This window comes from Drosophila novamexicana, unplaced genomic scaffold (genome assembly GCF_003285875.2).
Source record: "Drosophila novamexicana strain 15010-1031.04,08,12 unplaced genomic scaffold, DnovRS2.1 tig00001415-arrow-arrow-pilon, whole genome shotgun sequence".
NCBI lineage: Eukaryota > Metazoa > Arthropoda > Insecta > Diptera > Drosophilidae > Drosophila > Drosophila novamexicana.
In genome coordinates this window covers 12,955-85,043 of record NW_020824856.1, presented here as the reverse complement: position 1 = coordinate 85,043, position 72,089 = coordinate 12,955, and the positions used below count along the sequence as shown (strand labels likewise).

Genomic DNA, 72,089 nt, shown 5'->3' with positions numbered 1-72,089 from the left:
CATGTATAAAAAGCCAAGCCCCATGAAAATCGGTAGAGTTTTGGCCGAGTTATGGATGTGGGAAATTTGGACCCATGTCTATATAGGATTTTGGAGGTGATGATTTTTACATGAATTTGGACCAAAAATTATGTTGCCAGATTTAAATGCCAAATTTTTCTAGAGGCAAAACCATGAATAAAAAGCCAAGCCCCATGAAAATCGGTAGAGTTTTGACCGAGTTACGGATGTGGGAAATTTTGACCCATGTCTATATAGAATATTGGAGGTGATGATTTTTACATCAATTTGGACCAAAAATTATGTTGCCAGATTTAAATGCCAAATTTTTCTAGAGGCAAAACCATGAATAAAAAGCCAAGCCCCATGAAAATCGGTAGAGTTTTGACCGAGTTACGGATGTGGGAAATTTGGACCCATGTCAATGTAGAATATTGGAGGTGATGATTTTTACATGAATTTGGACCAAAAATGATGTTGCCAGATTTAAATGCCAAATTTTTCTAGAGGCAAAACCATGAATAAAAAGCCAAGCCCCATGAAAATCGGTAGAGTTTTGACCGAGTTACGGATGTGGGAAATTTGGACCCATGTCAATGTAGAATATTGGGGGTGATGATTTTTACATTAATTTGGACCAAAAATTATGTTGCCAGATTTAAATGCCAAATTTTTCTAGAGGCAAAACCATTAATAAAAAGCCAAGCCCCATGAAAATCGGTGGAGTTTTGACCGAGTTATGGATGTGGGAAATTTGGACCCATGTCTATATAGGATTTTGGAGGTGATGATTTTTACATGAATTTGGACCAAAATTATGTTGCCAGATTTAAATGCCAAATTTTTCTAGAGGCAAAACCATGTATAAAAAGCCAAGCCCCATGAAAATCGGTAGAGTTTTGGCCGAGTTATGGATGTGGGAAATTTGGACCCATGTCTATATAGAATATTGGAGGTGATGATTTTTACATGAATTTGGACCAAAAATGATGTTGCCAGATTTAAATGCCAAATTTTTCTAGAGGTAAAACCATGAATAAAAAGCCAAGCCCCATGAAAATCGGTAGAATTTTGACCGAGTTATGGATGTGGGAAATTTGGACCCATGTCTATATAGAATATTGGGGGTGATGATTTTTACATGAATTTGGACCAAAAATGATGTTGCCAGATTTAAATGCCAAATTTTTCTAGAGGCAAAACCATGAATAAAAAGCCAAGCCCCATGAAAATCGGTGGAGTTTTGACCGAGTTATGGATGTGGGAAATTTTGACCCATGTCTATATAGGTCTTTGGAGTTTTTTACATGAATTTGGACCATAAATGATGTTGCCAGATTTAAATGCCAAATTTTTCTAGAGGCAAAACCATGAATAAAAAGCCAAGCCCCATGAAAATCGGTAGAGTTTTGACCGAGTTACAGATGTGGGAAATTTTGACCCATGTCTATATAGGATTTTGGAGGTGATGATTTTTACATGAATTTGGACCAAAAATGATGTTGCCAGATTTAAATGCCAAATTTTTCTAGAGGCAAAACCATGAATAAAAAGCCAAGCCCCATGAAAATCGGTAGAGTTTTGACCGAGTTATGGATGTGGGAAATTTGGACCCATGTCTATATAGAATATTGGAGGTGATGATTTTTACATGAATTTGGACCAAAAATGATGTTGCCAGATTTAAATGCCAAATTTTTCTAGAGGCAAAACCATGAATAAAAAGCCAAGCCCCATGAAAATCGGTAGAGTTTTGACCGAGTTATGGATGTGGGAAATTTGGACCCATGTCTATATAGAATATTGGGGGTGATGATTTTTTACATGAATTTGGACCAAAAATGATGTTGCCAGATTTAAATGCCAAATTTTTCTAGAGGCAAAACCATTAATAAAAAGCCAAGCCCCATGAAAATCGGTGGAGTTTTGACCGAGTTATGGATGTGGGAAATTTGGACCCATGTCTATATAGGATTTTGGAGGTGATGATTTTTACATGAATTTGGACCAAAATTATGTTGCCAGATTTAAATGCCAAATTTTTCTAGAGGCAAAACCATGTATAAAAAGCCAAGCCCCATGAAAATCGGTAGAGCTTTGGCCGAGTTAGGGATGTGGGAAATTTGGACCCATGTCTATATAGGATTTTGGAGGTGATGATTTTTACATGAATTTGGACCAAAAATTATGTTGCCAGATTTAAATGCCAAATTTTTCTAGAGGCAAAACCATGAATAAAAAGCCAAGCCCCATGAAAATCGGTAGAGTTTTGACCGAGTTACGGATGTGGGAAATTTTGACCCATGTCTATATAGAATATTGGAGGTGATGATTTTTACATCAATTTGGACCAAAAATTATGTTGCCAGATTTAAATGCCAAATTTTTCTAGAGGCAAAACCATGAATAAAAAGCCAAGCCCCATGAAAATCGGTAGAGTTTTGACCGAGTTACGGATGTGGGAAATTTGGACCCATGTCAATGTAGAATATTGGAGGTGATGATTTTTACATGAATTTGGACCAAAAATGATGTTGCCAGATTTAAATGCCAAATTTTTCTAGAGGCAAAACCATGAATAAAAAGCCAAGCCCCATGAAAATCGGTAGAGTTTTGACCGAGTTACGGATGTGGGAAATTTGGACCCATGTCTATATAGGATTTTGGAGGTGATGATTTTTACATGAATTTGGACCAAAATTATGTTGCCAGATTTAAATGCCAAATTTTTCTAGAGGCAAAACCATGTATAAAAAGCCAAGCCCCATGAAAATCGGTAGAGTTTTGGCCGAGTTATGGATGTGGGAAATTTGGACCCATGTCTATATAGAATATTGGAGGTGATGATTTTTACATGAATTTGGACCAAAAATGATGTTGCCAGATTTAAATGCCAAATTTTTCTAGAGGTAAAACCATGAATAAAAAGCCAAGCCCCATGAAAATCGGTAGAATTTTGACCGAGTTATGGATGTGGGAAATTTGGACCCATGTCTATATAGAATATTGGGAGTGATGATTTTTACATGAATTTGGACCAAAAATGATGTTGCCAGATTTAAATGCCAAATTTTTCTAGAGGCAAAACCATGAATAAAAAGCCAAGCCCCATGAAAATCGGTGGAGTTTTGACCGAGTTATGGATGTGGGAAATTTTGACCCATGTCTATATAGGTCTTTGGAGTTTTTTACATGAATTTGGACCAAAAATGATGTTGCCAGATTTAAATGCCAAATTTTTCTAGAGGCAAAACCATGAATAAAAAGCCAAGCCCCATGAAAATCGGTAGAGTTTTGACCGAGTTATGGATGTGGGAAATTTTGACCCATGTCTATATAGGATTTTGGAGGTGATGATTTTTACATGAATTTGGACCAAAAATTATGTTGCCAGATTTAAATGCCAAATTTTTCTAGAGGCAAAACCATTAATAAAAAGCCAAGCCCCATGAAAATCGGTGGAGTTTTGACCGAGTTATGGATGTGGGAAATTTGGACCCATGTCTATATAGGATTTTGGAGGTGATGATTTTTACATGAATTTGGACCAAAATTATGTTGCCAGATTTAAATGCCAAATTTTTCTAGAGGCAAAACCATGTATAAAAAGCCAAGCCCCATGAAAATCGGTAGAGTTTTGGCCGAGTTATGGATGTGGGAAATTTGGACCCATGTCTATATAGGATTTTGGAGGTGATGATTTTTACATGAATTTGGACCAAAAATTATGTTGCCAGATTTAAATGCCAAATTTTTCTAGAGGCGAAACCATGAATAAAAAGCCAAGCCCCATGAAAATCGGTAGAGTTTTGACCGAGTTATGGATGTGGGAAATTTGGACCCATGTCTATATAGGATTTTGGAGGTGATGATTTTTACATGAATTTGGACCAAAATTATGTTGCCAGATTTAAATGCCAAATTTTTCTAGAGGCAAAACCATGTATAAAAAGCCAAGCCCCATGAAAATCGGTAGAGTTTTGGCCGAGTTATGGATGTGGGAAATTTGGACCCATGTCTATATAGGATTTTGGAGGTGATGATTTTTACATGAATTTGGACCAAAAATTATGTTGCCAGATTTAAATGCCAAATTTTTCTAGAGGCGAAACCATGAATAAAAAGCCAAGCCCCATGAAAATCGGTAGAGTTTTGACCGAGTTATGGATGTGGGAAATTTGGACCCATGTCAATATATAGAATATTGGGGGTGATGATTTTTACATGAATTTGGACCAAAAATTATGTTGCCAGATTTAAATGCCAAATTTTTCTAGAGGCAAAACCATGAATAAAAAGCCAAGCCCCATGAAAATCGGTAGAGTTTTGACCGAGTTATGGATGTGGGAAATTTTGACCCATGTCTATATAGAATATTGGAGGTGATGATTTTTACATCAATTTGGACCAAAAATTATGTTGCCAGATTTAAATGCCAAATTTTTCTAGAGGCAAAACCATGAATAAAAAGCCAAGCCCCATGAAAATCGGTAGAGTTTTGACCGAGTTACGGATGTGGGAAATTTGGACCCATGTCAATGTAGAATATTGGGGGTGATGATTTTTACATTAATTTGGACCAAAAATTATGTTGCCAGATTTAAATGCCAAATTTTTCTAGAGGCAAAACCATTAATAAAAAGCCAAGCCCCATGAAAATCGGTGGAGTTTTGACCGAGTTATGGATGTGGGAAATTTGGACCCATGTCTATATAGGATTTTGGAGGTGATGATTTTTACATGAATTTGGACCAAAATTATGTTGCCAGATTTAAATGCCAAATTTTTCTAGAGGCAAAACCATGTATAAAAAGCCAAGCCCCATGAAAATCGGTAGAGTTTTGGCCGAGTTATGGATGTGGGAAATTTGGACCCATGTCTATATAGAATATTGGAGGTGATGATTTTTACATGAATTTGGACCAAAAATGATGTTGCCAGATTTAAATGCCAAATTTTTCTAGAGGTAAAACCATGAATAAAAAGCCAAGCCCCATGAAAATCGGTAGAATTTTGACCGAGTTATGGATGTGGGAAATTTGGACCCATGTCTATATAGAATATTGGGGGTGATGATTTTTACATGAATTTGGACCAAAAATGATGTTGCCAGATTTAAATGCCAAATTTTTCTAGAGGCAAAACCATGAATAAAAAGCCAAGCCCCATGAAAATCGGTAGAGTTTTGACCGAGTTATGGATGTGGGAAATTTTGACCCATGTCTATATAGGATTTTGGAGGTGATGATTTTTACATGAATTTGGACCAAAAATTATGTTGCCAGATTTAAATGCCAAATTTTTCTAGAGGCAAAACCATTAATAAAAAGCCAAGCCCCATGAAAATCGGTGGAGTTTTGACCGAGTTACGGATGTGGGAAATTTGGACCCATGTCTATATAGGATTTTGGAGGTGATGATTTTTACATCAATTTGGACCAAAAATTATGTTGCCAGATTTAAATGCCAAATTTTTCTAGAGGCAAAACCATGAATAAAAAGCCAAGCCCCATGAAAATCGGTAGAGTTTTGACCGAGTTACGGATGTGGGAAATTTGGACCCATGTCAATGTAGAATATTGGAGGTGATGATTTTTACATGAATTTGGACCAAAAATGATGTTGCCAGATTTAAATGCCAAATTTTTCTAGAGGCAAAACCATTAATAAAAAGCCAAGCCCCATGAAAATCGGTGGAGTTTTGACCGAGTTATGGATGTGGGAAATTTGGACCCATGTCTATATAGGATTTTGGAGGTGATGATTTTTACATGAATTTGGACCAAAATTATGTTGCCAGATTTAAATGCCAAATTTTTCTAGAGGCAAAACCATGTATAAAAAGCCAAGCCCCATGAAAATCGGTAGAGTTTTGGCCGAGTTATGGATGTGGGAAATTTGGACCCATGTCTATATAGAATATTGGAGGTGATGATTTTTACATGAATTTGGACCAAAAATGATGTTGCCAGATTTAAATGCCAAATTTTTCTAGAGGCAAAACCATGAATAAAAAGCCAAGCCCCATGAAAATCGGTAGAGTTTTGACCGAGTTATGGATGTGGGAAATTTGGACCCATGTCTATATAGAATATTGGGGGTGATGATTTTTACATGAATTTGGACCAAAAATGATGTTGCCAGATTTAAATGCCAAATTTTTCTAGAGGCAAAACCATGAATAAAAAGCCAAGCCCCATGAAAATCGGTGGAGTTTTGACCGAGTTATGGATGTGGGAAATTTTGACCCATGTCTATATAGGTCTTTGGAGTTTTTTACATGAATTTGGACCAAAAATGATGTTGCCAGATTTAAATGCCAAATTTTTCTAGAGGCAAAACCATGAATAAAAAGCCAAGCCCCATGAAAATCGGTAGAGTTTTGGCCGAGTTACGGATGTGGGAAATTTGGACCCATGTCTATATAAGATTTTGGAGGTGATGATTTTTACATGAATTTGGACCAAAAATGATGTTGCCAGATTTAAATGCCAAATTTTTCTAGAGGCAAAACCATGAATAAAAAGCCAAACCCCATGAAAATCGGTGGAGTTTTGACCGAGTTATGGATGTGGGAAATTTTGACCCATGTCTATATAGGTCTTTGGAGTTTTTTACATGAATTTGGACCAAAAATGATGTTGCCAGATTTAAATGCCAAATTTTTCTAGAGGCAAAACCATGAATAAAAAGCCAAGCCCCATGAAAATCGGTAGAGTTTTGGCCGAGTTACGGATGTGGGAAATTTGGACCCATGTCTATATAAGATTTTGGAGGTGATGATTTTTACATGAATTTGGACCAAAAATGATGTTGCCAGATTTAAATGCCAAATTTTTCTAGAGGCAAAACCATTAATAAAAAGCCAAGCCCCATGAAAATCGGTAGAGTTTTGACCGAGTTATGGATGTGGGAAATTTTGACCCATGTCTATATAGGATTTTGGAGGTGATGATTTTTACATGAATTTGGACCAAAAATGATGTTGCCAGATTTAAATGCCAAATTTTTCTAGAGGCAAAACCATTAATAAAAAGCCAAGCCCCATGAAAATCGGTAGAGTTTTGGCCGAGTTACGGATGTGGGAAATTTGGACCCATGTCTATATAGGATTTTGGAGGTGATGATTTTTACATGAATTTGGACCAAAAATTATGTTGCCAGATTTAAATGCCAAATTTTTCTAGAGGCAAAACCATGAATAAAAAGCCAAGCCCCATGAAAATCGGTGGAGTTTTGACCGAGTTATGGATGTGGGAAATTTGGACCCATGTCTATATAGGATTTTGGAGGTGATGATTTTTACATGAATTTGGACCAAAAATGATGTTGCCAGATTTAAATGCCAAATTTTTCTAGAGGCAAAACCATGAATAAAAAGCCAAGCCTCATGAAAATCGGTAGAGTTTTGACCGAGTTATGGATGTGGGAAATTTGAACCCATGTCTATATAGAATATTGGGGGTGATGATTTTTACATGAATTTGGACCAAAAATGATGTTGCCAGATTTAAATGCCAAATTTTTCTAGAGGCAAAACCATAAATAAAAAGCCAAGCCCCATGAAAATCGGTGGAGTTTTGACCGAGTTATGGATGTGGGAAATTTTGACCCATGTCTATATAGGATTTTGGAGGTGATGATTTTTACATGAATTTGGACCAAAAATGATGTTGCCAGATTTAAATGCCAAATTTTTCTAGAGGCAAAACCATGAATAAAAAGCCAAGCCCCATGAAAATCGGTAGAGTTTTGACCGAGTTATGGATGTGGGAAATTTGGACCCATGTCTATATAGGATTTTGGAGGTGATGATTTTTACATGAATTTGGACCAAAAATGATGTTGCCAGATTTAAATGCCAAATTTTTCTAGAGGCAAAACCATGAATAAAAAGCCAAGCCCCATGAAAATCGGTGGAGTTTTGGCCGAGTTATGGATGTGGGAAATTTGGACCCATGTCTATATAGGATTTTGGAGGTGATGATTTTTACATGAATTTGGACCAAAAATGATGTTGCCAGATTTAAATGCCAAATTTTTCTAGAGGCAAAACCATGAATAAAAAGCCAAGCCCCATGAAAATCGGTAGAGTTTTGACCGAGTTATGGATGTGGGAAATTTGGACCCATGTCTATATAGAATATTGGGGGTGATGATTTTTACATGAATTTGGACCAAAAATTATGTTGCCAGATTTAAATGCCAAATTTTTCTAGAGGCAAAACCATGAATAAAAAGCCAAGCCCCATGAAAATCGGTGGAGTTTTGACCGAGTTACGGATGTGGGAAATTTGGACCCATGTCTATATAGGATTTTGGAGGTGATGGTTTTTACATGAATTTGGACCAAAAATGATGTTGCCAGATTTAAATGCCAAATTTTTCTAGAGGCAAAACCATGAATAAAAAGCCAAGCCCCATGAAAATCGGTAGAGTTTTGACCGAGTTACGGATGTGGGAAATTTGGACCCATGTCAATGTAGAATATTGGGGGTGATGATTTTTACATGAATTTGGACCAAAAATTATGTTGCCAGATTTAAATGCCAAATTTTTCTAGAGGCAAAACCATGAATAAAAAGCCAAGCCCCATGAAAATCGGTAGAGTTTTGGCCGAGTTACGGATGTGGGAAATTTGGACCCATGTCTATATAGGCCTTTGGAGGTGATGATTTTTACATGAATTTGGACCTAAAACGATGTTGCCAGATTTAAATGCCAAATTTTTCTAGAGGCAAAACCATTAATAAAAAGCCAAGCCCCATGAAAATCGGTAGAGTTTTGACCGAGTTACGGATGTGGGAAATTTGGACCCATGTCTATGTAGAATATTGGGGGTGATGATTTTTACATGAATTTGGACCAAAAATTATGTTGCCAGATTTAAATGCCAAATTTCAGTTAGCTGAGCTTGCTTTCTAGGCCTATTTAACTAACTTTAATACACCGAAATGATTCTTAAGTTATTTAATTTGAGTTAACTAAAGTTATTTAAGAGTCGAGAACAAGGTAGCAGCTAATCGAAGGCCAAAATGCCATGCACTAAGAAAATTGGTTTAGTTTTGAAAAAGTTAGTTAAGCTTGACGTTTGAGCAGGATCATTTCTAGGGAAGCCCGCATGTTTTACAATTAAATACTTTGTATGGTATATAGATATTCAGATGCAATTTGCACTTGAGAAACGCCCGATTCTTAGAATGAACTTGGAGCTGGACAATGTCATGAAGCAAAGTCTTCTCACAGCTTTTGACTAAAAACACGAAAATATAAGAGAAAGCGCAGCAAGAAGCAATTTTAAAGAAGCGCCATTTTCTTAATTACAGCCAGTGTAAACACAGGCGTTGCTTATAATTCGCAACTGCTTCAAGCAGTGCAACTAATTAGCAAGTGGCCAAAGCAAGGCCAGAAAAAGAAGGAGAAGAAAGAGATTCAAAGCAGAGATAAGCGCAAATAAACTCGCAGAGTGCGTTTACTTAAGTTCATTAGCGCCAGCTAATTGGCCAGCTCCATAGATACATATATATATTTTTGGGTAATACTAAGTCAACTGGGGCTCTATTGGGGCCCAGCTGGAGGAGCAGCAGGTGGCCCAAGCAGACTTTGAGTTATGGGCCACATATGGCAGCAGAAGGCACATCTTCACCTGCCCCAGGTGAGTCTGCTTCATGCAGCTTATCATCTTAAACCAACCTCCGCCACCCTTCCTGCACCTGCTACTCCTTCTCCTCCTCCATCTCCTCCCTCTGCTCCTTGTGCGCCTTCTGCTCCTCTGACCAGTGGCATGTCTCGCGTGTGTGTCCATGAAAATCTGACACGCATAAATTTAGTGCCTGCCCGGCCAGCACAGTACGAAAAAAAAAAAAAAAAAAACGACCACAACAACAAAAGTGGCAACGGCACACGGAAACGGAAACGGAAACAGCGTAAAGCGGAAGCGCATGTCTAACAACTTGCTCGAAGCGAATTTCAGAGCCGCGCGACTAGCGCCAAATGTGATTAGCGCCGCACGGCAAATGCCCATCAGCCTGGACCAACTGGCCAGAGAGCGGGGGCGGGAAGGGGGCTGGGTGAAGTCCATGTGGTAGCTGAGAGGCCACATATGCAGAGACATACGTAAGGGATTTGGTTTGGGGATTAAGATTGGGTTTGGTTTTCCGCTTGTGCCAGTGGCAAGCAATGCCAGCCTCTTCTCTGCTCTCCTTTATCTCCTCGCGACGTCTCCTTCTCCCTCCCCCTCTCTTTCTCTGTCTCTCAGCTTGAATAGTTGGGAGCTCAGTTTCATTTGTGCAGTTACAGGGTATGGGATTATCTGCTTACGTTGAAGAACTATCGCTTATAAGTAGCTTTTTGTAGATCCCATGGTATCTATTAGTCAAGCAGGCTCGTTAGACAATTGAATACTGTACAGGGTATACAGTATATTGCTACCTTTAGACACCTTTCGATACAAAAGGACATGCTGAACTGTTCTCAACATTTTACAGGGTAACTAATCAGTCTAGCAAGTAGCTAAGCACACAAAATGTCTTAATCACAGGGTAGCCATAAGTCTGGCGCATAAGCAGGACATAAGCATTAGCAGGACACAAGCTCCCTAACAGAACATTTAGTTAGAGTCAAGCACTTGCCGACCAGCTTTCTGCTCTGAATTGTACACAGGGTATCTACAAGTCAGTCATTAGCTGAGTAGTAATTGCGGGACAAAACCACGCTATTACAAGGGTATCTATTAGACGTGCAATTGCTTACAGTCATGAAATACTCACAAACTGCTCTCACATTTTCAGCCATGTACAGGGTTAGTCTGTTAGTTGCGCATACTCACTAAGCAACTAGTACACCTATTTAATAACAGGGTATTTTTAATGGGATAAGTAGCCGTAATCTAATTTCCTAAGCTTCACACAGAGTATCCACGAGTCGTGCATTTGCTTCCCAGGTGCGCTTACACAGACGAACATAGGACATCTGTGAGAGCGAGGGTATATAATAGCCGAGCATGCTTATCAACTATTCTCTTTGAACTCCAAACAAGCATATGCTCACAGGCTACGCTCCCGCCCTTGGATACAAGCTAGGGTATATGCAAATTTCGCGTGAAATAAGGAAAATCTCAACAACAGGGTATTTGTAAGTGCACCATGCCTATTTTTCCACTTATGCTCTCCACTTTTGATCTCTATATTGTATGCTACTCTGTCGCTTAAAGCTGCACGCTAGGGTATTCTCAAGTCGTGCATATGCTTATCAGCTTTTGCTCGTGACTGGCCTTATCCTTTTTATGTGACTCGTTGTTGTTGTTGTTGTTGTTGTTGTTGCGGTTGTTTCTCTTCTCCGTGTTGTTTGCCTACTTTTAGTGTTTAGCCAGCGTCGCATAAAAATAGCACAGCAGCAATCGCTGTCGCTGTCGCTGTCGCTGTCAGCATCAGCGCCGCCGTCGCCGTCGCAGCGGGCGTCGCAGCCGCCCCATTGCATTATGCGGTTGTCGCCTGCGGTCTGCGGCTGTCTTCCCTCCCCTCCCCCCCCCCACACTCCCCCTTCCCCCCGTTTCTGTTGCTGCTCTGTGTGTTTGTCGTCTGCGTAAAGGCTTAAAGTATTACAGTTACAGTTACAGCTAGTAAGCCCCCCACCCTTGCGCCCAGCGCCATGCTGCTTATTTCGAACAACCGCCCCCCTTTCCCTCTATCCCCCTTTCCCCTTTGTCGTGCTGTAGGTAAGCCAAATGTTGACGACGACGTTTGCAGCTGCTTTTGGCTTTCGCTTTCGCTTTGCTCAGCGCAATATGAGCAACTTTTTTGTTGCCTAACTGTTGTTGTTGTTGCTGTTGTTGTTGTTGCTGTTTGACTGCTGCTCGCAACAAATCGCTGTAAGCTGTGAAACTAATCCTCCCCGGCCCCGCCGCACGACAGTTAGTGTTGCCTCTCTCCCTCACTCCGGCTAGTTGACTGGGAAACTACTTTAGCGGATTACTTTTGAATATATACCATGTATATTTATATATATGTATATTTTTTTTTTGCCAGCAACTGGCAACCATTTGACTTGCTTATGACTAGTTTTATACACTGTCCGCTCCTTCCACTCACACACGCTCACACGCTCACTCGCTGTCTCGCTCCCTCTCACAGTTCGCCTAACCTGCTTTTTTTTTTGGAATTTGCCTCATTTTCGTGTGCTTCGCCGTTTCGTGCAAATTTCCATTGCATACTTTTAAGCGGTCGCTAATAAGCACCTAAAGAGCGAGAACTGTTGTTGTTGTTTTGGCGCAATTTACATGCAAAAGGCGGTCACACTGCACTCGCATAAATACTATTTAAATACCGCATTGTCCTCCCCAAGGCGCTGGCTTTGTTTGGCTTTTACGACTCTATCATCATAACAAGAAAAGTGCTATAAGTTTAAAGAGCTGCTGGCTGCTGATTTCCCTGCTGAAATAATCACTGTAAATAGCACAGGGTGTGGGATTTTTAATTTGTTCGTTGTGAAAGTCGCAGTATTTTTTGTAGAATATACTAAACTGTGCGCATATACCAAACATTTTCAACTCGGCGTATTATTTTCCATTATTTATTATAGAACGGAAAAAATGTACCGACTCTTGTTATCTGTGAGATATGCTCTTCAATTAGAGCCGGAAAATTGATATATATATATAAATATATGTATACATATATGCATATCGATTTGGCAAAATGTGAAAGGTTATCGAAAAAAAGATAAAAGTGTTTTTGGCGAATGATATGCGTTTGATATAATACATATATCATGTAGTTTGACATGGGCTTTATTTGATAGGGTATTTGAATTGCCAGCTGCTATCATTAATTGATAGGGTACAAGAATGTGGGCATCATTTTAATATTAAATAGTTATAAAGAATAAAAGCAAATCCATGCATTTTGAACTGGGGCGATTGTCAAATCGGGCAGAGCCCAAGACTGCGATTGTACAGGGTATCTGTGCGTCGACTTTGGGTCACAGCTTTGCCAGCTTTAAGCCCTGATAACCTGGCCGCAAAATGTGTAAACAGCGAAAAGAGGTCGCTTTATCGCGTTGACTGTCAATGCCAAGTGTTGGGCGTGGGCGTGGGCGTGGGCGGTGGGCGGTGGGCGGCAAAGTGCAACCACAAAAACAACAACTTAAAGCAACCACAGGCAAGGAGTAGACGGGCCGGAGTAGCGGCTGTTGGCCAACTGTTATCCACGATGACGCTGACAGCTTAAGTTGTCGTTGTTTATTGTGAGACGAGCCTCCTTCCCCTTTTTAATATGCCCCCCCCCCCCCCTTGCACGTAGCACACCTCATTCACCCGCAGCCTTCACGTTTTGCTTTCAATTTCATTTTGTGCATATCCGTCAAGCGGAAATTCGCGTAAATTTGCCGACATGTCCGATGGGAAGCAAAGGGATGCGGGTATGTGTGTGTGTGTGTGTGTGTGTGTGAGGGAGGTGGGGTGCGTGGGCGTGGCGCAGCGGGCAGTTTGTCGTGCCGGAAGTTGATGCAAGTCTAGAAACAAGTGCCAAATGCCGGAAGCCCATGGCATACTTGGACGCAGCGCGACAATATGCGAGAAAATGAAAGCGCAAAACGGACACAAAAAGAAACATAGGCGAGAGAGAGAGAGAGAGGGGGGGAGGGGGGAATGAACTGCAAACTGTTTCACAATGAGACGAAGACAAATGCAATTTAGGGCCTAGGCCAGCGGCTCTGGAGCGGGTGGTCCGAGGCTAGCTCGGGGACTGATTCGGGCTGTCGCTCACTTTGAAGGTTCAACGAACCGCAACTAATTCGGTGGTCGCTTGATTGGACAGCTTGGACGCAAATCTCAAGTGTTGGGTAATGCGATAAGAAAGTTCTAAATGCCAAGTGTTTATAAAGAAGATGATTAGGCGTAACTTAAGCGAAGCGGAAACGCGACAGAAAATATTAAATGAATTGAATTCCTAAGTGTTGATTAGGGCATGAACGAGATAGATAAAATGAATAGGAAATTCAGATCCTAAGTGTTGATTAATGCGATAAGAATGTTCTACCTACGAAGAAAAAGATTAGACATAGCTTAAGCGAAGCGGAAAGAAGACAGAAAATATTACATGAATTGACGTTCAGATCTTAAGTGTTGAATAATGCGACAATGTGATAATGCAGTTCGGATCTTAAGTGTTGATTAATGCGATAAGAAAGTTCTTTAAGAAGAAACAACTTAAGCTTAAAAAACAATTATGTAAATAATTTAAAAACTTAAGCCTTAAACATTTATAGACAATCTTTGGCTATCTTCCCGCTCTTTCTCTATATCCCCTACCCTCCCTACCGCACCTCTCTTTCTTCGTACACGCTCTTCTGCTACACAATTCCTTTCCTGACTTAATGATTATTCGCCTGAAATGGGAAACCAAAACTTCACTCCACTCTTCTCGTGTTTTCCCTTTGTATTTCTATCTATCATAGTTGGGTGTCGAGCTGCATTGGAGCCCGGGACAAAGGGGAATGGGAAATGAAATTTTTATTGCCCAGCCAAGGGGAGAGATCGAAGGGGAGAAGGTCGACGGCCACTTAAACTCGATTTGTCGCCATCACGTGGCCAATTAGCACGCAATGCACATAAAAAATAAAATAAAAGAGAAAAGGCATAAGAAAACAAACAGGAAAGCAAAATAAAGCTCAAAATAGAAATAAGCAAAATAGCAGCCAGCCCCGCCCACCAGCCGCCCACAGGCATGTTGCATGTCTGTCGGACATTGGACTGGACACAAGCTATCAGCAGCATTTTGGGGAACACTTCAATCACTTCATCATAACCCCAGAGTTTGGGGTGAACAACGTAGGCGGCATAAAAACGCCAAATGGAAATACGCAAATGAAATTGGGCATAAATGGGTTAAGAGAGAGAGACAGAGAGAGAGGGAGAGGGAGGGAAAAGGGAGCTTAGACATTGCCTTGGGCGAGTGGGTGGTTCGGGGTCTGTGTTACTTGACCTAACGGCAAAATAACGAATAAAAATTGAGTGGATTGCCTGAAGGTGGCGTCGGTGAAAGGTGAAAGTCGCAAGAGGTGAAATGGTTGAAGGGGGGCGGCTTGGAAAACTGGGGGTAATCAAGGGAAAGGGCTAATCTTGAACTTGGGGAATCACAATGGACAGGCTCCGCACAACTTATGAAAGCTAAATTTGAAAGAGTAATGGGATCTAAAAGAGCTAACGAATGATAGAGACAGCCGATTAACGAGACAGAGAAACAGAGAGAGAGAGAGAGAGAGAGATGGAAGCGTCTGCGAACTAGGTAAAGGCGAAACAGGTGTAACTAGGTTTTAAGGCGAATATAAATATAAATCTAACTACTCAAAGCAGATTACACTTTATCAGTATTTAATATCATTCTGCCCAATGCCACTAACTAAGTAACTTTCGTTAAGTTAAGTCGCAAGAGCGAAAAGCAGTGCAAACAAACAGCAAGTTGCGAGTAACGCGCAGTAAGAAGCGAGTAGCGAGTAGTGAGAAGCGAGTAGTGAGAAGCGAGTAGCGAGTAGCGTAGAGTATTGAGAAACGAGTACAGCGAGTTGCAAGTAAAGAGAAGCGAGTACAGGAAGAAGCGAGTACAAAGAGTAGCGAGAGTCAAATATGAAGCGAGTAACTGCGATCAGAGAAGCGAGTAGTAGAGCCAGCGAAAATCAGGTATTAAAGAGTATAGATACTTCCTTCTAAGTCTCACGTTTAACTTGTCCTCAGACATAACAAAACTTTTCTATGCTCGTTGCTTCTCGCTTGCAATTATCTCCCTCAAAACTTTGTTGCTTATCGTCGGAAGTCTTTAAGCTTCTCGCTGCCTGCGACCACTCTGACAACTGACACAATTGCTGGCAGAATTTGCTCACTCATCTCCCCTGTTTATACCTACCTCTATCTACCTGTCTCCATATCTCTACCTGCCCCCCCCCCCCCCTCCTTTCTCTCACAGTTTCTCTCTCTGTTTTTATGTAAAATGTATGCCAAGTGGCAAAAAGCCGCGGAGGCTTGGCATAATGAGCCTCTGACTGTGCCCCTGGCCGACAATTGCTTTGACCTTGGCTGCAGCTAAAAACTGAAATACCCCTCCCCACCTCCTTTCCGTCCCCCTCTCACCTAGCCTGCCCCCAGCCAGGCCCACTGAGCTGCACACATTCGCTTTTATGTTGACAATAACAACAAGAGTTTCCATAATTTTTCGCATTTGTATAAATTTCGCATATCTGCGCCCCATTTAATAGCCCGCGTGGGCGTGGCATCAGACGGTAAATGTTGCGATGCTATCATAAAGAGCCCACCCTGCCCCTGTCCCTGCCCCCTGCCGCCCCCTCGCAACCACCAACGACAATAAAATTAATTAAAATTCAATAAATTGACGCCCAAATTACGCATTCAAAGGAAATAAGAAGCTCAACATTGACATGGGCTATAAGGGCATGGGGAGGGGCTGGGTGGAGGAAGGGGAGAAGGGGGGCGGGTTGAGTTTATGTTACAACATTAACCTTATAGGGGCGGGCGGGTGTCCGGGTGCCAGCTTATGTTAATGCTCAATTACAATTGTTGTCCTTGTTTGAGTTTCAGCTGAAAATTGTATTCCTCAGAGAGAACCAGACTTTCCCTGAGCCAGAGCAAAAGTAGTTAAAAGAGGGGGCCAGGGAGCAAGGGGGGCTGAATGGAGGTGCAAATGTATTTACATTGCGTTGAAAGTGAATCCGATTGTAGACGTCGTTTACCGCCAGGTCGAAATGAAAACAAAATAGAAAAAAAGCAGAACTCTTAATTGGCAGCCGCAGTTCGAGCTTCGTGCTTCGAGCTTCGTTTGAGCAAATGCTTGGCACGGGATATTTATTTTCCAAATCAATATCGGAATGTCGAAAGCTGTCTGTTGGCTAAATTAAATAATGAATCGCATTAACCGCACTCGTCTAGCAAGTGTTTGGGCATGAATAAAGCATTGTTTGTCTGGAGTTGTGGAAAAGCGAATCAAATACTTTAGCTGACTTATAGAAGATCTGCGATATATATCTCTGATTGTGGCTAAAATATATTCAGTTTTCTGATGCTAGACCAAGTCATCTTAGCTGAAGCCTCTTCAAGGCCTGAACCCATTGCAAAATGGAAAATAGAATAAATTGGTTTTGTGCAAATGCATGTAACAGGCAGAAGAAGAAGCATCTTCGAGCCATAAAGTATATATTCTTGATCAGCATTCATAGCCGAGTCGATCTAGCTATGTCCGTTCGTCTGTCTGTCTGTCCATATGCCAGCCTGTCAGTATGTCCGTCCGTCTGTATGTATGTACGGTTCTGTCTCAGAACTAGAGCTAGAGTCTTTTGAGAGAGTCTTTCTCCAAGTGCCCGCTCAGTACGATAATCGATAACTCGACCCACTCTCCAAGCAATCGATAAAAATCGATATCGAAATCCTGCTCTTTGAGCAAAATTTCTTGTAGACTTGTAGCTTTTTGAATAGTATATCACAATCAAGAGTCTTTCATCTATCTATCCCCTGCCCTGGCAAGAGCTGCATTTGGTGTTGATAGAAACAGCTGCAGGGTATACCCTAGTCAGGCACTCCCTACTAGAGCACTTTTACTTGTTGGTATTATTTGAATCTAAATACTAAAGGCATGGCTAGAAACCGTCTAGAGCAGTTCCATCGAGCCGTAAACAGGCTTAGCTGTGGTCGAAAATAGACGAAGCTACATCTGAATCAAAGCAATTTTGTCCAGAGAAGTATGAGTTGCCTTAAAAGCACCTTTAAACTAATTATTAACTGGCTTTTAGTGTACAAAATAAAGTTAATCAACGATCAATTGAGTAGTTTTCAGGGCATCAGGTTTTGAGTCCAGTTTTCAGTTTGAATCAAGCTCCACAAACGGCTTTGAACCGTGAACTCAACACTCAAAGCATTTGCCGGGCACAAAATGCTGTTAAAAAAAGTTGCATTCTTTAAAAAAAAAAAAAATAACTAACACTATTTGGGCTTATGATTGCTCCATTTGCCCTTGTCTCGTGGTCTCGCTGTACATCATTTCGCACGCAGTTCACCTGTGCCTGCACCTAACACACCTTCCCCCCCCCCCCTCCTTTCTCTAGAACTGTACGCCAGTTGGTTGTTATTTATTTTTCCTATTTTCTTGCTCTTTTTTTTTGCGCCCATCGAAGTGCCAGTCAATAAATTTGCAGCCGCCCACCTGGCGCAAGCCCCCCCTGCCCAAAATGGCGCCTACGCTCGTGGCAATTGTGGGGGCCATAAACAAAACACTCAGCAATGCACGGGTAATAAACAATAAACAATAACATCAACAACAGGGCCAAAAGTTTAACAGACAGCAACAAATTATATTCGCTTTTTTTCTTGGCCGGGTTTGGGTGCAAAAGAAATGCAGTTTGATCAAAAAACAAAGAGAGCTGCATTCAAGTGTGGGCTGAGGTGTGTGTGTGTGTGTGTGTGTGCTGCGGGGTGAGTGGTGAGGGGGGCTGGGGCAAGCAAAGTGTTTGCCGAGGTGGGGCCACTTTAAAGACAGCCTGTATTTGTTGTTGCTGTTGCAGAGGCAGTTCCAGCAAATTGAATTGTTTGTCAAAAGGCAGCCAAAGTTGGCAGGAGACAGTGAGAGAAAGTAAGAGAGAGAGCGGGAAGAGAGACAGGGAGACAGAGTGGGGTAGAGAGAGGGTGGTTAAAAGCTCAGCTGACAGCGAAATCAACAGGCAAGCCCGGCGAACAGAGGCAATGTGTCTGACTGTGTGTGTGTGTGTGTGTCTGCGTGGGTGCATGTCCTTGTGGCAACAGTTGTCCCAACGAGATGCCAACACACACAGCCAGCACCACCCACAGCCCGGCCCGCAACTCCTGCCACAGCCCAAACACTCAGCTAACAAAGTTAGGCAAAAAGCAAAACAAAACACAGAAAATTCTTTTGACAACAACAAGCGCCAAAGAGAAAATTGAAAAGCCTGCAAATGGTTTGTTGTCGGAGGGCGTGGGCGGGGACAAGAGGCATGTCCATAAGACTGTCACACACACAACACACAACACACACACAGACAACGCACAGGAGCTGCGTCTCAGTTTCGATTTGTGAGTTTTGAACAAATTTTTTTGCGACAAAAGCATTTCGAGGGCTTTTCTTTGTTTTTATGTGTGAGTGTGTGTGTGTGTGATTGTGTGTGTGAGTCTGAGTGTGTGTTGTGTGTATCTTTGGCAGCTGTATCGAAATTTTGCTGTCTAAGCAGAGCGCAGCGTGCTTTTAAAGTGGCTAATTTGAAGCGCAAAATGTGCGCCTAAAAGCAGGCAACACTTTTTATTGTGACATTCCAAGAGCGGAAATCGCACATTAATTGAAACGCTTTTGATTTTGGCATAGATAACATGTTTGCGAAGGAGGCTCAATCAATAGAATAAATGTTAAGGAGTGCTTAATTTTCGGCTCCCACAAATATATCTGTTTCTTGTTATTCTACGCATTGCCCCTGATTTGGGCATCTCTCTCCGCTTCTCAGTTGTAGGCGTGAGTGTGTGTGTGTGTGTGTGGCAAAGCCTTGCCCAGCACAAGTTTACACACGCACACACACACACTCACAAATGTGGCGCTGGTTAAAATAACAGCCAGCAAGTGGCGCAAGCACGCAAAAGCAAAAGTTCTGACAACAATAACCACAAGTGGATGCCACATGCCACATGCCGCAGCTGGCCAACCAATTTTTTTTTTTTTCGCTTTTCTTCTTCAGCTGCTTCTCTGCACCACGTCTGCCGATTCCCTTTTTTATGGCATTTTTAGTTCTATTTGTTTTTGCGGTAACAGTTGTCAAAATATGGTCAACCAATGTTTCAGCGTGATGGGTGAGTGGGTGGCTGTGTGGTTGGGTGGTTGGGCGGTGAGGGGGAGTGCACGGCCAATGGCGGAGAGAGGGTTCGGCGAGGTGCTGCACTCATTCGGCTCTGGCCAACAAATTATATTTTGAGCATGAGATTCACAAGAAGCTGCCAGGCGAAGCTCCAATGGAGCTTAAGTCTGTCATTTAATTTGATTTAATATTTTATTTGGAACATTGGAATTGGAACACCGGAATATTTGGATTCAAGCATGGGAAATGGAACATTATAAGCGGAACAATTGAGTTAAAACATTGAAGTTTGAACATTGGGATCGCTACATTTGGAATTGAAACATTCGGATTGGAGCATTGGAATTGGAACACTGAGCATCGAATGATTTTAAGTTAACTAACATTAAACTAAAATTTAAGTTACATTTTTATTTAATTGTTCCACTTTTTATGTTTCAATTCAAATGTTTCATTTGCATTGTTATAATTTTAAGGTTAGGATTTTAAGAAAGTACGAAAGTGGAACAGTGGAACAATGGAACATATTGTATCTCAAAGGGCAGTAAACAGCGGAAAAGTAAACCGTTAAAAGAGCTTTAGTTGATAACACCTAAAGTGAAACATTGAATTCGAAACATGAATCTGGGGCATTAAAAATAAGTGGAACAATGAAAATGAAACACTGGGTTTGACAAGAGGCACACTTGCTAATGAGACTTTAGGTGTTCCAGTTCCATATTCAGCCCTGCCCTACTACTCACATTATAAATGAAGCATTGAATTTAAAACATAAGACGTTGGAGTTACAAAATGAGTGGAACAGTGAAAATGAAACACGTAATTTTCAAATGGTCATTCAAAAAAATGCTAGCATTCAGTGTTCCAGTTCCTTTTTGACTTGATAACTAGTTTCATTTCCACTATTCTGCAAAACAGTTGGAAATGAAACAGAGATTATTGAGTATGCAAGGCTGCAGGATTCCCAGGTGCACAAAGTGCCTGGGAGCAGCTGCCTTCGCGGATATTTTTAGTTTATGAAATCAGGCCTTGAGGCATTAATACGTAAATGGAAATTGAATCCATTTGGCAAGGTCAAGGATACATACATATGTGCGATAGAAGTGTGTAGAAGCGCATAGAAGCGGTTATAAGAGGGTAGTAGAGGGCATATTGCACTTAAAGAAATGTATACAACAGTCAGAAGGCAACTTCTTCAAGCTCAATTCTTGATAGATTATACATAGATTATATATTATACCCGATATATACATATATTCTTGTTAGATTGTATATAAAGCAGATATTACGTTTATCGATAAATCTCTCCAAAATCGATAAATATCAATGTTCAGCCCTGGCTTTGCTTGGCATATTTGAAGAACACAGAAGTTGGAGCAGCATTTTGATTACAATAAGCATAGAAGTTATTCGGGAATGCATTTTCATGTGTGTGTGTGTCAGTAGGAGTTAAATAATCTACAGGGTATGCACATGTGGAGCACACAGAATTTGAACAATATTATATTTTCCAACACTTTCATGCCACGTTTTAGCGAGCCGCGCGAAAGTCTAATTTTAGCATTAGGCATATGCCAGTTCGAATTTCATTCCGCTTCAAAATTGCAGCCTGCATCTCTCGCATCCCTCCCCCACCCCCTATGACTATATGCTGCATATCATTTGAATTTGTCTAATTAATCACATTTACTGCGAACATATTCATTATCCGTTATGCAACTGTTGCGTGGGGGCGGGTGCGGGGGCGCCCTGGCAACAGCTTCTCTCCGTATACATATCTATTGCCAGTCAAAATTAATTAACAAGCTTGAAAACTGAAACTTTTGCACGCGCCAATTGGAACTTTACCTGTGCGTGGGCGTGGACCCAAATGCGGGTGAGGGCTGGCAGGGCAAAAGTTTGTATGAGAATTTTCGTGGAATAGTTGCCTTAAACAAGTTGGGCGCATTTCTGTTTGATCTGTGACCGCGAAAAATATTTCAATAAAAAAGCAAAAATTGTCGTAAAAAAAAAACACAAAAATAGCAAATGCAAGAAATTAAAATTCATAAGCTGTCTGCGTGGCGCCATCTATTGCTGGGCGGCGGCGGGGACGGTAGAAGTGGGCGAAAAAATACGACGAGCGGCAAACTTTGCGATAGAGTTCAAACATTTCGCTGACATATTTTACAACAAGCATTGAGAGAGGTAAGAGGGGGGAGAGAGGGTGGGAGAGGGCGAGTGAGATGGGGCGAGCCCATGTAGAGCTCTCTGAAGGGCCATGCTTGAAATATGCATAGCGGAGGCTGGCAAAAAGTTTTGCACAAAACAAACACACCCACACACACACACACACACACACACACACACAAACAGGCACGAACAAACACCCACACAGACAGGTGTATTTGGGAGCTGACTGCCGCGGGTGCAAAGGCCAATTTTCAGTTTGAATATTTTAGCTGCTAATTAAAATGTATTTCGCGGTTAACAAAACGTGCGCCCAGCAGCTACGCACCCCACACCCGCACCCTCCGCCCCACACCAGTACGGACGCGTCGCTGGCGAGAAAATGAGCTTGGGCTAAGGACAAAAGTTTTTCACAGGCTTCACATGGAAGCTGAAGCCGCAAATAAACACAAAATGTAATTGCCAGCGAGGGGATGTGCGTGTGTGCGTGTGTCGGGCCAATACAGTTACAATTACGGTTGCAGTTACAGTTGCAGTTGCAGTTACATTTACAGTTACAGTTAGAGTTAGAGTTGCAGTTACAGTTACAGTTACACATGGTCGCACTGACAAACAACAAACAAGAAAATGCCAACGCAGCTGCGGGGGGCACAGTTAAGAGGCAATGGCATGGAGAAGGGGTGAGCTTGAAGCATCATCCAGACCCAAGCCCAGGCCAACTAGCTGGAGAGCTCAACGGCTCGGGCAAGAGCTGCAACGGCAAAGGGGCTGCTGGCGGGCAGTCGGACAGTCGGGGGGCGTCTGACAGTAGGTTGACAAGCACTTGGCAGGCATGTTGCATCATTTAACTGGCAGCGGAAATGCGCTGCCATATTGAATTTGCAAAGACAAACTGCAACTGAGCAACTGAGACTCGGTTACATATCCGAACAAAGATTACAAGCTCGACCCTGGTCAACAGGATTTAGGGGAGTTGACACAATGTGTGTGTGTGTGTGTGCATGTGCGTGCAAGTGTGTGCATGTCAGAAATTGTTATCAAAATGTTCAAAGTGCGGAGAGCTCAATTGGTGCACAAGTGCAAGCAGTAGAAGTGTAATTTGAGCGAGTAGCTAACCAACGAGTCAAAGATAACAGTTTAGATTTTGCAAAGAGACGAGAAGTCTTAACGAGTCAATGCAGTCGAATGAGATAAACTGCTTCCAAGTTTCAAGTAATGGTTCAGGTGCAATAGAAGTCTCTACTTTCGTGAGCAGTAACAGCTAATAGGCAAAGCAGCGAGTCATATCATAAACTTGTAAATGCACTTCGCTAAAATAGGACAGGTTGCTTTCATATTTGAAATGATGTTTAAACGATAAACAGTTATGTACCCAAGTGAGAAGCTAACAAAAGATTTAGCCATTACAGACAACACGTTTGGCAAGGCGGCGAGTCGTCTCAGCGAGTAGGCACGTCAGGTAAATGGGTAAAAAAGGATTAACTGCTTTTCTGCATAAGATTTTGGTTCAAGTTTAATGAAAAGCTCTGCTCTAATGAGTAGCAAGCCAACGAGTAAAAGATTACAAGCAAGGCTTTTGGCAAGGCGACGAGTAGTTTGAGCGAATAAGTACGTAGGTGAAAAGCGGTCAAGCTGCTGCCAAGTTTTATTATTTTAATATATTTTATTCATTTTATTTGCCAAAATGCAATCAACAAGTAAGGCTGGCAGCGAGTACCTTTAACGAGTAAACACTTAAGTTTAATGGCGGACGAACTCAATGTAAGCCAACCGCAACTGTCTCAGAGTATCAGATACAAGAGCTGCGAGTAATTCAAATGGAAGTTCCAATTTGAACGAGTAGCAAACTAACGAGTGCAGCATAATCAGCACACTTAGCAGACAGCAGCATAAGCAAATGAATAAATAGAGTAAGCATACTCGATTGTTGCTCAAAATGTAAGCTTCTATAAATTAAAGCATGTGAATATAATCAACAAAATTTGAGCGTAGCAACGCGTAACTAAAGCTAGTAAGATCGTAAAAGCGCATGGGTTAAAATAAGATATAATTGAGCCAACAATTTGTGATTCTAAGTAATGGATTCTTGCACAAGGGGTGCTAGATTTCTATTGCAAAATGCACTTTGATGAGTAACGAACTAACGAGTTCAAGATAATCAACAAAATTGCACAGAGCACGCGGCAATAATAATGTAAGCCAACATTATCTGCTTCTGGGTATCAGGTTTCAAGCAAGGGATGCAAAAATTCGGTGGAAAAATGCATCCTAATGAGCAGACAACTAATGAGTTCAAGGAAATCAACAGTTTTTATTACTTAACTTCAAGAACTATTTTTACTTTTTGAATAGTTCAGCTTTAACGAGTAGCAAAGTAACGAGTAAATCAAATCGACAAGACTAAGCGAAGGAATATTAGCTTTAATTAAATTAATATTTATAAATAATTAAAGCTAACATTTTAGTTTTGCATTGCAGCCAACTTCTAAAATTAACGAGTAAGCTGTCAAAGACTGAAATCACAACGAGAACTTCAAGTTTCATTGGACTTCAAGTAAATGTTAGCACTTATAAGATGAAGCAGACTCTAGATTAAGTACACACGAGTCCCATGCCACAACGAACGAGCTAAAGTTGTAACGAGTCAAGAGTAACGAGTCACGAGTAACGAGTAACGAGTGGCGAATGACACTCGAAAGTACTCAAACTATCTGTAAGAAATGTTAAGAAAAACTGTTATTGCCACACATTGTGGGTCAATGCACACTGCAGCTCTTGCCCTCATGCGTAACCCCCGCCCCCCCCCTCCTTCCCCCTCTCCGCACTGCAGTCCGGCGATCCCCAAACACCCTTAGCCCTTTATCTAGCACTCGTCAAAAGCGGGAGCAAACGTTTGCTCTGTTGGGAGTTGAAGTTGATGTAAAGTTTGAGCTTCTGAGCTGCAATTCGACTGTAAACGAGTCGGAAATAGCATAGAAATTGAATGGAATAGAATAGAAATGGGGGCTGCCGGTGGCGTGGGGGCGTGTCAGGGCAAAAATGACATGGCATATTTCAAGGTAAACATGCTGCATTTTGCATGGCAAGCAAAAAAAAAAAATTGAGAATAACGCATAAAATACCAGCAGGAAAAAAAATATGTACACAGAGCAGGAAATAAAGAGAGAGAAAAAAAAACCTTTTCAGCGAATTGGTTTGCAGCAGCTGCAGCCCCCCACACTGCCCCTCTCGTTCTAGCCCACACTCGCCCTCTCTTCCACACCTCTGACCAGTGCCCCAATGGGCATTGCTAGTGGCTAGAGACCCCGCCCAGCCATTGAGTGCGAGTTCTAATTGTGTAATTAATGAATTGCCTCTCGGGCAACCTCATGCACTCGCCTCACGCCAACCACCCTAACCACCCACCCACCACCCACCCATCCAGCATCCACGGCTGCCCCACCTGACCCGCATTTGGCGCAGCTTCTCCATTGCCCGGCGAACCACATGGGACGTTAATTGAAATGCTCGTGGGGTTGCAGCGTCCTTGAGATCGCCTTGATTCCAGAAACAAAACAAAAAGCTAGGCACAGTGTTCAAGCTGAGCGTGTTCGACTAGGGGATACCCTAGCGCCAACTTTCATTGTCTATCTTTCTTTCCTTCTTCTTTTCACATCGGTGCTTAAGCGCCGATCATTATGAAATGTTCAGGGCTTGCATACGGCATACAAAGAACTGTGCATACCAAAGCTCAAGGTTCTAGCCTACAAATTATTGCAATTCTAGGGAGGATGGGGGAAGGTATCTTAAGAGTGAAAGTATAATCCTCGAGTTATGCTTAAATAAAGGCAAGTCTTTAAATCGATAATTATCGGTATGAGGCCAAGGCGAAAGGATATCGAGAAATGGATTACCTCAGTGCGCCGAATAAACGATACCCTATTTGAATATTCATGCCAAATACATGAATTCCTTTTTGCCGCACATCAACTTGGTTTTATCGCTGCAAAATTTATAGAATGCCCTTTTCGGTATATTTCGTAAGATACATCAGATATTGCTTTATTTTTGGATTCATGTTTTCTTATATATATTTTATTTAAATTTTTCTTATAGGTGGAGCATTGTGGCTTGCGAATAAATCACGCTCTCTCTCTCTCTCCCTCTCTCTCTCTCTCTCTCTCTGTCTCTCAATTTCCACTCACTTCTAATTGTTGCAAGTGCAGTAATACCCTATATTCATTGTGCTAACAGGGCATGCAAAACCACAAAAACACAGCACATAAAAGTCTGGCAAAAACCGCTGCACTTGCACCGCGAGGGCAGTTCCAAGAATTAAGCTCATGAATCAAAGATCTTTCAGACTCACACTTGAAAACTTAACAGAGTTGAAGAACATGACTTGAGTCAGGCAGAGATGGATTAACTATATAACTATATTTATAAATATACAAACAATATTCCGACTAGATTTAAGTTAGAAACTTATCCGAACCCAAACGAAACACACTTAATTAAAAACACGTACTCAATTTGACTTTTGCCAAATGCGCGCTTATAAAGTTTTGTTTAACAAAAAAAGAATCTAGATGTTGTATTCTATTTTATACCTGTTTTACGCGCTTTTCCTCATGGTAATATCCATTTTCTTTGCTCTAATAGCTTTATATTCAGTCTGGCAGTTTTTGGTCTGTTATTTTTCACAAAGTCTCACATAGTTGGCAAGTTTCAGGCACACGTACGCGGCACACGTACGCGTAAGCGCTTAAGCACGCGGCAGAGCTTTGCGTTAAAGAGCAGCGCGCGCAGAGCTTTCGCGCGCTACGTGCACTAATACACATGCAACTGCCGCAATACCAATGCAAAAGTCGAGCTGCGGAAATGCTTGAACCACCCGCGCATAACCAGACGTAGCCAGTGCAATGCACTCTCTCTCTCACTCTCTCTCGCTCTCTCGCTCTGTTTACAATTAGCCGCTAGTTAATTTATTTGAAAATCCATTTGTTACCTTTGGCTCGACTCTGTTTACATGTCGCTGTCTGTTTGTCTGCCCGGCGGACAGATATCGACATATATACAATGCCTATATACGATATATGGTTGCCTATATACAAATGGATACACACACGATTCTTAGCATTTGTGCTTTGTTTTCATTTTTTTTTTTTGTTTTTTCTTCTGTGCGTATTACATTTACCGTTAATTCAATTTGCCTCTGCTCCCGTTCCCATTCCCTTGAATTTCTTGTTCGGTTTTCTTCTTGGGCCGGATAAAGTTGAAAGTTCATTTGAACAAACAAACAAAAAGAACAACAATCTGTTAATTGTTTATGTAAATATGCTGGCGGCACGGTTGTCCAATCAATTCAGTTTCTACAAATCGTGCTCTTATACATATATACATATATACATATATATATCTATATATATATATTGGTTGGCAGCCCAGGAATTTGGCGCACCCAGCAAATCCAAAGCTCATTAAAAGCCAATTAATGTCAAAAATTCTGGCTAAAAACAAGCCAAAAGCGGATGTGTCCAAGTGCAAATTGTCTAGCTAATATAGGGCAGATATGTTCGCGAAATAATAGCCCAATCTTGGTGGGATTTGAAAATTATATATATATATATATATATATGTTCTTCAAGTAGTTTAATAATATATTAAAGGCATCATACATTGGATTGTTCAGGTATCCATAAGGAATATATGTAAGGTATGTATATGACATCTTCATAATATATCTTTAGGTATATATTCATATAACTCGCCCAATTCCCCTAAGAATTGGAAAGTAAATCCACTTTTGTACCCTAAGCCCAATGATAATGGATAACAAGTAAGAGGTTCTAGTCGGGAGCTCCCGACTAGCGGATACCCTGAACCCTCTTCATCCAACATCAAATGCATATATATATATTCTATTTATGAAGCTATATGTCAAGTTTGCTGACTCTAGCTCTTATTATTTAACAAAATTGCCCAAAAAACAGGATATCGATATCGATTTTTATCGATTGCTTGGAAACGGAGTTAGTTATCGATTATCGGAAACAAACTCGATCTGCGCGGGAACTAGGAGCATCAACATCTAAAATTTCAGGCAGAAGGAAGCAACTGCGAGCCTATAAAGTATATATATTCTCGATCTATCAAAGCAATCGATAAGAATCGATATCGAAATTCTGTATTTTGAGCAAATCTCTTAGGTTTTAAGAGCTACGGTCACCAGACTTGACATATAGCTTCTAGAATCGTTTATACAGATCACGAACCGTTCATCTATCCAGTTACTTGTTTAAGTTAAAGTCTTGCGCTTTTGCATATAGACATTATAATATGGCATATTTAGAGTGTGGAAATTTTCAGAAAGATCGCACTATAAACACCCGAGTTAATAAAGACAGCATATGCTATAGCTTGTGCCTGGTGCAAGAAGAAGTGTGTGTGTGTGTGTGTGTGTGTGTGTGTGTGTGACGCAGAGTATTTGCCAGTTTTGGTGGCAAAGTCCATTTCAAACCTATAGATCTATGATCTTTTCTCGCAGTGTATGGCTAGTATGTGTATAAAAGGAACTGGCAATTGTCGGGCATTTGGCAATTGCCAGTTCCTTTTATACACATACTAGCCGTATATATTTATATATGCCGAGGTATATATTTATATATATATATATATTTATACTCATGTTTGGCTGGCTGGAGACCCGCTCTATATAACCCCATTCGGCGATCGGAGCTGACTGTAAACTGTTTCGGCACATGGTCAAAATACACACGTCTCTGAAAATCTTAGCGGGGGCGTGGCAGTGGGCGGGGGGAAAACAGGGGAAAACGGGCGCGAACAGTTGCCGTTTCGAGTTTATTTAGTGAATTATCGCAAATATCGAACAAAAGAATTTTCTTTATATTTTTGTTATTGTTGTTCTCGCCGTTGTTGTTGTTGTTGTTCTCGTTGTTGTTGTTGTTGTTTGTGTTTTGTTTAGCTTTAGTAAATACTTGAAAATTTAATGCCGTTTGGCCAATAATTAAGGCAAAAACAATGCGCCGCACCGCGTTGCCAGCGAGCGTTGTTCGACTTTTTGATAAGTTTTCCACGAGTTTTGCTCTCATTATACCCTGTAACTTTTTGATCAATTATCAAACCAGGTATATGCAATTAAGTTGGGCAACAACCAAATTTGCCCTTCAATTCTGTGCCATATCTAGGTCAAAGCTATATTACGCACAGTTTTAGGATCATTTTGTGTGATATTCACAGTTTTAGAGCCAGAGTTGCAAAACTTTTCCAACTACAACAACAACTTCTACAGTTTCAGATGCAAAGTCTGTCTTAGCATTTGCCCGATTAGTATATCAATTATGCTTTTCCAACATTGTTGTCAACCTAATTTGTATATATTCTAAACTTGTCCAACACTGAGAACTTTAGAGAGAAGTGCCCACCTCGTAGCGCTTGACTTTTATCTCGTCTGAAACACAACCACTTCTTAGTGCATAATTTAGATCTTTTCCAGGCTTTTTCAACACTGTTTTACAGAGTAACACCGACTTACCAATCGCTCAGTTACAGCTCTTGTAAGCTTTTTCAACACTATTCTGCAGAGAATCGACCAGCCCAATCACAACTCTTATAGACTTTAACAACACAGCTTATCAGAGTATCACCGACCTGTCTCATTTACAACAACTCATCTAGGCTTTTCCAACACTGTTTTGGTGAGTAACGCATAGTCGGGCATGCCTGCCTGCCTGCCTGCCTGCATGCACACTTGTTTTCATTTTAATATGCTTTTTCTTTTCTTACTCACATATTTTCAAATATTAATCATACGCACAGTTTGCCAAAATTGATTTGATACAGCGTAATGTACATAAATTATTGAAAGATTGAGCGCAGGCTGTGCAAATCAATTGCGGCCAGTAAATGCGAAAGAAACGTAACGTAGCGAAACGCAACGAGAAGCGGAGAAGAGAGAAACAAATAAAGAAACGTAAAATAAGCAAAGCAAGAAATGAAATGAAACGAAGCGAAGCGCAACCCAGCAACAGATGGCGCCAGCGAGCAGCTGTCTCCGGGCCGGAAATCTTTAAGGTCTGCAGCCTGAACGAACTGAGCACGGCAAACCGGAAGTGCCCCAAAATAAAGGTTAACACACAAGAAACACGAAAAAAAACACAGGCAAAACTAAGAACAAAACACACAAAAGTTGAGACGAAATGTAAAATGAAAATACATTAAGCGGAAAATGCAGAGTTTTATGATTCAGTTAACAGCAATAAAAATCCAATTGGCACGATGAGCCGAGGAAAGGGAGCAGTAAAACTAATAAGAACAAGTAAGAGGTTCTAGTCGGGAGCTCCCGCTTAGGAGATACCCTGAACCCTCTTCTTGCAACATCAAATGCATATATATATTCTATTTTAGAAGCTATATGTCAAGTTTGGTGACTCTAGCTCTTATTATTTACCAAAATTGCCCAAAAAACAGGATATCGATATCGATTTTTATCGATTGCTTGGAAACGGAGCAAGTTATCGATTATCGGAAACAAACTCGATCTGCGCAGGCACTAGAACCACCTACATCTAAAATTTCAAGTCTCTAGCTCTTATAGGTTCTGAGATCCTTGCGTTCATACATACGGACGGACGGACGGACGGACGGACGGACTGACAGACGGACGGACATGGCTAGATCGACTCGGCTATTGATGCTGATCAAGAATATATATACTTTATGGGGTCGGAGATGCTTCCTTCTGCCTGTTACATACATTTGGCTTTCGCACAAATACAATATACCCTTATACCCATTTTTAATGGGTACAGGGTATAAAAATATATGAGAAACAAATAAAGAATTGTTAAATATGCTAAGCAAGCGTATTTTTTAAAAATTATTTTAAGAAAAAACTAAAGAAATACAATTGAAATGAATATAAAAGATTCAAAGGCAGCTCATTTAAATTTCTTTTATGTTCGAAATTTCCTGATCTTTGGAAATTCCCATAAACATATCTATTTTTGAGTCAATTTAAGTCTTCGTAGCTCTTCTTCTTCCTTACCAATTTCCATAAAACATCAGAATAGAAAGAAAGCCAAACTAAACTTTGTGCCAGCATGGAACCTCGAAATTTCTTTTGTGAAATGCCTATTTATTCGAAAATCGAAAATCTTTATACAAAATTTTCAAACTAGCCTAGCTCCGCAGGCGGGTTACTGGTTCGAATCCACGTACTTGCAAAACTTGTCTAAAACTTTGCAAAATATACAAATAATTCAACTATTTCAATTTCTTGTTCACTTGAAAACACTTTCAAAAAATGTCAGCATAAATACTTCTTCCGTCGGATATTACGAGCTCTATTCGAGTGGAAGTTTCTAGAACTGCGAAGCTTAAGAAACACATACAAAAAAACGCACACTTCAGTTATTTCTTGGCTTCAATTTCAACTATTTAAGACTTGCACAAAAGAGAAGTCAAGATATTTACTCAAAAACAAGCTCATCGATTGGAAAAACACATAACCTGAAAACAGTTTTAGAAAAAAGAAGTTTACAAATTCTAGTTCAAGGTCAGAACCGAAAACAAATCAGTTCCATTTTGTAGAAACTTGTGATAGAAAATCAGAACACGCTCAAAATTGCACAAATTTACACAATCTACGCTCGGCTTGCAGTATTATTTGTATTATTTATTTTAGTATTTTTACAGTATTTTTGTTAGCCCTAAAAAAAAAGCGTTTAAATAATAAATACGTTTATGTCATCAATTTTTGAGCTCTTCTGCATTTGTACACACTGCACACACACACACACGCACACACACGCACATTTTACAACACTGACCTTCAACTTTGGGAAACCTTTAAAGCGCAAGAAGAAGAAAAACACACACAACTTCAACTGGCCACACACTCCGTTATTTTAAACAAAAAACTCAAAAATGCTGCAGCTGAAAATATTGAAAGTGAAAGAATTGAGTTAAAGATTTGGATTTACCTTTGGCTTTCTTTACGCGGTTCTTCGCCGCAGCAACTGCCGTTGCTTTCTTTGCTGCACTTTGTGTCTATCTCTTTCGCACACTTTTTGTCAACAGCCAAAAAAATAAATAAATGGAATACAACAAAACGCGTTTGTTGTGTTTTTCAACTTTTAGTATTTTTTCTTTCTTCTTATTTTTTTAGAATTTTCCTCATTTACTTTGAGCACCAACAAAAAAAAAAAAAAAAAAGAATAAAAAAAAAGGTGTGCAAAGAATTTTGCTTTCAGAGTTTTTTTTTTTAAGTGGCAAAATTTTTGCGCGCGCCTTTCGAAAATTTTGAACACAATTTTGCGAAGCAAGCGATTTTATTAGCAGCGTGTCCTCTCGCTCGCACACACTCAAACTCAATGATAATCCAACTGTCACATGCACGACTCAAGAAACGAACTCGAAATCGAACTCAAAATCAGAATCGCAATCGCAAACGCAATCGCAATCGAACGGTGCTTTCTGTTTGTTTGAGTATTGAGCGATTTGATTGGCTGACTCCAAGAACTACAACAACGCAATGTTATCCGCTCGGAGGCTGAACGCCTACTGGATGTTAAACGCGCGCCGAAAGCTGTCGCAGTGTGCGATGTTGTCCGCCACGCAACGCGTTGGCGTCGCCAGCGACGCCGGCAGTGGCAGCGGCAGCGGCAGCGTTAGCGAACGCCAGCCGAAGTACAAATGCTGAGCATGTCGTGTGCGTCGCTGCGGCTGCGGCTGTCGTTGCCGTTGCCGTTACCGTTACCGTTACTGTTGCCGCTGCTGCTGCTGCTGCGCTTTTTAATTGCATTTTAGCTGGCAAAAGCGCAGCAGCTTTTGGTCTGCTGCTGTCTGCGCTTCATAAAATATTTTGCCTCTGAATAATTTAATGCAAATATAACGCAGTCTACACAACGCACACACACGTATGTAAATACGTATATGGCGCCTAAAAAGTCTACACAGCACGCATAGCACGACCTTCTACTTCAGGTGGACGCTCTCCAATGCTTGGAAACGTTCTGTCAATCGGCCGACGCGTCGCCACTCGTGCGGCACTTTCCAGTCTCATGTGCTAACAAGTGGGGAGCAACAGTTGAAATGAATGAAACTTTTTTGGCAGCGACGTCAGCTGCGCCGTTCGCTTCATGTGTTGCGCGCCTGTATTACACATGCTAGCGACGCTGCGCTGCCCAAATGTTCTATATGTATATATGTGTGCGTGTGTGTGCGCGCCTTCCAGCCGTTATTCGCACTGTTGCTCTAGCATGCGTAAGCGTGTGTGCGCGTGCATGTGCGTGCGTTCGCTAAGCAGCAACTAATTTTTGTTAATCACACCTTTACGATTTGAACTTGACACCGTTCTTGATGTTTTTGTTTCTGTTGCCCATTTCTGCCTGCATACATTTACCATCAATTTTCGGCTAAGCAAATGGGCAAATGTGGCTGAGAGTGTTGTCAAGTGTGCGTGTGTGTGTCTGTCTGTGTGTGTGTGTGTGCGTATGTCACTTAATTACAATTCGCTGCAAGTTTAGTGGCAGCAGCAGCAACAACAACAACTGCAGACGACGGCCGCATCTTTACATGCGCGCACTCACACACACACACACACACACACACACATCGCAGCTGGCATCGCTGCGTGTCGGATTTTATTGAGCTGCCAGGCGACAAAAATTAACGGAAAGCACATTGCGAACATTTTTAAGCAGGCGTTTAACAACACTATTTGCATATGAACATATGCGCATTATAACATATTTAATTGATATTTTCTAATGTAAATACTTTGTAAAAAAGAAAAATGAATTTGAAAAAAAATTAAAAAAAAAAATTGATACAAAAATCACACTGCAGCATTTTTGAGCACTCGCATAAATCACGTTTAACAGCACTATTGTGGATATGCACGCTATCTTGAATAAATTTAATAGAGATCTTCTACTGCTTTTATTTAAAAAAAAAAATGAAAAAAAAATTCACAACTGCAGCTGAAAGTTGCAGCAAAGCACAAGTTTTGTCTCATGTTTTTCACTTTGATTACTCGCATAAATCTTCTTTAAGTTTCAATTGCCTGAGTTTCAATTGCGAATTTTATGTTATTTTATTTTGTAAAAAAAAATTTCAAAAAAATGAATATTTGCCACTTTTCACAAGCTTTGTCACATATTTTTCATGCGCTATTCGTAAAATCACAGCGCGACATATTCCTAATAATTACGTTTAACAACACTATTTGCATATGATCATATGACAATTTTCGACATATTTATATTGTAAAAAAAATTTAAAAAAAAATTTAATTGCAATAGGGATTTGCACAAGAGTTTCACGCGTTTTCACTTTTAATCACTTGCAAAAATCACGTTTAACAACACTATTTTCATATGAGCACTTGCCTGCCCAAGAATTTGATCAGAAATATTTTAAATATTTACTTTGTAAAAAAGAAAATTTAAAAAAAATAATATCAGCTGCAATTTTCAAAAGTTTTTTTTTTTAAGACTCGCATAAATCACGTTACACAACACTTACGATAATTGTTAAATAATTTTGTTCTCGAGTAAAAGCAGAGCACGAACAGCTGCAATATCCACAAACTTTATCACATGCTTTTCATGTCTTTTTTGAAGCAAAGCGCATAAAAATGAAAAAATATTTCAAACAGAGCACAATCAACGGGAATTCCTTTTGATATTTGAATTTGTGCGCATCCTTTGTTTACTTAAGCGAAAATTGCACTTTGTCAGAAGCAGGGAAACAAGCGCAACAAGAGAAACTGCTGCACTTTATTGTCAGTGGCAAGTTCTTCAAAAACAATCAACAAAAAATTGCAGCGAAATAAAACTGACAAAAGCTGCACTAAATCAACTAAGAAATGTTCTTTTCCGCTTTCAGAATCTGCGCTCAAATTGCTTTTCCAATTAAACGACAACATTTGAAAGCTTCACAGAAAAGTAAACAGATTTCTTTAATTAAATATATAAAAAAATACTTTTTTTGGGAAAGTTTTTAAAAATAAAAAAAATACAAAATAGAAATAAAAGTAAATTTAATAAGTAGAGCTAAAGGTCTAAAATACCAAAAAGTGTTATCAAATAATCAGAAAAATGCAAAACCTTTCAGACTGAGAAAAACCCCGTAGATCTGAAAAAAATCATAATGTAGGTTAAAATGTGCACCGACTATAAGTAAAAGCTAAATACTCGCCTTTAATCCAAGCCTGAAAGTGATATCATACCAATTATGGTCTAGAAGTCATCGAAGCCGACTTTTCTTTTCATTTTTTTTTAAGTCGAGCTCGAGAAACAGTATTAAGAAAAATGTTAAATAAAAGATTCAATACACCGTTGCCTATGCGAATGTGACACATTTGTCGCCTGTGCCTGTGCATGATATGAACTAATCAACAAAGTGTTTGCTTAGCGGTTAGCCGCATGATAAGACAGCAGCCAACCGACAGCCATGCCCCAAACGCCTCCGGCCAGCTGAGAGGCTACCCTGCACCCGCCCCCGCCCCCGCCCTGCCCATCCGCAGCATACTCATCAAAGTAGTTGCCATAGATGGCAAAGGTCAACAGCTGCGAGTGCGACTTTCTCAGCACCAGCTGCACCTGGGTTGCACGCTCGCCGCGCCACGCCCCCTCAGCATCGGGCCGCACGGACCAGTCGATTTCGGTGGCCTGCAGGGCGTACAGCGCCCCGCTCAGCGTGCTGGGCATGAGCAGGCGTCGCGGCCGCTGCACGAACTCGCCGGCGACACGCAGCCGCCTGAAGAGCACAGCTGCTCGAGGCTCTGGGCTTGGCTCCGCCGGCTGCTCGGCCAGCAGGCCGCAGCTGAGAACGCTGTCGTTGCGGCAGGCAAAGAGGCCGCACAGCCGGACCACCGTGTACTCCTCCTCCTCGTAACGGCGCTGGCCGACAAAGACGCCCAGGCGATAGTTGTACGTGGTCCGGGCCGCTGCCTCCAGCTCCATTTGCAGCTCGAAGTCGCAGCAGAGGTCCGCCTGGCAGAGGCGCTGCTGCTGCAGACTGCCATTGAGCAGCGGCACCTGCCAGCTGTTGAACTCCTCCAGCTGCGGCTGCTGCAGCATCGCCAGCTGCAGCTGCGCCGGACCCACGCGCTCCGCGTCCAGCTCCAAGGCGCTGCTCTCTAGCCGCGGCCAACGTGGCACGCGGGCCAGCAATAGCTGACGCTCGCCGGTGGCTGTGTCGCCCACCATGCGCCGGACGAGAGCGCCGCGACGACCCGCATAGATGCCGCTGCCGCTGATGCCGCCGTGGGGCAGACTGGCGCCGGCTGCCAACAGATTCACATTGTTCGCCCAGGCCCAGCCCTGCTGGAACTGGCTGGCTGCAAGTGAGAAGAGAGAAATTGTATATTAGTTCTGATTCGCAGTTGATGGGGTTATAAGGAACTTACAAGCAAGATATACGGAAGTTAAAAGAAAGACAGCAAATGATTTGCAAGAAATTTAAAAGGAACTTAAAAGGAAGATAAAATAACTTATAAACTTACAATTAAGATAACAGAAATTTAAAAAAGCAGATAGAATATATCTTAAAAGAAGCCACAAGGAAGTTACAAGGAAGATGTAAGGCACTTACAAACAAGTTACAATCACGTTACAAATAACTTACAGGCAACTTATAAGTTGTCGCAAAGTACTTACAAGGCAGATAGAATTAATCTTAAAAGATGTTAGTACTTACAAGCAAGTTACAATAACGTTACAGGGAAGATACAAAAAACCTTTAAAGATGTTAGCAGCAGGTTACAAGGGTTACAAGGTCACAAGCAAGTAAAAATTAAGTTGCAATGAAAAAGAAACTAAAAAGGGAACTTAAGAAGAAGAAACTAATAAGAAACTTATAAGATACAAGTTACATAATCACAAAGAGGATCAAATTACTAATAATGCGTGTGCATAACAAAATACGCTTAGTATTTTTTACTCAACTTATATAACAGCAATGAATTCCTCTCGTTACGTTATATACTGCAAAAATACTGCAAAAACAATGCGTTGTTAGTATTGTTCGTGATTCTACCATGTTAGAAATAAAGTTTTTATTAAACAAAAATACTGTAAATTACTGCAAATTCATATATTGACAATCATTCTGAATATAAATGTATGTGTATTGAAAATACCAGAAACAGTATTTTTTAAGTATTTTGTTCCAGCTGTTAAATACACAGGCAAACATACAATTAAACAAATACATCAGTTTTAATAAAATATTGTTAGAAAAATGATTATGTTAGTATTCTTAAAATACTGCAAATTTTGGTGTTTTTAGTATTTTTTTCAATTAATAAATTTTAGAATAGTTCTCTAAATAATCAATACGAAATGTAGAAATGTTAAATGTAAAATCTTCCTTAAATAGTTTTACGAATTTTCTATTTCAAGTGAATAGTTACTAATTAATTTTAATATATGAATATTAGTAATATATACTATATTAGCAACATTTAATTTAATGTTTGACATTTGACATACAATATTAAATGTTATTAAATAAAATTATATGTCATTTTAGTAAATTAACTATTTAGCAACTGTTATACATATTTGTGAATAGTTCACAAGCGAGTCGCAAAAAAATACTGCTCTCTTGAGTATTATTGTTTATAAGGGGTATACTAAACTTTATATTATTCAGTTAAGATCACAAAAGTTAAGTGTGAAAACCGGGAAGTGGGCAAAGATATAAACAGTTTATAGTGGAATAATCCTAAACGAGTTAGTTTTTCTGTTATCGAAGACCATGTTTATAAAGTGCAAACGTCTAGACGCAATTCAGTGTAATTGATACCCTGTACCTATAGGGATGTGCACAATAGGGTAGCATGTGTACGATAGTAAATAGCAAAATGTTTTTCATTTCAGAAAATATTTTCTAAGTAGTTATGTTTTTAGCTAGATCTTTTTTTAAATATGAGAAATATTGGTTTATAAACGAGAACATTTTTGGAAATTTCGAAAAAATTTCTAAAATTTTAGGGAACATATTTTGAAGCGTGTTAACTCTTTGATGTTAAGAACAGATAGATAATTATAAAAATGTGTTATAAAATAGAATTGACTAGAATGCAATATGACAGAGTATTGTTTAAGAGACTTTATATCTAAATACAGGGTATTTCTTAGCCGACTACTAAGCTGAGTTTTCGTTTTGCTTACTGATATGCACTCACCCGTTAGAAAAGGTAGCTCCGACTTGAACATATTGCTGACAATCAAATGCTGCAGATTGTAACGCTCGACCAGCTCCTGGGCGGGCGTATAGAAGAGCATATCGAAGCATATGAACTGGCCGAAGGTCACATTGAAGTCCGTCTTGAAGATGGCGTATTCGGGCGCCCGGGTGCGATTCAGCTGCGGCTCCAGATACAAATTCCATTTGCGATAACGCGACACCACCGCCCCACCGCGATCCAGCACCACATTCGTGTTGTACAAACGATAGCCGCGCGCGGGGCAATCGTTGTCCGGCGCACAGTTCTCCCGCTCCTTGACATTGACCACCAGATAGCTTTGGGCGACCAAAGCGGCACAGGCCAGTTGCCGCAGGAAATCATGCAACTCATATCCGGTCGTTATGTGGCACAGGGTGCGACGCGAGGGCGCTGGCACCGCCGTCAACTGCAGCTGGCTGTTCAGTGTGCCCTCGGGAAAGACGAGTATATCGGCTGTGCCATTGGCCGCCTCAATAAGCTCCAGATAGGCGGACAGATTCTCCTGCAGCAGCTGCTCCGAGCTGCCACCGGTCAGCGCCGGGCGAAATTCCGCCACGCCCGCCGTGTAATACTCGTCGCTGGCTGCCCCACAGCTGGCCAGCGCGAGGCACAGCAAATGGAGGTGCGACCACAACTTGCCACACATGATGTTTCCGTCAAACTGCGCGATCAGGTCTTCACTCTGCCTCCCTGCCACACAACACTCTCCCACTGTCTCCCTCTCTCACACTCTCACCCTCTCTCTGTCTCTGTTAATATTTCTATCTAATCTCTCATATCTCTCAGCCGTCGTCTTTTCTTATCATCTCTTGATTTCGCTTTACAAAGCAACTCTGCATCAATCGGAGACTGCATACTTTTAGGCATATTTTTTATACTCATACTTATTCTTTCATTCTGCAATGTAGAACTATTTAAATTCGAAAATACATTTTCACAATTGATGGACGATTTAAAACCATATCCTCTAAGCTCTTACGGCATGAACTCTGTATTAATCATCAATCAGTCCATCATACACACAGTAAATCAGCCAGCCTGAAAGTCAATCAATCAATCAATCAGACACTCAGCTAGTCAATCACTTAGTCAGTTAGTCAGTCAGATAGCTGACAGGTCAGTCAATCATTAAATAAGTTACACAATCAATCATTCAATCAGTTAGTCAGTCAATCAACCATTCAACTGACTGGACTAGCTACCAGCTATACTTCGGAATAACTAACTAATTGAACATCTGTGGGTCACTCAGTCATTCAATCAGTCAGTCATTCAATCAGTTTATTCAATGAGTTAATCACTCAATCATGCATTCAATTAGTCAGTCAATCATTAAATTATTTAGTCAGTCACTCAATCAATCATTTTTCCAATTGGTCTCTTAATTGATCTTGTATACCATCATTCAATCAATCAATCAGTGAGTCAGATAATCATCTAGTCAGTTACTTAGTTTCTCAATCCGTCAATCCGTCAGTCATCTATTTACCTAGTCAATCACTCAGACAATCAATCATTCAGTTGTTCAGTAGGTCAATCATTCAGTTAGTGATTGATTCGGTGATGATTCAGTTAATCAAAACGAAAAGTTGTCTGTAAAATGATTTGTTGGTATTACCCCAACATAATATTCAAATTGATTCCGTGAGTCGGGTCGCAATTTATTGAAATCGGTTCGAAGACAGAGAAATTTCACAAAAAAGTTGTCTACAATGTTTTTCACACTAAACGTTCCAAATTTGCATAAAACTTAGCTTTCTTGAAGCCAGTTGATAAGCCAATAAGTATAGACACAAATATATATATATATATAGAGTATATGTTATATGGATCAATCATAGTTGAACCTAATATTTTGGATAATATGATATTTTGAGTAATTTATGTTGTTCTAGCAAGCAATATATTTTTAAGCAACGCGCACATCAATAAGGACCTATTGAAGATCCAAACTCTTCTCCGCCTGGATTGAGTATTTTTTTTTTTTTTTTTTTTTTTTTTTGATATTTTTATCTGCCTTAATTTCCTAAGTAAGACTCTGGGCAATTTTAGCCACGGTCCAATCGATACACCAAGATAATATATACTTTTCAAAGTTTCAATATAGTTTCGTCCATGGCATAAACTTCTTCCCTTCAACGATATTCCATGGTTCAATGAAAATTAGAATGGACTGCTTAGCTGCTTAGGTTGAAAACCATTCCCAAGGCCAGGAGCACGTACCACTTAAATCCAACTGAGCGCAAAGCTGCGACACCATCACCAGTGGCCAAATAGCCACATTCGCGATCCTCTTCCGGAGTGCCCTTGCCAAAGGTGCAAATATCATCATAGTAATTCCCATAGATGGCAAAGGTCAGCAGATTGGAAAGCTGCACGGATTCAGTTAGGCCGAAACGCACACTAATCTGATTGCTGAAAGAACGTAGGATCCCAGATAAAGGAATTCAGATAAAGGCTTTCAAAGCAGGAGATATCTAAGCATAGGATTTCAATTGAGTGGGACGTAGGATTCTAAAACGGAGAGTTTTCAACGTAATATTCTAAAGAAAGGTAGATCAGAATATAGAAGTTTGACTGGAAAGTGGATTGCCTTCAACTTAGGATTCCAAAGTAGGGAAGATTCCAATTGTTGGAATTTTGATGTCGGATTCCAAATAGGGCACAATTTAGGTGTAGGATCTTATAAGTAGGTATAAGGACGTTGGACTCCATTTGTAGGATTCATAATATAGTAGCGCAGACGTAATGGCTGAAAAGTGGAGGATTCCGACGTAGGATTCCAAGGAAAGGCATTCACTTAGGATTCGAAGCGTGTTCAAATTCAGACGTTGGATTTGAAATGTTGGAATTCCAAGTGGGTTCGAAATGTAGGATTGGAAAAGTAGGATGTCAATTGAAGGAATTCAACCTAACAATTGCATTTAAGGAAAGTATACGTGCGAGCTGGACTTGGAATGTAGAATATATATAAGGATTTCATATGTTGGAATTCAGACTCCAAATGTGGGATTTCTTTCATAGGATCTATAGGCTAGAAGCACGAATGTAACACTTGCTATCTATACTCACCTTACGACCCGCTCCACCATTGACCACTTGAACTGCGGCGGCTCCAGGGGCATAAAGCTGTCGAGGACACTGTTCGGCATCAAAAGGAACTCGCGCGATCTCGGATACTTGGCTTCGATGATCAGGCGTCTAAAGTTGACACGCGATTGCTGCGTGTCCAGCACCTGGCCGCAGTCCTCAATGTCGGGTCCACTGCAGGCAAAGATGGCGCAGTTGCGCACATAGTTGGCATCCACCTGCTGCTCATTGCGCCAGCCATCGTAGGCGCCCAGCCGAAAGCCGTAAAAATTGTTGTCGGCTGTGCCCTCTGGCAGTTGGCTCCACTGCAGCTCGAAATTGCAGCACAACATGCCATGGCAGACCTTCTGATTCAGATTGCCCTCAGACTGTTGATACAGCTGCTCCAACCAGATGCTCTCGTATTGCTCCAGGTAGTCCCGTTTCATTTGAATTCCTGAATTGCGTCCGTGACGCATCTTCTGCTCCAATGGCGCCTTCAAGGAACGTTGCGGACGCTGCGCCTTTATATTCTTTGCCATCTGGTATTTGGGCACCTTGGCCACATAGATGCGACGCTCGCCTTCGCCCCACTTCATCACGCCGGTGATGGTGCCGGCGCGTCCATTATAGATGCCAGTTCCGGTGCTGCCGAATTCCGGATGACTAGCGCCCGCTGCCAATAGGTTGACATCGTTGCTATAGGCCCAGCCCAGCTGCACTTGGGCGGCTGTGTGATTAAGAGAACGAGTATAAGAACGAGATAGGATGCGAGAGAAAACCCGATAGAAATGTAGATAGCGATCGATATAAAGATTGAAATAATAATTGAGATAAAAAAACAAATAACGATAAAAATTGAGATAGAGATGCAGATAGAGATAGAAAAAGAGATAGCAATTCGGATAGAAATATAGATAGAGATAGAAATAGAGATGGAGATAGTAATACAAATAGAAATAGAAATAGAAATAGAGATAGGAATAGAAATAGAGATAGTAATAGGGATAGAAATTGCGATAGAAATAAAGATAGATATTGAGATAGAAAGAAAGAGATTCCGAAAAAGAGTGACTGAGTGAGCGAAGAGTGAGAAAGAAAGAGACTAAGAGCATACTGTTAGATCATGTAAAGTGTAAAGTTGAACCCGTTTTGAACCAGTTTTGAACCTGGTTTGAACCAGTTTTGTCTCTGCTCTGAGCCGGTAGTAACAGTAGTAACAAGTTCTCCTGTAGCTTGAAGCTGACTGCAAGATTGAATTATTTCGAGCTAAACTATTGGAAAACCCAAAAGTAAATTCCCTTTGAACCGGTTCAGCATAAAAGATCTTGTTCATATCCCAAGTAGGCAGCTCATTTAGTTTCCAGTATTTATATCAATACTTTTAAGCCACTTTACCAACACTGGAAACCACGTTCAAAGCTCTTTCAAACCGGTTCACGCGCCTAAAGTCTGAATACGTTCAATTAACTTTAAGCACATTGGATTCAAGCCAAGGACTCACCTGTGAGAAAAGGCAGCTGGGAGAACCACATGGTCGGATAAATAAAGTCGCGAACGCCTTGTTCCAATAGCATCTCATGGGCGGGATCATAGAACAAGATGTCAAAGCAAATGAAATGGCCAAATGTCACACCGAAGTCCGTGTCGAAGCTCATCGGCTCCGGCACAAAGGTGCTGTTCCTCGGCTCGCCATACAGATGAATCTTACGGTATCTGGAGACAATGGTGCCCTTGCGATTGAAGACCACGTTCGTATTGAAGACATTGTAGCCAGTTGGGGCGCACGGACGGGTATCCTCCGGAGTGGCGGAGCACAATTGCCGCTCACAGATATTGATGACAATGTACTTGCTGGCCTTGCGGGCAGCGCACGAGATGCTGACCAGAAACGGGGCATAGTAACTGGCAGCGGGATCGTCGACACATGGCGATAGCGCCTGCTCGGGCTTTGGCAGAAAGCTGAGCGTATCCATGCCATTCAATGTTAGTTCCGGAAAGACAATTATATCCGCAGTTCTGGCCTCGGCTGATTCGATCAGCTCCAAATAGCCGGCCAAGTTATCTGCCAAATTTTCATTGGCATCCTGGCCAATGGCCTGACGGAACTCCACAACGCCGGCCGTATAGAAAGCCCCTTCGTTCGGCTCCGACAGGTTCTTCTGCAAATGAGAACACGATTAGCGATTCGATTGTATCACGGCCAAAGACTTGCCGCCACAAGCCCACCTGCTGACTCATCCCAATGCCGGCCAACAGCAGCAGCAGCGGCAGCAGCGGCAGCGGCAGCAGCTGCAGCGCGGGCAACTGCTGCCGCCGCGTACTGTTAACACCTGCAACATTGTTGGCCATCTTTTCGATTAGCTGTCCCTGTCTATGTTGCTGCCTTGCGCCGCGCCAATCTTCAACTGCGGCACGGGCAGCGTTTCGGCGCGGCTTTTATAATGCCGGCAGTAGCCATACCCAAAATACAAAATCATTAATCTAATCAGCGCTCGGTTTTATACCCTGCAGCCATTGACCATGGAAGACATAGAGCATTATGTGGGTAACAGACAGGCGGATATATATAGCTTTATGCTCGATCGGGCTGACGAACCCAGCTAAGAGCACAAATGTTAAGTACCTACACGTTTCTCTTGCCATAAACTTGATAAATATCGATTTTGATAATTGGCATATCTCAAGCATAACTCGAAGATTATAGATATAGATTTTCATATATGATATATACAGATAACAATATATAACTCACTTTTTTGATACCTTCACGCATTCTTCCTAAAATTGCAAAAAACAAAACTATTAAAGATAGAGCCTTGCACCTTGATATGTCCACACTTTTGTATGCCATATTTGATACCTGAAAGTCTCGTATGAATCGCACTCTTGCCACCGGAGTTAATCGAGAATGCGTTGTCCAAGCTTGCTATAGGGCAGAGGGGCAGAAGCAGAAGCGCCGCCCAGTTTTCTTCAGGGTATCTACTAGTCGGTCATAAGACGCTCGTAAATATTTTCTTTTTGCGCGCGCGACGACAATGTTTACGGGGTTTTTCAAACTGATCGCTGACCCCCGCACAGTGGTTCACAAACGTGTGCAAAAGAAAAAAAAAACAGGGTTTGAGCCCGTTTATCCGCAAGGTTCCAAGGCACGAACGGCTCAGGAACTAATTAAGCAAACCTTAAGCGAACCTTTCTTGAAAGTTCGAATGTTTCCTTTTTTTAAATTTAACAGTTATTTAAAGAGTTAAAGTTAAACATTATGACCAAGAATATATAGATGAACATAATCCCAGATTAAGCTGACAATCCCAAAATAATGATAATGATTTTTTCGCACACTTCGACCAATGACAGATACACAATTATACGGCCAAGCCATTTCGCAGGTAAAACTCAATGTTATACCAGTGTGCAGTGTCTTCAATTGGCCAGATTATTCACAATTACTAGACACTTTATGAAAAATCAGTCGATGATATTTATTTTGGGGGGGACTTTGAGTTATATATCCGAGTTTCATGCCTATGCCGAATGCCTGAATTGATAACTCAGCGTATTTGCGGCTTGTACATTGGACAACAGACCCAAACAATATATTTTAGAAACGATTTCAATTGTTATGCACACGTTTTTTGATAGCCAAACGGCCACCGGCAATCATCCGATATAATGTGCGATTTACGATCATTACGGTCACAAATACTTTCCCTTATCAAGGTCTGAATGGGTGTCTGTTGGCGTTTCTTATCAGTCATGCACTCGTTGCCTTCTTTATCTTAATCATATAACGTTTAAACGGCCTTAATCAATGGTTATTATTTTAATTTCTGTTTTTTATCATCTGTTTTGATGTACATTATCCAATTTGAAAATTGGGCTCAGCTCCTTATCATCTTTTAAGTTTTTAGCCTCTATATAGGTGTTATCCATTTACCCTATTTTATTTTATTTTATTTATCCGCTCTTATCCCTAAGGTCTTTTTTGTTGCAAAACCATAAATGTAAGTTTTACTGTCATTAAAAACACATTATCCGTGCTTATTGCCTCCAATCCGTGCTTATCCGCACTTATCCGCACTTATCCGCACTTATACATATTTATCGAAATGTTATCTGACTTATCCATAGTCATATTACTCGGGCTTATACATGCTTGTATCCTTTTTTATCCAGTTTTATCCGTTGTAAATCAAACTAATTCCAGACCCTTTTTATGTTTTTAATAATCATAAACACATTTTTTGCGTATACATGTCAGTTTGGAATTTTATCCATTTTTATCCAGTTGTACTCGTTGCCAATTAAACCAATTCCAGGCCATTTCCGGCGTTTTTATCACCATAAAAACTATTTTTACGTTTATACATGGTTGTATCCATTTTTATCCAGTTTTATCCGTTGTCTGTCAAACAATTTTGCATCACTTTCAAGCGTTTTTCATATTCAAAATGGCATTACTCGCAATTATACATGCTTATATCCTTGTTTATCCGGCTTAATTCGTTGTAAATCAAACTAATTTCAGATCCTTTTTATGTTATTTTTAATATAGAAGTAAGTATCGAATTGTATGCACTTTTATCCAGTGTCATCTGCTGTCAATGTAACAAATGCAAGACTTTACAGCGATTCACATCTGCTACCAACTTATCTATCCCTTATTTGCTTATTTATTCACAATTCTTAGCAACTTTCTCGTCAAGTTGCGCCGCAAAACTGACCAAATTTTGACGCTGCATCCTGTTTTTACATTGGAATTGTCAGCGCAAACGTGGGTTTGGCTTCTATCGTCATCGTATTGTGCGCAAGTACGCATTATTCACGCTCATTCGATTTGAGCTGCTTTAATTTGCATAGCTTTAAAACATTCGTCTTTGTTTTGCATTCAGTAAAAAGCCTGCCAATTGTTACCGGGCAATTCTTTTTCTTCTGGCTTACAATTTTTAAACTTCTTAATTCTAAAACTTAAAGTGACGAATATTTAATCCATTCTTTACATAATATGAATGTTTGTTTTACTAGGCAGCAAATAATTTGAGTGTATTGGCACAGGCATTAAAATATGACTCGTACACGTGACTCTACCTTATCCATTTATCCGCCTCTACTTACAAAAAGTGGGTCCGCCTTTAAGGCTCAAAATTGCAAAAATATGAGTCTTCCTCAAGTTACACATGCATACGGGGATATCCGGAAGATATCCGGATTTATCCGATTTTATCCGATTTTATCCGGAATTATCCGGGATTATCCGAAATTATCATTTTCCATTTGTAATGCCTTTCACGATTTATCAAACTAACTTTAACCATTTAAACTTATATCGAAGCATTTTATGCATACATTTTGTTCAACATCTTGGATTTTAGCCCAATCCCAGCAAGAGTTTTGCGGCGCACGATTATCGTGCATTTAAATACTGATGCACATTGGCAGCCCCCAATGAAACACCAGCTGCTAGCTCCAACGTTTTTCTTTTGTTGTTTTAAGCTTAAGACGAGCTAAACTGAAAACACTTTTTCTGCTTATATATAAAATTAAAAAAATAAAGTTTTAAGCATTTCTTGGTCATATATTTTAAATACGAAAATTTACCCAAGGGAGACGAGCCGTGTGCACATAGACACACACGTGCACACACGGGGTGGCTGCTCACTTTATGCGAAGGCTGCCATAAAGAAGAAACGAACGGTAAAACACGTTAAAAGGTAAGACGTGAAGGCAAAAACAACAACAACAACAAAAAAGGCAAGCGAAGGCAGCTTCATTTAGGCTTTGGCCCCAGCCTAAGTCCCTGCTCCACATATGCATAACCAAATGTGCGAGCATGTGTGCGCGTGTGTGTGTGCGTTGTGTGCTGTGTGTGTGGTTGGCAGCCGGGTCAGCTGAGTGTGCGAGTGTGCGTGTGTGTGTGTGTGTGTGTGTGTGTGGGTGTGTTGCTTGTTGCTACTTATGTTTAAGCTTTGTATTTAAGCTTTTTGCACGATTTCCTCTAACAAATGGATTTTCACTTGTTGCCCCCATCTATACAGATGCACGTGTTTATATGTATATATATATGTATATAAATATATATATTATATGTGATATATATACACATGTGTGTGTGTGTGTATGTACTATAATCTGTGTGTCCTTGTTGTCATGCTCGTTTCTCTAGATGCCCTTCACGGATCCCTTTGGTCGTCGCTTGCTGCCACACGTTTTGCTGCTAACAAATAATTTAATTTCTTTTGGGGCATCTTTGCTGAGCACCCGTATGTGTGCGTGTGTGTGTGTGTGGCTGTGTGTGTCCAAGAACTTGGCCAACAAGTTTAAGAGCCAAGTCGCATTTGTGGCTTTGGCTGTGCACTCGTCGGTGGCCGCAACAAACTACATATTCGCCTTTCCAGCTCATAATTTATATTAATTTATTTAATTATTTAATATTTATACTTGAAATACTATAAAAATAGAAAGATAAAGCCTAAAAGCTCAAGCAGAATACAACAGTTTCGAATTTTCCCTTTGCTTTGCGCTTTTGAAAACAATTGAAGGTAGAATATTATGTATAGAGAAAGAGAAGGAAAACTTGTTATAGATTAGAGCGAAAAAGGAGATACACAATAATCAGTGAAGATTATATTATGAATTTTGACCAAGATGAAAAGCGAAGCCTTGTGCAAATCGATAGAATTCGAGCGAGTTATCAGTGTGGGAAATTTTGACCTATATAGGATATTAGGATATTTGTCTATATAGGATATTTGAACAAGTTTCACCAAGAATAACGTTGCCAGATTTGAATGCCAAATTGATCTGAAGGCCAAACCATGAACCAAAAAACCAAACCTCGTGAAAATCGGGGATCAGCCTGATATTGATCAGATGCTGCTCAGATGGAAAGACAGAGTTAGGTATTCAAAATCAAAAATGGGGAGCTGCATATTTTAAAGGCAAAGAATCTTCAAAAGAAAATAGAAAATGAATTATTAAAAGTGCAGGTGCTTTACCTCAGGGCTAAGAAAAGCTGAGTTTTAGGCGATTTTATTCAATGTTATGCAAATATTCTATATAGGCAATTGCATTTGCTTCTACAAAAAATATTGAAAACTTTACAAGTTTCGCTACAAATTTCGAATCGATCTAAAGGCAGCATTACCCAATGCTGAGACTCTGCTCTGGCTCAATGTTTCCTACAGTTTTAAACAGTTAAGTAAATAAATTTAGAAGAGACATTATTTCGGGCAAATATTTGAGTTTGAGCTTTGCTTTATGCCGACAAATGAATTTGAATTTCAGGCTGGAATCGGTTTAGTTTAAATGCAGCCGAACTGCATCAAATTGAATATGAACTGAACTTGATGCAGGCCTTAAACTGTTTTGTCTGCGAGCACAAAAAGCTTAAGAGAGAGTTGACACAGACAGTTGACACGCACAGACACAACACGCACACACACAATACACACACAGACACAACGCACACTTTCTCCCACACACAGCCCACAGAAACACCTAAAGTGCAGGTATTTTGCATGTTACCCAAGTGAAGGCGACATAGTACACAACCCATCATCGTCATCGTCATCGTCATCGTCATCGTCATGATATCGAATTGCAGCGCATATGACGGCAGAATGTCAACTCTGGCCGCAGGCGCTGCCAGATTTTTGTCAGCTTGATTAATTGCAACCTGTGGCGGGTCTGGGTCAGCGCGAGTTGGAACCAAGGTCGGGTATCTGTGCCCTTTGAGTACCTACTCCCGCTCCCCTCTGAAGGGCATGCAGGCAAAGCAAAAATGTTATTAATGATGGCAACTCTGGCGGCTGTTCTCAGCCGTTCAGTTAGGCTGCATTTGACATAACTCATACGACGCGTTGTCCGTGTAGTAAACCAAGCGCAGACACAGCACCCATCACACACACACACACACACACACACACACTCAGCTGAGATTTATGTATGTAAAGAGGGAAGGGGTAGAGGAGGCGATGGGTTGTGCTGCATTGACTGATTAATTAGCAGCTCTTAATGCCAACAGCGAACGAATTGCCGAATTATGAAGCTTCACCGATTAGCATCACACACACACACACACACACGGGAAGGGGGTGCATGTGCGTGTGTGTGTGTGTGCGGTTGTGTGTGTGTATCTAAGCCCTGTCTCTTTGAACCACTTGCCATGTTTTTACTGTGTGCTTGCTCAGATCCCGGCAAATAGTCGTCTCACGGGCTAGAAATAAATTGGGTTTTCCCACGCTTTTGACACATTTTCCTACTCTTGTTCTTCCCCTGGTACACGCACAAGTCTTGTGATATTTCTTACATTTCTTCATTTACTTTTAATATATTTCGTAAGTTATTTTCAAGTCTTTTTACTCTTGATCTTGCTCTAGTTCTTTCTCTTGCTCTCTTCTCGTTTGTTCTTGCTCTTCCTCTCAGATATGAAAATAATTGTGAAAATTTTGAACTTTTTTTTTGATTTAAAAATATGTAGAGTGTAATTTCTTCTTGTTCTTCTCATCCAACTTTCACTTCTACGTCTGCAGCCATTCTTCTACTCTCTCTCCTTCTCTATCTCTTCCCTTCTCTCTCTCTTTCTCTCTCTCTCTCTCTCTCTCTCTCTCTCTCTCTCTCTCTCTCTTTCTCTTTCTTTCTATCAATCTATCTTCTCCTCTCTTTCTCCCTACATCTCTCTCTCTCTCTACCTTTCTGATTTTTCTCTTTCTCTCTCTTTTTGTGCTCTCTGACTGCTCTGTCTTTCTTTCTACCTTATTTGACGTTGTTTAATTCAAATTTGTGCATTTAAAGTTGATTATCTATTTAGTTTGGCATTTTTGACAAACAAACACACACACACGCTCGCACACACACACACACACCTTAATATATATGGGAAAACCAATAAAGCGCTCGTAGCTGAGTTCATAGCTCGACAGTTGGTTGTGTTCGGGGAGGCGCGGCTGATTTATAGGCATATGCCTCAAAGCACCGACCTGACCTGACCCGGCGCGACTCCACTCGACTCGACTCGACTCGACTCGACCTGACCCGACCTGAACCTGCAGCTAAGCTGCAAAAAGTGTGTGAACTGGACCAGGACCTCAAACTGAAGCTGGACCCAAATATATGCCGCTGCAGACGTTGCTTAATAAGTTTTAGCTAAGCGAGAGAGGGGGCTAGAAACTACTCGTAAAGCCAAACGATTCGCGTTTGCCTTTTGCTCTTTCGAGATTTATTGACATATAAATTTAATGCCTAGCCCCGACCAAGGGCCAAGCTGGACGAGCCGGATGAGCAAAGTTTAGCAGCAGTTGATTGAATGCGCTTTACTGCTTGGATTTCCGTTCGTAAATTGAAAAAAAAAATGAATATACCATACATATATATATATATATATATATAAAGTTAGATATATATATATATATACATGAAGCTGAAGGCACGCATTGGCATAAAGTCGGTAAATGGCACAGATTTTGTATTTAGTTTAGGCAGAAGCTATTTTAATTTCCAATTTCCCAGCATGCATGCCGGGCATTATTGAAAGCAAGGACGCCAACAACAGGCACTGCAGCACATTCAGCATTCAGACAATTTACCATGCCAATCACACAAACAAGCAGCAAAAAGTTCTTCCACCGAGAGATACCCTGTGCTGCATTCACGCTATATTCTGCGCTCCTTCCTCGCCTCGCCCCCCACACACAATGTTCGTGAGCTGCATTCTCGATCGGTGCTTAGAGTCCGATTTTTCTGACATTTACAGTGCATTGCTTTGGCATTCAAATATGTGTACATACCAAAGCGCCAGGCTCTATATTTAAATACTCTACTTTTTCCAATTATGGGCAGCATGCGAAAAGGTATCTGAAATGTGAAATATTTGTTAACTGTATATACCATAATCGTATATACATACCAGATTTGCGGTACTTAGATTTCGGTCATGCTTAAAAGAACGTAGCTCAAAATTAATTTTGATCAAATTGAGAAATCGACGAAAGTTACGATAAACTAAATGCTGCGTCTTATCTAGGTGAATATATATATATGTCAATCATTTGTTTCTCGAGAAAATTCCACTTTTAGGACTATAAATATATATATATATTATATTTTGGATTCTCGCGGGACATGCAAGTGCAGCACAATTGTAATTCTGCTTCGTTTGGCATCAATGTTCCTATTTAACAAGAAGTTAACCAGAACTAAGCTGCGCAATACATTTATTAGCTTAAGCTTTTCAAGGCTCTCAGTTACATGAGGCTGAAGGCAATTTGTTTTTGTAGCTGCTCGTCAGAAAAGCTAAAGATGTGCTCTCCAGGTTAAGCTGTTGCCAGATGAAGTGCAACAGCAACGATTAGTTCGGAGCTTTAATTTTGTATAATTTGTCTAGAATTTTGGCATTAACAAAACGATTAGCTTTGATATTTGAGAGATTTCAATAATTTTGTAATTATATTCTCGTGGCAAGGAATTAACTTTGACATTTAAGGATCAATAATCATTTCTTTACCATTTTATGCCAGGTTCGACTTAGTTGAATAAGATTCTCAAGAGTTGCTTTCGTCCAAAGGGACAAACTTAGATATTTGTGAAAAATAAAACAATTTTGTGTTTAATTGAATATTATGCTCAGAGTTAGCTTACTTCGCAGGGATTAACTGGGATTTTTTGTGAAGCAACAATAACTTTTGAATAATTTTTGAACCATTTTCGGATAAGTTGAACAATATTCACAAGAGTTGCCCAACTACGTAGAGTTTGCCAATAATTCTCACAACACTTTCTTCGAAGTTGAATACTTTTCTCAGAATTGCCCAACTCCAAAGGGATACTTCTTTGATATTTGAGTAACATTTGTATACAATTTATTCGTCGAGTTAGTTAACTCGAAAGGCATTAACTTTGATAATTGAGAAAACTTTCAGATTTTTGTATAACTTTCGCAGCATTTGCTAATTAGTTGAACAATAAACACATGAGTTGCTTTTGATATTCACATAGGATTTGAATAATTTTGAATACAATTTTGTGTTGAATTGAATAGAATTTGGCGGATTGTTTAACTTCGAAGGTTTTGAGAGCGAGGGGAAGCTCCAAAATGGATTTCGATTTGCACAAAACTCTTGCTTTAAAGCTGTCCGCAGCTGCACAGCATCACAACTCTTAGCAGACTTGATGTAAGTACAGGGTATGCGGATAAAAAAACAGACTCAAACGAGCAAAAAGATGGAAAAAACGATTGCAATTTCCTGTGGCGCAGGTTTCGCTTTCCTTCACATTTATATATATATATATATATGTATTTGTATAGAAATCCCGGCGTCTTTTTTGTTGTGCTCCTTTCTGTGTATTCGGTTGTTGTTGTGGCCCACACACTCTTTGATTAGCATCAAATTGTGGGTCATTCATTCGTTGGCACACATTCGATTTCAATACACAATAGCCGGGATAACCAGGCGTCGACTTACCATTGCCATCATCCGCATCATGGTTGCAACCATCATCAGCATGGCGACGAGTATCATCTGGCTTGCACTTTTTCAATGTCAGCGTAATGAAAACTTTTATGCACTTGCAATATTTCTTTAGACTCGCGCTGAATGCCGTTTCGTGGACTTCACCTTGACGTCTGACGCCTGAATAGACCGGAAATTTGAAATCTTTTTCAACATTAGTTCGAATCTTTTTCTGCAGTCGGCAGAGACCGCTGCACACAGCCCACACACAACGCAGACAATTGCACACACTCGCACTCAATCCAAGCCGAATCGCAATGTAGCGCAGCGTATGGAATGCCATCCATTGGATTGTACTGTTGGCAAGCTGTTGCTGCTGTTGCTGTTGCTGTTGCCATAGAGCTGGCGCATCACAATGTCAAGCTCACCTATGAAATTTGCCGACTACCAGGGCAGGAGCGCAGTTCGTTGTGTTCGTTAATGCTGCTGAGTTATTAGCCGCAAATCGCCTTTATTTCGCGCTCGTTAACCCAACCATAAAACAAATAAAGAAAAACAACAAAAAACGAAATACACGTAAAAGGCGTCAAATATTTCAAATTGAAGCGAATCAGCGTAAGGAGCTTAACTCAGTTCTGTGCACATGCACATTTTTGTTCATATATTCTTTGCATATTAGAAAATATGTTCGATATGTTACAGAAATTGCCCGGCGTTGCCTGGCTTAAATATGCAATGTGTTTACTACACTTTTTGTATACTTCCGAAAGTTAACATTGTGCAACTAGTTTCAGTCTTATCTCTTCTACAGACTCAGTCAAACAATTAGTCAGTCAGTCAGTCAGTCAATCAGTCAGTCAGTCAGGGCAAACTCCCTTGGACAAGAGGAGTGTTCACCCAATAGAGAGGCATACAATGCCTTCCTAATAATCTGATTAAAAATCTTTTGCAAGCAAATCAAGAAGGGTGTCCGCTTAATGGGAGTGTCCGTTTAGCGAGCAGAGTGTCCAAAAATCGAAGCATTAAATCTCGCATTATGCGTTGCCAGATTAACCCAAAGCGAAGTACATAAGTCATATGCGAGACTTCACTCAGCATACACTGCACGAAACTAGAAAAAAGTCTGCATTAACTCCATTCGCCTAAAGTGTTGTTATTATTTATTTTGCAGCTGCAGTCACATGACACCTTTTAATTTAAAAGTTCTTATTCATTTCTTGAATGCTTGAATGCAATACTATTGGGGTGGCAGCACTGGCAGAGGGATCAGGTTTTGTCGAGATTTCGATTATAATTATTTTAAATTCCAATCAGAATTCATATTGACAAACTTTTCTCATTGCTGTTCTTTGCCATGTGCATGGTAATTATATTATCTGGTTACAAATGCGTACAGATGGATAAACGGAACGGTCTGGCAGCGCAGTTTGAGGGGCGACAAGGTGGCAACTCTGAACTAATGTGCGAAGTTTCCCTTTATTATTATTAATAATAATTACTTTTATTATTATGATTATTAGAAACCTATGCTAATATGTTTATCATTATTTATTGACATTAATGAACAATGAATTAATTTATTATTAATGATGATGGTACTGATATTAATGATAATAATAATAATATGAATAATAAAAGTAATAATAAAAATAATAATAATAATAATGAAAGAACAATAATAATAATAAAAAAGTATTGATAGTAACAATAATTATTGCTCTGATTAAATTGTGAATTATTAAAGAGAATATAATTGAAGCCCTCCAAATAGTTTTCTGTTCTGCCTAAGAAAAACAGAAACCACATTGTATACAATCTCATAATCAAATGAAATTTCTTAAATTTAAATGTTTTTTTTTTTTTTAATTAATTCATTATTAATTAATTAGAAAGACAATAGAAAGTGAATTGAAATTGTTTGCAAGCCCGAATCCCTGGACGGCCAATGCCATCCGCTCCTGTGCACTTGCCACCTCCGCAAATTCATAAGTAAAGCTGCAGGGGGAATGTTGGGGACAGCGCAAAACGACAACGACTCGAAATCCAATTCAGTTTCTTAGCTCATGAAGCGCCACCAAATGCCGCGACATTGCCGGCAGCGCAGCCTCAAACTACAACCACCCCAAATCTATAACAATTCCTTATATCCGGCTTACACACACACATGCGCGACACACACACACACACACACGCACACACTCACATACAGCTACCTGCGCAACAGCTACGCTCAGCTCTTCCCCTCTTACGAAACGATTCAATGCAGTTCAGTTCAGTAAATATTATGTTAAATTGAGATAATTTGTTGCCTGATACTCTCGCCACAGAAAAAAGGAGAGAGTAATAGAAAGGGAAAGCAAAAGAAAGCGCGAATGTTAGAGTGGGTCAGCCTGATAAGGAGAGGGGAGGGGCAGCCAGGCAGGCAGGCGGGCGGGCAGGCGGGCAGGCAGGCGGGCAGGCGGGCGGGCAGGCAGGCGGGCGGGCAAGGACAGATTTTTCATGTAAATTTGTTCGCGTTTTATAGTCGCAAATTTTTGCTCGATTTGCACATTTTCTAGATTTCTATCGTAATTGGCGGCTTGTTGTGGCCCATTCACAATGAGACTCCAATCCGCAGCCCCTTCCCTTATAGAGCCGCCTGCCAAATAGAGCCGGAAGTACGAGTATCCGTGTCCGTATCCCAGCAGCATTTCGCCATGACTATTGCCGCTTACCGGAAGGGGGCGTGGCAACGCAGACACTGTCGCATATTATAATCGAACGTGAAATACGTATTTCGTAGCATACTTTTAAGCGTGAAAAGCCAGATGAAAAAGCAATGCAATGCAATTTGACTGTGACCGAGTGGCATATATCCTTTCACATAATGGCCAAAAACCATGCTCAAAAAGCGAATCGATAACTATCGATTTTAGGCGAATTTGGAGAAGAAAGTTTTCTTAAAAAAATAAACTGGTTAATCGTAAGATAAACGAGAGCCTACACGTTAACTCTAGGCATAATCGCCCAAAACTATGCTCAAAAAGCGGGCATCGCAAATCGATAATTATCGATCTTAGGCAAATTACTGTAAAATTATAATCTGGCTATGTGTAAGATATACAAGAACCAACACGTGAACACGTTCACTCTAGGCATAATAGCCTAAAGTGTTGCTCAAAAAGCGAACAGTCATCATCATGATGATGATGATGATATACGATTGATACGGTTGTCTTATCAACCACATCTCAAGCTCTTAAAGTCATACTGAGAAGAGTCGTTCGATTTTTATCGATTATATGCAGAAAACGGAAGCATGGCAAAACAATGTCATTCCTAGGAATCCAAGCGCTACAATTAAATAGAATTTTTAATATTTTATAAAAAAAGTCAAATGTTTGGCATCGGCATTGATCAATCTAATCAAACTGACATCGATAAAAATCGATCTAACAGGCATGCAAGAGCAAAACATGAGCTCAAGCTGCGTGTGTGAAATAATATCTAAAGAAAATCTTGTTAGCAATCGATTCATTATTTATATATTTACTATATATTCTGAAGTCGATTAGAAGTCGAAGACGTGCCTCATAATACCCACTCCAGCCCTGTTTTAATGGGTATTATTTAATTTTGAACCAAACGTTTTTAATCATAATATTTACAAAGAAGTTGCCTGGCCAGGGGAATTTCAATTAGCACACCGACTAGCTGCTTTACACTATTCAATTTGTTTATGCACTGCGTACGGGGCTTAAGGGCTAAGTGGGCTGAGGGCAGCTGCAGCGGGGTAGGGCGCTGTGTGTGGGCAATTTGGATACATTGTGCAAGCCATGTGGGTTCAAATGTGAACGTTGCATATTTCGTAGCATACTTTTGTGGGCTTCAGCATACGTCGAGGCGTTAAATTGTATAAACAACAAGTTAACAGCGGTTGATGGGTAGCCGGGGTTGCGGGGTGGCTTCGGTGGGGTCACGAACAGCACGTCTCGAAGTCAGTGACCCAAAAGTGTGCCAAGCCAAAAACCCCCAGCCGATGTGAAGCCCGCAATCATAATAAATTGTAGGGCCAGCGTCAGTCGTGTGTATAAAATAGTCATTAAAAAGACATGGCTTACAGGGCGAGAGGAGAGGGGCTTGCGGTGGGTTTAGTTGCTGCTAAGTTACACACACACACGCACACACACTCTCACACACACAGACCACAAGAGCACACACATGTGTCTTTATACAATGCAATTAATTGTTTTGTTTATCATGTTTATCAGACGCTTTACGCTTGATTTGGCCAACAAAAAGGTTCGGCCAGCATGTCCAGCGCCTAGTTGTCCACTTGGCCATTAGTTGTCATTACTTATGGACCCAACCATACACAAATGCTATGCCGAATCACCGAACACTCCCCAGTCCCTTGGCCGACCACAACAAAGTGGCACCGAATAAAGATGCTTTGAGCATTGCGTTGATTCGATTAAATAACTCATCACCAAAACGGTTCATTGATTATTCGCTTTTTCGATATTTGATTTGGGCTTAACCAAAACAAAAAAATTAACGAAAGGCCTCACTTTATACGGCAAATGCTTCAAAGGAAGGCAAATGTTTTAAGCCGAAAAGTGATTCGCTTTAAGCGAAAAAGAAGCTAAATAGCGCTGTTTCAGCTAACTTTTGCAGCTGCCAATATCACATTTTTTTTTGTTGGCACAGTTTTTGTGTCAAATTTTGGAAATAATCAGCAGTCGTACAATAAGCTCTAAACGGAGCTGAAGGTACGTGCGCCTGACAGTGATTTCTTTGAGAACAAAATAAGGCCCAAAAGAGCTGTTCCCGAAAACTTCAAACGGTTCGAATTTCGACAATTTTGCATACTTTTTGCAAAGACCTTTGAAAGTATCCAAAACCGGAAAAAAAAATGGTAAAAAAGACATTTGGCATGCTGCGCATTCGCATAATGTAAAGGCGAAAAAGTAACCAAAAAAGCTGTTCCAGAAAACAGCAACAGGCTAACATACACCATTTTTTAATGCGTACATATTTTAGAGACTTTTGAGACCCTCTGCTGTTTTGAAAAGAAGCTTAAAAGGGAGCTACAATAAGTTTTACACTCAAAACATTTGCAGGGAAATCTATGAATAAAAAGGCTGTTCCAGAAAACATCAACAGTCTTATGTTACACTAATTTCTTATTACATGAATTTTTTACAGGTCTTAAAACTATCTGACAAAGAAGCTTTAAATTCAATCAAAGCAAGCTGAACATTTGAATAATTGGCGAAAAAAACAGATGTTCCACAAAACATAAACAGTCTACCATTTCGTGGTCAAGTTAAAAAAGGCTGTTCCCGAAAACTTCACGTTACACTTACACGTTTTTCACATTTCATTGCATACTTTTTGGCGATTTTGCAAATTAACAGCATGCTTAATAGCCCTAACAATGGGCATATTTATGAATTAAATTAAATTATGTGAAGTAAAGTGAAAGAAAAGAACTAAAAAGAGCTGTTCCAAAAGTCTTTAACGGGCTTCAATAATAGAAATTGTTGTTTCCAACTTGTTTAACAGAAAGTTTTTTAAGGCCAAGGTAAAGCGATTTAAAGAGAGTTAAACTAAAGCTAAGCAATGTTCGTGCTGCTGGCACAAGATCTTTTAACCACAAAACTTGAGCATTTCTTGAAGACTTTGCAAATACTTAGATGCCAGCGAAATCAACAGGCACAAATTGCTTTGATTGCAATTTGGTGAAATTGTGGCGAAAGAGTTTTCACTTTTGTGGTCTTGCCAACGATTCGGTTGAATGTTAAGTTTGACTGGCGAAATTTCGTACTGGCAGCGCCTGCTGCGCCACTTTGCTGGACTCACAATGACGGGCATTATGCGCCCGCACACACACACACACACACACACACACACACACACAGAGGCAGGCACGCGCAGAGGCACGCGCACATAATGCGGTTTAGAAAACTAATATCTAAATAAACCGTGTGTATGTGTGTCTCTGTGTGTGTGTGTGTGTGTGTGTTAGTGCGCGCGTGTGTGAAGAGGAATGCAATACTCAATGCGTTGATATCAATGTCAACAGGCGAAGCAGGGACAACCCACTATGCGTATACTTGTTGTAGTTGTTGCTGTTGCTGTTGCTGCACTTCTTATCCTAGCAACGGCATTACTTATATGCTTTGACGTCAATAAATTCCGTAAGCATTATTAATACACTTATAGTTAACAAGCAAACAAATAGCGAGAGCTGCACGCAGCAAAAACAAATTCACGTTGCGCACAAATCTCCCTGTTTCAAGGTTGGCTTCACGAGCTCAAGCAGCACAGGCTTCAATCATCAATCGAATAAATAATAAATACAATTTAATTTCTACTAAAAAATGTACAGTTGCCAGCTGTTGCCCATGGTAATTGGGCAAAAGGGGATTACAGGGTGACAAGGAAGCATCGACAACCCCTTGAAGTATATACATAGTTGAGCAGGACGATTTAAGCAATATGTTCCTTTAAATATTTAATGCGCAATTTCCATGAGGAAGCTTCAATTCTGCGAAAAGTATGAGACACTTTTCGCATAAATTCTCATTAGGATCCTTGGAAATGAAGTCGAAGACGGAAGTTCACGTTTGCGCGAAAAGTGTGAATCAACCTTCAAATGAATTTAAACAGCGATCCTTAAAAATGAGTTTGTGGCCAATAGGCTGCCGAGCAAAAGAATTCCATCTAACAATTTTCGCTTTTTTCCACACCTACGGTTGAAATTTCCCACCTCTATCACATAAGGTAACTGCAGTAAAAATTGCAGATTCGTAGCTCTTACGGCTTGAGCTGTGCGTTGATCATCAATCAGTTAATCAGCCAGTCAGTCAGTCACTCAATCAATCAGTCAGGCAGTTAATCAGTCAAAGAGTCAATCAGTCAGTCAGGCAGTCAGTCAGTTAGACAATCAAACTGACTGATCAATCATAATCAATCAGTCAGTCAGTCGGTTAGACAATCAGTCAATCAGTCAGTCAGTCAATCACCAAGTCAATCGATCACTCAGTCAGTCATTTAGTCAGTCAGTCAATCAGTGAGTCAGTGAGTCAATCAGTCAGTCAGTTAGTCAGTCAGTCGGTTAGACAATCAGTAGTCAGTCAGTCAATCACCCAGTCAATCGATCACTCAGTCAGTCAGCATCAGTCAAGTCCGACTGTCTGTTTCTATGCGAACTGATCTCTCAGTCTTAAAGCTATCGTCCTGAAACTTTGCCTAGTCTATCATATGTGTCGCTTCCGACCGGATCGGACTACTATACCATATAGGAACATCGGTCGAAGAGAAGGAGAACTCCTTTGTTTATCACGGTAACTATCTCATGCTGCTTATAAATGAGCCAAGTCCTATCCATATACCATATCATATAACTCTTAATGAAGAATCGATCAAAAAATGTGTTTCTCTTTGGCAAAATATTCGGTTTTGCCAGATATTTTCGCCAAACTCAGCATTTGCGAGCAAATTTCAACAAAGGGTATTCAAACGTCGGCATGCCGTATATATGCTTACTTTTCGGTTTTTGCATTCCATTTTTTTTGGTATTTATTTCGCAGTTAGAGTTAGCTTCCGGAATCGTGTGTTGGCAATGAACCGAAGCAGACATTTTTATGAGGTGTTTCAAGTTGTAATGCTTCAAGCAGCAGGTTGTTAATGCGTTTGTTGTTGCTGTTGTTGTTGTTGTTGTTGTTGTTGTTGTTGTTGCAAGTGCTTGTTGCACGTTGGCTGTTGCAAGTTCCTGTTGGGCGGCACAAAATTGTCAGCGTCAGCGCCAACACGTAGCACAGACGTGTGGAAAATGTTGTGTGTGTGTGTGTGTGTGTCTAGGTATGTGTTGCTACAGATAAAATTTGGGACAGGTAAGGTGTGTGTGTGTGTGGGGGGGGGGGGGGGGGGGGGGGGGGGGGGGGGGGTACGGCGCGTGGTTGTGCACGTGCGATTTCCGCGTCGGCAATAAAATCATTTTCAATTGAATTTTGCGCAGTTGCCGGACGACAAGAACAGAATTTATGATGAACTTTAATAACAATACGCATATTTATATACAAATATATTTATATTCTTTTCACACACACACACACAGAAAAGTCGGAGTTGTCATTGTGTTTGTTGTTGTTGCCTTGGCACCTTGTGCGTGTGCATAAAAATCAAGATTTTGTCCGCGACGTTGACTTCATTTGGTTAGCATAAAAAACGCGTAAAAGACGCGGTGTGGGCGTAGGGGGCGTGTTGGCGCGGTCAGCGCCCCAAAAAGTATGCAATATAAAGTTAAAATCGTAAAAGGCGCCCCATATTGTATGCACACACACACACACACACACACACACGCACAGGCACAGTGAATGCGGCAAAGGAAATGAAGAAAAACTTGATTTATTTTTATGTGCTCAACGAGCTGACTTGGGCGCCCGCCGTCGCCTTGGCTGATGGGCCTGGGCCTGGGCCTGGGCCTGGGCCAGGGCCTGGACTTGGGCCTGGGCATTTTGTCAAGGGCGTGGCGCTGGAGGCGCTGGCAGGTGGCCATTCAAACAAGTGCTACGTGCGTAATGACCAGGCACACACACACACACACACACGCACACACACTCTTGGGCGCACTTGAACTTTAAGAAGTTTTCACATTGCGTATACGTAATCATATTCCAGCTCCCGCTCCCGCTCTCTCTCTCTCTCTCTCTGTTTCTCTCTCGCTCGCTGTCTTCCGCTGTCTGTCCTGATTTTGCTTTTCGCGTTAAATTATACATCTGCATGCCATTATACAAAACACACACACACACACACACACACACACTCGCTTGTAGGCCTTCAGCCTCTCCCGTGTGCGTGGCAGTGCGAGTCGCTGAACTTGAAGGCAATCGCAGAACGCAATTGACATATCTGGGCGCAATTCAAATGGCAATAAACGTATCCAAAATTAAACAAATAAACTCCAGCAGTGCGCCAGTCGAGTCCGCACGACCAGCTGATGCCCTGTAAACAAGCGAGCTAAACAAAAAAGCAGTCGAAATTTGAGTTTCGAAACGAGCTTAGAAAACGGAGCCCAGGAAACGGTTCGAGGCCAGCCTCTACAACACCTTGGAGAGCAACAAAAGTGAAATATCCAGAATCTTCAGCCTTCTCAGGCATTCCGATCTGGGCAATTGCTGTCAAGTCCCAACAAAAAGGAATGCAAATCGTGCAAAATATAGCAATGCGCTTAATCGTGGACCATGTCCCTGACCATGTGACATAGTCAACTCTGCATAGAGACTTGAATGTGGCGATTGTCGAGCACCAAATCGCCTTCCACTCAGCTTGGCCAGACACCTGGCCTCAGCTACAGCTGCTCCCATGAGGCAGCGCAGGGCGTCTGGCAGGCCACCTTGGGCCATAATTCGAGTAGCCATAAATAAATTACCCTCTTCCTAAATTAACTAAAATACATTCTAAACTATCTGGGCACTGATTCACACAGTAAGTAATTGTTGACCAGCATCAAAATATATAGCCAAGCCAATGATTTAGTTGAAGCCCGATTTAACTTCCCAACGAACTTGGCTTCTAGAAAAACAAGAGCTAGCAAGTTTTTCAGGTGAATTCGGTTGACACAGCTTTAAAATCGCCTCTGCCCAAAATGGCTGCACATTTAAATGTATAAGCTCAAATATGTGCAAATGTTGCACACGAAATTCCGCCATAAATACCAATTAGACAATAGAATTTAACGCAAAATTCGCAAAGCAAACGGAATGCATCAATGGCTAGAGCAAATATATATGAATATATATATGTAAATGCACAAAGCTGAGACAATTAATGAATGCATTCTTCACATGCAAACATGATTCTCGCTGACTTTTCGCCATCAACAAAGTCGCAAACAATTCGGCGCGTACATGCAGCAGAAGAAGCAGCAGCAGTAAGACATTCAAAAAGCATTCAAAGCCAAGCACTGAAAATGAAGTACAAAGCCATGGCGAATGCCTGGCAGCAGAATAAAAACAAGTAAGAGGTTGTAGTCGGGAGCTCCTGACTAGGGAATACCCTAAACCCTCTTCTAGCAACATCAAATGCATATATATATTCTATGTTAGAAGCTATATGTCAAGTTTGCTGACTCTAGCTCTTACTATTTACCAAAATTGCCCAAAAAAGCAGGATGTCGATATCGATATTTTTATCGATTGCTTGTAAACGGAGTAAGTTATCGATTATCGGAAACAAACTCGATCTGCGCGGGAACTAGAAGCATCTACATCTAAAATTTCAAGTCTCTAGCTCTTATAGGTTCTAAGATCCTTGCGTTCATACATACGGACGGACGGACGGACAGACGGACATGGATCGACTCGGCTATTGATGCTGATCAAGAATATATATACTTTATGGGGTCGGAGATGCCTCCTTCTGCCTGTTACTTACATTTGGATTTGGCACAAATACAATATACCCTTATACCCGTTTTTAATGGGTTCATGAGTATAAAAAAGTGCGGAAAAAGTGGGGCGAAATATGAAAATCAAGTAAAATCATTTCCATTCAAATTCAAATGGCAAGCCAAGTGGGCGGAGGGGCGGAAGGGGTGGCATGTCGCCAGCGGCAGCAGTTAAGAAGAAAAATAAAATAAAACTGAAAACTGAAAACCAAAAAAAAAAAAAAAAACTTAAAAACCGAAAACTGATATTCAATTCAATCAGTTCTGGCCCCGACACAAGAGACTCGCCCCAGCCAAGAAGCAAAGAAAAGCCAACGGGCAACAATGCCCAGCTGTGGCTTGAGGAGTGTGCGAGCAGTTGTGGGTGGGGGTGGGTGAGAGAGGGGTGAGGGTCGACGCTGAATGGATTGTCAGACTTTTTGATTTTGTGGTCGTCGGAGCCGTCTTTCTCACTTGTTTCGCACTTCACGTGCTGCTCAGCCGAATCGCAGGCAATATGTATCTGTAGCTGGTATTAAGTCAAAACACAGCCCATTCCAGCCCCTCTAGCCACCACTACCCCCCTGGCCCCTGGGCCCCTGGGCAACATTGAAAACATTTCACTTTGGCAAGTCGGGGGCAACTTTACAATAAATTTCAGCAAATAAATCAAAATGTAACAGAAGCCGTGCGGAATTTTTAAGCGCCAGGTGCCGCATTCAATAAGCGCGCACCTAAGCCAAATGCCAGGTATGCACAGCTAACAGATACCCTATATATTGCTAAAGCAGCCCAAAAGACAACTCTCGCCAAACAAAGAAGGAAAACGAAAAGAAAAAGAAAGAAACCAATCGATACCTTTGAAAATTACAACATATATAGTTGGCATGTCGAAACACAAGTGCACTCAGTTTCATATATGTATACCTAAGTACTTAAGTAATTGTTATGGAACCTTAAGACTAATCTGTTTGGCATGGGCTTAAGAATTGTGAATATACAAACAAAAGCCCAAGTGCATACCAAATTTGGGCGCTCTAGAGTTTATAGAAACCGAGTTCCATGAGGTCATAACACGCTAAACTTGCATAACTAGCTTGTTTATTGTTTGATCAGCTCCAAAATTTCAACAAAGTTCAAATATATCCAGAAATCAAGGCTTAGCACATAAAAAGCACATCTGTGCAACACATTTCCATACTTATTCACATTCACAGATTTGCAAAGAGTTCAGGAAAAAAACGCAGTTTCGGTTCATTTTGTTCCGGACACGAACCAGTTCCTAGTTTCGCAATTATAGAAAAAATAACCCCGAAAATAAGCCAAATTTCAAAGAGTTTATGCCGGCCAATATGCCCTTACCCTTATGCCCTTACCGTGGGATATAATAAAGGCAAAAGCTGAGACAGCATGCAAGTTGGTGGGCGTGGCCGGCCGCAAAACTGAGCCCCGACAAAGCGCAAACAAAACGAGCAACAACTACAACAACAGCAACAACAAAAAGAAAACAAATAAAATATAAAGAAAAGTTTTTGATTTTTGTGAAAAATGTTTTTCGTTTTTCGTTTTTCGGTTTTGTTTTCGTTGTGTGTGAAAAATGAAAATGTGCGGGCAATGCCAAATGTTGGCGGCCGGGCCGGGAGTGACAAATGAAGGCAGTAGAGGGTGGTAACCAGGGGGGGGAGGGGGAGGGGCTCAGGTTCACAATGAATGAAATGTGACGGCGCCGACAGGCGGTTAGTCGTGGGCGTGGCAGTCGGCTGCCTATGAAGTTTTGTTTTGCCCGCCAGCTGCTGTACGCAGGGGGAGGCGACGGGGGCGTAAGGTTAGGTCGGTGGCAACCCTGACAGTTCGAGGTTTGGGGTTGGCAACTCTGGCAAGCGAATGTGTGTGCGTGTGCGACTACTTGAGGCCCATTTTTTTTTCAGGGCGCACTAATTGACTTTTTATGCTCTACGACTCACTCTCGCCCTCCGTCTCCCTCTCGCCCGCTCGCCCACTGCCTGCCCCTCTCTTTAGCTAGCTCACTTTGAAGCGGACAACGGACAGCCCCTGAAGCTGGTGGCTGGCTGGGGTGGAGTCTGGGGGTCTTTAGCTAGTCCCCGAACGCGCTGTGATCTCGGGCTGGGCGCGTCTAGACAAACAATCATTGAATAAAAGCTTTTGTGGCCAATGGCTAGAAATGAACTTGGCCCGCAAAATGTTTGCCAACATCTTTTTGCACCAAAAACTGTCCTGGGCGGGAGGGAATTGTTTGGCAATACGGTAGGAAACTGTCTAGATGACAAATTAATTAGTTTCAGACGAAGCACAATACAAATCGTATTAGGTTGCTTTCGTTAGAAAATGCGTAAAATGCCAATAAAGTTCGTTACCAATTTGCAAGCTCGATATTCCAACTGGATGTCTAAACGGCTAGACGGAAAGCCAATTGGAAATTGGAACCGGTTCGATTACAAATCAATTTGCAGTCGAGGTACTTTTTTCTTGCTCCAGATTAATCAACCAATCTTTAGGCTCTACCCTTTCATGCGCGCTCGCAGAGGGTATTTTAATTCTAGCATGCAATTTGTAACGCTTAGAAGCTATATACATTCCCATAAGGTATATATATTCCAGATCAGCGTCAACAGCCGAGCTGATATAGTCAAGTCCGACTGTCTGTTTCTATGCGAACTTGTCTCTCAGTCTTAAAGCTATCGTCTTGAAACATTGCCTAGTATGGCATATATGTCGGATCCGACCGGATCGGACTACTATATCATATAGCAGCCATAGGAGCTGTCGCTCAAAAAGAAGGGGCTTTTGTTTATCACGATAACTTGACCAAGCCCGACATTAACTATCTCAACCATGCTGCAAAGATACCCTTACTTTCTTGTTTCATTTGAAGCGAACCCTAAACCAAAGCCGAACCACAAGCCGAACCAAACTACACTTTTTTCAGAATGTAGGCTCTGATCCAATTTAGAGCGTTTTTGTAAATTGAATTCCTTGATTTGCCTCATTTAAGTATTGACCGAACCCGAGCTGAGATATGTGAAAATCCTATTTGGCAAACCGAAGCCAAAGGCAGGTCGCTGGTTCGAACCGTAATCGGATTAATTCTTTCGGGTGAAATATTTGTCTATCTTTGAATTATATATGCCAATATCTGCATTAAATTCTCGGCATTCTTTGCGCTTTCAAGACAAACAAACGTTTGCGGCAAAAAAAAAATGCCTTCAATTCATATTAAAAAATGGCCCTTAACCAATGTCAAGTCATTCTTTACAAATGCTCCAGTCGACATATTTGTGAATGCGTTTGTATTTTGCAAAGAGAAGAAAATATTTCAAAAATTTAATTAAAAATGAGAACTACAGTCGGGAGTGTCCGACTACAAGATACCCCAAGCCCTACAAGACATTCGTGAAAGAAAGCATTTGCCCTAAAATCCTGGGCGAGCTGCACTTCTTCTTCCCTCGAACCCAGCCTTAGACATGGATAATGCCTTCTAGAATAACTCCGATATTTACAGGCTGATTCCAATGAAATTTTCAGGGCTTAAATATGGCATACAAAAGTGTGTGAATACCCAAGCGCTAGGCTCTATCTGAAGTAATGGGGTTTCTTCAATTTTGGTGGAACGGAGGAAAGCTATCCAGAAAAATGAAATATTTCTCAGCTGTAGATTCCCCACAAAAAGCTACATACAAAGTTTGGTGCTGTTGGCGATCATAGTTATCGAGCTATGCTTAAAAAATCAAGTCTCAAAATCGATATTTATCGATATTCGTTGATATTTATCGATATTCATTGATATTTATCGATATCTCTCGATATTTATCGATATTGTGCAATTGAAAGCTGACAACGAGCAAAAACCTGATAAACTCGCTGCTAAAAATTACGGGTAATTATATATTGCATATTTTCAGACTTGAGCCTTTGTTCCTTTCGAGCTTGACGCGGTCAGACGAACAAAGGCACAGACGGACAAATGGGCATTGTTTATGAAGTCGAAGATGCTTTCATCTGAGTTTTGGTGCTCTTCACACGCTGTGAATTGAATAAAAATGCCAAACGAAAAGCAATCCGCACAACTTAATAAACTAGACTCAAAGAAATTGAAAACTATTTTTTGACATATCAATGAAAAATAATGAAAACAATGAGTATAACAAAATAACTGTCGAAACTGTGAAGTGGACAATGTGAAGCTTTGGCTGGCTGCGATGCGCTCAAAGGCGCGACAGAACTTCGAGAATGCGAGGCTGCAGCCGGATACAGCCGGAAGCCGGCGCTGAGATAAACGTTGTCGTTCGCGCGCCGCTTGAGGCTCATCCAATTGCCAATTTCACAACACATTCGCTCCGTGGGCGGTCGCAGGTGGGGCGGCTGGTGGGCCGGGGCGGGGCATGCCCGTTAACGAACAAACGAAGTTAACGCGCACGTGGAGCGGCACGCTCGAAGGGGCAGCACAGCGTGCGTCGAGCAGATCGGCGGCAGCAGCAGCAGCAGCAGCAGCTCCTCTGACAGTCGCTGCGCAGCATGCAGCATGTGGCATGTGGCATGTGGCATGCGGCCAACGTGCATGAAGCACACCAACTGCCCCAACACACGACCAGACGCCAACACCCCCGACCCCCACATAAAAAAAAAACCAACCTAACTCCCTGCCCCACCCACCGGGCAGCACGCCTGGCCTTGTGCAACAGCCTCATTATAAATAGCGGCGACTGTTGCACGGGCAGCGACGCTGGCGTCGACGCCGACGCTGACGCTGGCTACCTGTTGGAAATGCAAACATGCGGATTGTCGCCTGGCAGCGACACTGGCAGCGACGCAACTGCGCACGCGCTGGAACCGAGTCTACATAACGCAACAAACGATTCGGCCTGTTGCCAAGCTTGCCCCTCCGCCTCTACCACACGCCCCGCTCCCCTGCACGCCCCTCAACCAGAACGACTTCCAATGAGCGCTTGGCGCAATTTTTGAAATAATACAAGCCTTTGGATAACATTCAAACTCTGACAAGACAATAAATTCCTTTTATATATCCAGCTTGACTATCCACCGATTGTTCCTATACGCGCTATATAATATCGTAATTCGGCTAGAGTAGAATAGCGTTAAATATCTTGAAAAACCTATAATTTCATTTTATATTTAATGCTCGCTAGGCATTTGCCTTGCGCTTGGCGAATTTTGTGCTTGGGAGATTCCACCTGCGACTGTGGTAAATGGGCGGAAATCGTTTGCATGAAAGTAAACCTCTCATACAAGCTTTTTCCGCCAATTTAACACAGTTGCGGGTGGAATCAGCCAAATCGCTGGTTTACATATGCACAAAGTTCCTATGAAGGGCTTTGAAAACAAGTTTAAAGCAAATCGGGTAAGACTTAAAGCTACAACCAAAAAATCTTTGAATCGCATTTTCCACCGAAGAAGCTTGGATTCTTTGATCCCCATTTCCACCAAGGAATATTTTGGGATGAGTTTCACGAAAAGTATGAAACAGCTCTTCAATGAATTTGAACAAAGATCATAGATAATGCGTTTGAAGCCAACTAGCTGGTAAATTAAAAAGAGCTTTATATGAAAGCTTTTCGCTTCTTTCCACACCTGCGGGTGGAATCGTAGCGTGCACCTCCATCACATAAGGTAACTACAATAAAGAACTTAGCTTCCAAGCTCTTACTGTACGTTGATCATCAATCAGTCGGTCAATCAATCAATCAGTCTGTCAGCATTAAATTATAAAGATAGATATATCGAGATTTGCAAATACGCACTCATTTGCAAATCCACATGCATAATTATTTGATCATCATCTTTCAGTAGCCGGGAGACGAAAACTTTTGCATAAACACATCACTGAAAGAATAGAAAAGAAGATATAATGTTTATTAGCTTTTGCTAAGCCTTATTGAATTTGTGAGAATCGCAGAGTAGAGCAGTATGTGTAAACACATTTCTTGTTCATTTTCAGCACAGCTCAACATAAACATAAACAAATCTATGCAAACCAACATGCAACATGCAATCATCTAATATTGGTACTTTTATTTGAAATATTTATATTTTAAGCCGCCTCCTCATTTCTCAATTTGCCGCTTACCAATAATTAAATACGCCTTCTTCATAGTTGAAGCCGCCGGCTCCTCTTATATTAAAGCCGCCTCCTCTGACATTAAAGCCTTAACCTGCTACATAGTTGGATCCGCGTCCTCCTTTGCTCAAGTTGCCGTCTCCTCCAATATTAAAGTCGCCGTCTCCTCCTTAGTTGAAGCCGCCTCCTCCAATATTGAGCTGCCACTTGAAGTGAAGCCTTACTTGAATTCATGAGAATCGCGTAGTAGGGCTTTAGATAAGAATACGTTTTCTTTGAATTTGCAGCGCAGCGTCAGGGTAAACATACAAACAACATGCAGACATTCATTTACATGTGTACATGCAACCATAATATACACATATATAAACATGCACACACACATGCGCAGATGCATGCAGACATACATTCTTATATACATAGATGTATTAATACAAACATACATTAATGCATATTAACTTACACACATGCACGCATGCATACATTATACATACATGCAAACATATTTACATGCGTAAATGTATATGCATAAGCACATACAAAAATACGTACACATGAATACATAAACACATATATATATCACATACGTATGCACATATACATACGTACATACATACACACACATACATGCATAAACCCATATATACACACATATATACACACATACATACACATATACATACATAGATACATATATACACGCATGCATATGTTACATACATATTTACAAACATGCAAACATGCATACATACATACATGCATGCATACATACATACATACATACATCCATACATACATACATGCATACATACATACATACATACATACATACATACATACATACACACATACACACATAGATACATACATACATATATACACGCATGCACACATATATACACACATATATACACACATACATACACACATACATACACATATGCATACATAGATACATATATACACGCATGCATATGTTACATACATATATACAAACATGCAAACATATGCATGCATACACACATGCATACATACAAGCATACGAAAAGTAGGTTCTTGTATGAAAAACTTTGTTGTTTATCAAGCTATCTTGATCAAACTCGGTCTCTAGATCAATTTGGCATCTTAAGCTGACAACATTATTCCTGGTCAAAATGCATGTAAAAACTGATACCCTCAAATATTCTATATGGTCAAAATGTCCCAGCCCCATAACTCGATAAAATCTGATCAGATTTCCAAGAGGCTTAGCACTTTGTCCATTTTTTCACCCAAAATGGTGGAACATAAGCGAAAGTATATATTATTGAAATTCATTCACCAAATTTAATTGTTTGTTCTCAAAATTGACAATTAAAGAGCATAAATTGAGTGCAAATGCAATATGGGAATAGCTGAGCGACAATTTTAAGCAAGGCCAGATTATGGCAGCTGCTTAGATATAAGACCTTAATGCATTTCTACCGCTTGGCAAATATCATTAATTATGTAAATCATTCGGAATAATGGTTTATTACACGGCACACGCGACACGTTTTGCGTTTGTTACAATTTTATAGGTCAATTTTGGAGCTTGTTAGAATTTATGAGGATTATCTTATCGAAAAAAAAAAAAAACACTCTTGAATAAAATGAACGCAATGTAAATATTTAAGATAATCAAATTTGTGTGAAGTGGAAAGCGAAATATATATATTTTTAAAAATACAAAATATATATTCTTTAATTGGGAAAAAATGAGAAAGTATATAGCCGGCACACCGAAGATTTAATACCCTTTTAGACATTTGCCTTACGCTTAACTTGCTGCATTTGGGGGAAATATCGTGAAGAACTCGATCTTGATAAGACTTGATTCAGGTATTAGATAGTTAGATAATAAATGAGGATTTGGTCAAGATATCTTGATATGCAAAAATGTTTTTCATACAAGAACCTCATTTTCAACGGATCGTTCCTATAGCAGATATATGATATAGTTGTCGGATGTTAAGTAGAACATAGTGTAACTAAGGAATGCCGAGCTTGGCCAAGATATCGTCGTAAGCACATCAGTTTTCTAGCTATAACCTACTTTGGATCGATCGTGGTCCGATCTGGACCTAAGACTGAGAGACTAGACACACGGACGGATGGACATGCTGATGCTGATCTTGAATATATATATATATACTTTATAAGGTCGAAGATGTTTACTTCATTGCATTCGTGATCAGCATTAATTGACGAGTCTATATAGTCTGTCCATCTATTTATGTTGAAACTTGAAAGTTATTTTATATAGAAATCGGCTGGATCGAAAGACTATATATAGAAACGATCGGTGGCAAACGAAGTGCATGCATGAAAACCTTTGTTGCTAACAAGAAAATCTTTCATTCCATAACGAAACAGAAAGTTTGTCTGCATCGGACTACTACATCATATAGCTTAAAGGCAAAAAGTCGGCCGATCAATCAGTTTTTCGATTAACAACTCTAAAAAAATTGTTAATATTGTCTATAAAGTTGTTGAATATATTTTGCTAATGATATTTGTAATAATTTGTTGGTTAATAGTAAAAAAAAAATGTGTTGGATTGAAATTGTACACGAATCGAACTGTTTCAGGGTGAAGACATTGGTTCAAACCACGAGCCGAACCAGCAGCCTGGCTAGAAACAGATGCCGTTGCCTACAGCTGCAGCACGAGGGGCAAGATCAGCAGCAGGCACAGAATTGAAATGGATGTAGCACCACCTGCAGCACCTGCAACACCTGCAACACCTGGAACACCTGGAACCACAGTGCTGGCATTGGGTGT

The 72,089-nt window shown here is 40.6% G+C and overlaps 3 protein-coding genes across 3 annotated transcripts in view; all 3 read right to left on the bottom strand.

Annotated features, from left to right (window-relative positions):
- Positions 1–35,093: 35,093 nt before the first annotated feature.
- LOC115767604 (vanin-like protein 3) lies at positions 35,094–38,909 on the bottom strand. The gene is made up of 2 exons (XM_030711899.1): positions 38,222–38,909; positions 35,094–36,370 (listed from the first exon to the last, which is right to left on the bottom strand). The coding sequence occupies exons 1-2, from the start codon at positions 38,907–38,909 to the stop codon at positions 35,439–35,441; spliced, it is 1,620 nt and encodes a 539-aa protein (XP_030567759.1). The 3' UTR covers positions 35,094–35,438.
- A 1,038-nt stretch (positions 38,910–39,947) lies between these two features.
- LOC115767572 (vanin-like protein 2) lies at positions 39,948–44,209 on the bottom strand. The gene is made up of 5 exons (XM_030711858.1): positions 44,196–44,209; positions 44,088–44,113; positions 42,837–43,494; positions 41,336–42,062; positions 39,948–40,678 (listed from the first exon to the last, which is right to left on the bottom strand). Exons 2-5 carry the CDS (start codon positions 44,106–44,108, stop codon positions 40,441–40,443), a joined length of 1,644 nt encoding a protein of 547 aa, XP_030567718.1. The 5' UTR covers positions 44,109–44,113; positions 44,196–44,209; the 3' UTR covers positions 39,948–40,440.
- A 27,592-nt stretch (positions 44,210–71,801) lies between these two features.
- Positions 71,802–72,089, bottom strand: part of LOC115767567 (vanin-like protein 2) — a 2,362-nt gene continuing 2,074 nt past the window's right edge. The window contains exon 2 of the mRNA XM_030711852.1: positions 71,802–72,089. This exon is cut by the window's right edge and continues 1,551 nt beyond it. Coding sequence (XP_030567712.1) covers positions 71,961–72,089 — 129 coding nt within the window. The 3' untranslated portion in view covers positions 71,802–71,960.

What these genes read in the sequence shown, in the direction of transcription:
- LOC115767604 (XM_030711899.1), bottom strand. Translation starts at nt 38,909, where the DNA reads ATGTGTGGCAAGTTGTGGTCGCACCTCCATTTGCTGTGCCTCGCGCTG. An exon ending in GGAGCTACCTTTTCTAACGG is followed by an intron (nt 36,371 to 38,221) that starts GTGAGTGCATAT and finishes TCTCACTTGCAG; the next exon opens with CCAGCCAGTTCCAGCAGGGC.
- LOC115767572 (XM_030711858.1), bottom strand. Translation starts at nt 44,108, where the DNA reads ATGCGTGAAGGTATCAAAAAA. An exon ending in TGCGTGAAGGTATCAAAAAA is followed by an intron (nt 43,495 to 44,087) that starts GTGAGTTATATA and finishes TCTCATTTGCAG; the next exon opens with AAGAACCTGTCGGAGCCGAA. An exon ending in CCAGCTGCCTTTTCTCACAG is followed by an intron (nt 42,063 to 42,836) that starts GTGAGTCCTTGG and finishes TTAATCACACAG; the next exon opens with CCGCCCAAGTGCAGCTGGGC.